Below are 72089 nucleotides of genomic sequence, written 5' to 3'. Positions count from 1 at the left end.
CTGAAAAGTGTCAAAAATTAAAAACAAGCATTTATTGGCTCAAAATGTTTATTAATGACTGAGTCCCAACACAGCTGATGTGAGTTCATCATGGGCTGTCAAACATGGAAACAGCTCGAGAGTGTTTCAGGCATTGATAGAGGGAGCTGTGCAGTAGAAAGATATTTAAGGAAGCATGGAGACTCTAGAAGCCGATTATTCTAACCCTCTGTTGGGTTAGCAGCACAGATACCGTATTTACATGTGCAACATTTCCTGGGTAGTTCACAGCTGTACATGTTTCTCTCGGTCAGATAACATAAGGTTCTTGGCAAAGGGGAAAATGCATTTAAAAGGCAAGGCCATTTTTTACAATAAAAAAACACATTAGGTTAAAAAAATTATTCTAAAGATGGTAATAGTTTTGGAAAACATGACTCATTACATCTGAGTATTTATAGTATGACTTTAAAGTACTGTAGTAATTTTTCCTCATGCCGAAGTAATAAAGCGCCTATATGGCATTTGCTACCCATAAACTATTTTTTCTTAGAATTCTGAAAAGAAAACTGGGGCATGTGAGCAAGGAGGGGAAATGTAGTCAACTGTCTGTAGATAATATAACCCATTTTTCTTAGAACTGTAAGCTAGGTCTTAATTATAGAAAATAAATGCCTTATTTACTAATCCTCCCAGTCTCCTCTAATTTGTTACTTTATCACACTAAGAATAATTAAGTTCTGTCAAAACATTCCATCAGTTAATCCTCCAACAAACTGAATTCATTAAATATATATGTGTTAGAAATGTAAGCCGTTTTGTTCCTGGGAACCTGCTGCTGCTGCTGCTGCTTAAATAAGCAGAGCTGTGTTTATATTACCGTATAGTAACATTTTCACTCCCCCCCCAAAAAAAGACGTTTGGTGTATTGATGCATTGATTAAGAAAACCATGAATCATTCCAGAGAATCAAACATTATCCTTTAACAATAATCCTCTGTCTCTCCGGACTACCGGTAGTTATCTCTGCAGCAAGTAAACCTGTGTCTGTTCTTTACCATCTCAGATTGCAGGATTGCAGATTGAATAGTCCTCCATAAGTGGTGGAAGGGAAGGGAAATCCCTGCACATAGATACTAGGAATGTCAGAAATAGGGATGTCACTAGGGAAAGCCCGGGGGGGGGGGTTCAAGACCTGGGTGTTTTGTACTAAGCTCCTGGTCTCATTGGAAACATCTATCTATCTATATCTATATCATCTATATCTATATCTATATCTATATCTATATCTATATCTATATCTATATCTATATCTATATCTATATCTATATCTATATCTATATCTATATCTATATCTATATCTATATCTTAAAAATGCCTCCATTTTAAGATGGAGCCACCCTCCATCTTAATTTGCTTTGTGGCATTCTTGACAAGGCCACAACCCTCAGAGTGTTCTTAGCTTGGGATGGCAGAGAAAATTGATTTAATGAGAAGCTTCCTCACTCTCACTTTTGGAACCAATCCTCCACAACTGAAAGACAACTACCCTTTGAAATTCACATTGCTCCAAATTCTACAATGCAGATCTCCAACAAAACAGTGAGCACAAAAGCACAGGCATTATAGAAAAATGGTGCATATAAATGCACTAGCAAATAGCACAAAAACAAAAGCATGATATTGGGATAAATCGCTTGCGAAATTGTGTACATTAGTCAAACCTGCATATAGAAAGGTGTGCAGCAGGAGAAGTGATGATATTCCAGCTGAACTGTTTAAAATTTTAAAAGATGATGCTGTTAAGGTGCTACACCCAATATGCCAGCAAGTTTGGAAAACTCAGCAATGGCCAGAGGATTGGAGAAGATCAGTCTACATCCCGATTCCAAAGAAGGGCAGTGCCAAAGAATGCTCCAACTACCGCACAATTGCGCTCATTTCACACGCTAGCAAGGTTATGCTTAAAATTCTACAAGGCAGGCTTAGGCAGTATGTGGACCGAGAACTCCCAGAAGTGCAAGCTGGATTTCGAAGGGGCAGAGGAACCAGAGACCAAATAGCAAACATGCGCTGGATTATGGAGAAAGCTAGAGAGTTCCAGAAAAACGTCAACCTCTGCTTCATTGACTATGCAAAAGCCTTTGACTGTGTCGACCACAGCAAACTATGGCAAGTTCTTAAAGAAATGGGAGTGCCTGATCACCTCATCTGTCTCCTGAGAAATCTCTATGTGGGACAAGAAGCTACAGTTAGAACTGGATATGGAACAACTGATTGGTTCAAAATTGGGAAAGGAGTACGACAAGGTTGTATATTGTCTCCCTGCTTATTTAACTTATATGCAGAATTCATCATGCGAAAGGCTGGACTAGATGAATCCCAAGCCGGAATTAAGATTGCTGGAAGAAATATCAACAACCTCAGATATGCAGATGACACAACCTTGATGGCAGAAAGCGAGGAGGAATTAAAGAACCTTTTAATGAGGGTGAAAGAGGAGAGCGCAAAATATGGTCTGAAGCTCAACATCAAAAAAACCAAGATCATGGCCACTGGTCCCATCACCTCCTGGCAAATAGAAGGGGAAGAAATGGAGGCAGTGAGAGATTTTACTTTCTTGGGCTCCTTGATCACTGCAGATGGTGACAGCAGTCACGAAATTAAAAGACGCCTGCTTCTTGGGAGAAAAGCAATGACAAACCTAGACAGCATCTTAAAAAGCAGAGACATCACCTTGCCGACAAAGGTCCGTATAGTTAAAGCTATGGTTTTCCCAGTAGTGATGTATGGAAGTGAGAGTTGGACCATAAAGAAGGCTGATCGCCGAAGAATTGATGCTTTTGAATTATGGTGCTGGAGGAGACTCTTGAGAGTCCCATGGACTGCAAGAAGATCAAACCTATCCATTCTTAAGGAAATCAGCCCTGAGTGCTCCCTGGAAGGACAGATCGTGAAGCTGAGGCTCCAATACTTTGGCCACCTCATGAGAAGAGAAGAATCCTTGGAAAAGACCCTGATGTTGGGAAAGATTGAGGGCACTAGGAGAAGGGGACGACAGAGGACAAGATGGTTGGACAGTGTTCTCGAAGCTACGAACATGAGTTTGACCAAACTGCGGGAGGCAGTGCGAGACAGGAGTGCCTGGCGTGCTATGGTCCATGGGGTCACGAAGAGTCGGACACGACTAAACGACTAAACAACAACAAGCAGCAGGAGAAACTCACAATAAAATGTTGACACATTTTCCTGAGGATTCCTCTAGGGTTGCCAGACTCAATAGAGGACAGGACTTCTGTGCCTTTAATTGCCCTGCTCTCTTTTGAGTCTGGAAACCTTAAAGAGAAACCAGCAGGCCCTTTGCTTGAAAATTAAACAAAGGAACGATGGAGGGCACTAGGAGAAGGGGACGACAGAGGACAAGATGGTTGGACAGTGTTCTCGAAGCTATGAACATGAGTTTGACCAAACTGCAGGAGGCAGTGGAAGACAGGAGTGCCTGGCGTGCTATGGTCCATGGGGTCACGAAGAGTCGGACACGACTAAACAACTAAACAACAACAGCAACAGCATTCAGGAAGAATGCTACCGGTAGTCTGAAAACATTTCTACCTGAAAATTCAGTTTTCAATGTTTAGAGAAACATTTGGATGGCAGGAGTATTTGATAATGAGTGCCTCCACCTGCAGTCCAAAGTAGGGGCTGATAAATGGAAAGATATGCTACTTATAGCCTTGCCAAAAAAGAGAAAACGTATCACCAAAACAGAGGACAGAAGAGGACACAAATGTCCGCATGTGCTAATGTGTATGTGCTATATATGCAAATCAAGAAATTACCATAATTTTACTAGAAATACAATGTATGTCACAATAGTGGGGAAGACTGCTCAATCAGCTGTCCAGTTTTTAGTGGAAGACAGGCAGCTTCGGGGCCGTCCCTGTAACTCTCTGCCTTCTTAGGGTTCTTTAGCATTCCTTCCAACTCTTCAATTCTATGATTCTATAATCTGGCTGATCAGCTAGAGATACCTTCAGATACATGACTGTATTCTATGAAGTGTAAAGGGTCTAAAAACTACAGCCTGGAATGTCCATAAAGTGGGGCACATGACCACCCTAGGCTTGGCTTTGAATCCATGGTAACATTGTCATCCTGCAGTTTAGTAGTCAAAAGTACAAGAATGCTTTGCAGGCTAGTTTCCTCCTAGATTAAGAATAATTCATGTGGTGTTTCAGTCATATATGTGATCTGCTTCCACCATACTTCTCAAGTGTCCTGTGCTGCGGTCCCTGACTTTTGCTATCATTTTGTTGTTGTTCTACTCTCTCTCTCTCTCTCTCTCTCTCTCTGTGTGTGTGTGTGTGTGTGTGTGTGTGTGTGTTGCCTTTCATTGGTCTGAAAATGCAACCAACTACTACATAGGAATTTCCTTCCTAGTGAAGTTATACTGGCCCCATATCTGATGGTTTTCAGGTGGGCAGCAACAGGATCTTTCTTCTGCCTAGCCTTTAATGATATTTAATCTGATATATGAAATTTTCAACAATACTCTTCTTCACTTGGTTTTAATCCTAGTACTGTTTAAATTTTAGTACTGTTTACATTTATTTTTGGATTTTGCTTCTCTCCCACTCCATGTAAATTCCCTTCAGGCAATATAAATTAGTTTTAACAAATAGTTTAAAAACTAAATACTTGTGTGGTATCACCCACACACAGTGGAATGGGTACCATTTAATTAGCACTAAACCAACTACTTTTGCCCTTCATTCCTTACAGGGGCATAACTATTATTTCAGAAAACTTTTTTTTATAAGAAAATATACATCTTTCACAATTCAAAACTTCTCAGAACAGACATTTCACCGCCATCTAACACAACAATCCCTAGTTCTTTTAAGGGCATTTCTTCCTTTGGTTTTTCTGTGGGAAAATGTGGTGATTTGCATTGCTGATTTTGGGAATTACTGCTCAACAGTGATGTACCGGTTCTCAAATGCCTACTACTTCATGGGTTGACTTTAAGATATGAACATCATTTTCACAGCCTCCTGTTCTCCGAATAACCCAAGAACAGTCATCTGCTTAAACATGAACTTAATATTTTTCGTCAATATGTGTAAGACAAGAGTTCCACTAGGTGGCATTGCAACAGATCGGAGAAATGAGCTGCTCACTGAAGACCTGTTCTAGTTGTGCAAGGAGGCCAGTCACATCCTCATGCTTGGGATGAACATCATCTGTTTGTGTGTGAGAGAGAAGTATTTATAGTAATGCCCCACTTCTATAATCTTGTAAATTGGCTGTGAAATGTAATTATTTTCTGGAGTAGATGGTGAGGTTTTTTTGTTTGTTTATTGTTTGTTCTTCCCTATTTATGTGTAGGGAAGCTTTTAAATGTGTGGTGTTTTATTGTGTTTTTATATATGTTGGAAGCCGCCCAGAGTGGCTGTGGCAACTCAGTCAGATGGGTGGGGTACAAATAATAAAATTGTTGTTGCTGTTAATTTTATATCAAGATAAAGGAGGATTCTGTATGACAACAGTATATAAAAGATGGTTTCGTTAAAGTTTTGTAGTGAATCTTGGAGGAGGAGAAAAGAGACAAGCTGCTACCGTAACTCTGGTCACTATGGAAACTAGAGACCACTTGAGGAAGAAAAGCAGTTCTAGGAAGTGGATCCAGATCCTGATAGGGCTCCTGTAGCTTTAAATATTTGCTTAGAATGGAAAAAAAACCCACTACCAAATTCTGATTTTAACCACTACATAACCTCATGTTACATGCTGCCAGGTAACATTGGCTAATTAAATATATAGGCATCCAATTCATTTGACCCACATATTTCTGTTCTCCTCCCCTTTATTTTTGTTTGATATCATTGCAGAGTGTGAGATGTGCCTATTTCGAATGACATTGGTGAAAGAGAGGAGTGTGATATAGATTGTGGAAAGACCTGCTAAGATTTTGCCTTTCTGTTTAATGCTGGGCTAAACGAGAGGTGAGGAACCTCCGGTCCAGGTGCCAATCGTGCTGATTGCTGGACCCAAAACCAAGCCCAATTCCCCCTTTTTGTGAAAGCATCCCAGAACGTTTGCATGCTGTGCAGATTTGAAGACCTGTGAGTTAGGGAGGTGAGTTAGGGGTCAGAGCCATGAGACTTGCTGGCTCCAGTGACAGTCCTTTTTCAAAGCTTGCTCTTGGGTTGGCTGCTTTTGTGTACATTAAAATGTGCTGTCCTAATAAACAAAGACATGGCTGACAGCTGTCATTCCAATACTGCAATCTTGTGGATGAGCTTGATGCAAAGGTGCAAGAGAGTGAGTTGTTATTGAGGCAGAAGTCCTAACTTTCCCAGCCCTTTTATTTCTAGAGGAGATGCTTAACATGAAGCTCTTTGAGGTGACAAAGGGGGGGAGAGAGGGATCTCTGGCTCAAGGTCACTAAATTGAGGCAATAGCGCTTGCATAGCACAGCCATGCATGGGTGAGTAAAATGCAGGGTTTTTGAACAGAGCTACTCATCTAGGGATTCTCTTGGCTCAAGCACTGTCTCAGTGAACAAAGCCATAGATTTAAGAAGATAAATAATTTTGAATGAGCTAGATCTTAAAGTCATAATTGGGGGGGAGGCAAGTGAACGAATGACTGGATTATTCATTGGTTTCTTTGGCAAAGGGAGAGCGTCAATATCAGGAAAGATAAATAGCTTTCAGAAATAGAAATAAGAGGGGAAATTCCCTCTGCATCCAGCCTCAATTTATTATCAGTTAAGTGTTATGACTGTGGTTTAGCGTTCACCGGCTAAGGCTGCAACAATAGCAGTTCACAGCAGGGCTTTGCGGACCCTTTCTGATAATCCTGCCATCATGAAAAGTTTATCTGCTAGAGAGCAAAGCAACAAGTGAGCACGGATCACTTCAATCTATTTATAGCAAGCACTTGAGCATTTTCATTATCAGGGGGATTCAGGTTGAACATAAAGCACATTTTAAAACATGAAAAGGGTCTGTACAGGGAGAGATTGATTTTACAGCATTGCAAGATGTGGGGGGAATGATTAAAGACTCTCTGGAAATCATTTGGGAAGTATAAGTTCGAATGCAGCGGTATATATTACTGCCCCTAGAACAGTACATAGTTTGGACCTGACACACCACAGATTATTCCCTCCACCATGCCTTATGGGACACCTCAATGGGGAAATCGCTGAAAATGCATGTTATGATGGTTCTCCATGCAAGGGCTGGAACTGACAACAATGTATAAACATGTTGAAAGTTTCCATATCGGTAATGCATTTTCCTGGCAGCTTTGTATTAATTTTTACCTCCTTTGATTAGACATCCTGGGAAGCCCCTACCATACTCTCATGAACATCTTGTTATCGAAATGTTTGAGCAATTGAAGTGCAACCTTCAGTTGATGAAGGTGATTAGTTTTGGAGTGGTGACAAGACAATGCAGAAAACATTGTCCCCACTCTGAACTGACCTCATTTTCCTTTAGTGATGTCATCACTTTAATCTGATTTGCTATGTGGCATCACCATTACTCTAAGGAGTACATGGGCCAAAACAAGTGCCTAGCTGATCCCTACTTTAACCCCCCCCCCACACACACACACCCAAAAAACAGTGCCACCAAGCAGATTGCAAATCTGCCACTGAAGCAGCTGCCTCACCAAGGCTCCTGGAAGTGCTGGTGCTGCAAAAGTGGGTGGCTAAATGTACATTATAGCTTTACAGAAGACTAGTTTCTACATCCACTTGCACAGCCCTCTCTATCCTCCATCCAGGTAATGCACTCAAGGAAGGCACTCAGAGCTGAAGCACACATTTCCAGGCAAGGAGGATGTGAAGTAAGGGTGGCTAGGGGTGTAGCCTCAGGAAAGCCCTGAGGGTGCGATAGAGAGGCTTGGAGAACTAAATTTGGCCCCTGGGCCTGAGTTTCCCCACCTCAGATTTACAGCACCTTAAAGTAGACCAATATTGGTCCCATATTGCAAATGGAGAGGGCTGAAACTGACAGAAAGTTGCCTGCCTGGGCTAGACAACCACTGACAAGCCCAGTTTGCTCCACTGGTAAAAGGAAACATGGAGTGCTCCCTAGCTTGTATCAATGTAAGCACATTTTAAAAGCCCTCTGCAAATATCCCTAGATTTTTTTCCCAGTCCCTCCTCCAGAAGCAAAGGACCTATTAATGCCCATCCGGCATTTTCACAAGCAGTAAAAGCAGCGAGAGAGAATCCTCAAGTATCCAAGAAGGAATAATACACCTTTTAATTAAGATTTATAATAATAAAAATACTATCCTAAATTACTCCCTTGTGGTTAAAAAGCATTCACTGTGTAATATTAATTGTGTTAATTACTTTACTGATTGCTTGTTCCAGGCCTGATCTTGTTGAGGTGTTGTTGTTGTTGTTGTTGTTTAGTTTGATTTAGTGAAAACTATAGCACTGAGAAGCAAGAGTGTCTTTTCTGCCTGGCTCCCTAATATGTCTTCTGGTTAAAAAAAACACCCAATCTAAATATTGAGGAGAGTTTTATCGGCAGTATGACTAAAATGTTGGACAGGTAATTGAGGGTGAAATTAAAGGGGAAAAAATCCTTTATCCAGCCCTTCATCAAAGATTGCTCCTGTCTCATTAGGCTGCTGCTTTCTTCCCTTAGTACCTTGTGTTTCAGCTCTGTCTTTTTAGGACATGACTTATATGCATGCACAGTGCAATGGCAAAGAAGAAGAAGAAGAAATAAGTACTTTTCCTCCCTGGTAATCTATATTCCAAATCAGCCTCTCCATTGTTCTGGTACCAGTTTCTATTTTCTTTCTGAATGATGGCAGATAGCTTGGAGTGAAATATGTACACCCAGTTATTCTCTCTCCACCATCGCCACCCCTGCCTCTGATAGCAATCCTTACAGCTCAGCATGCTAGTATTATGGCTACAAACTGTGGAGCATTTTGTTGCAAGGCTAAAACCTGTCGAAAATGCTTAGGAACCAATTCCAGTTTAACCACCTGTAAAATGGGAACAAACAGAAACCTATTTCAAAGAGATGTTGCAAGGATAAATGAAATAAGTATTTCTACTGCCCAAAAGGCTATATCAGTTTACAAATGCTGTTGGGGAGCTGGAGTGTTGGAGCAGCTACGATTCTGAGTTATCTAATGTGAGGTCCTCAGTTCATCTCTCACCTCAGTCAGGGATTTAGAAGGTAATTTTAGGTGAGTCTTTCAGTGAGCAGCCCAAGTATGTGTATATATATATATATATATATATATATATAATTTCTATATTGCTTAATATATTGAAAATATCTCTGAGCTGTGTACAAAAAGCTGAAGCAACAACTTAAACAAAATATTACAAAAATACACAGGTACATATAAACATGTTAGAAAGTTTGTAATATATATATAATTCAATATCAATTCATTTTCCTTCTGACACACCCTCCCTCTCAGCCTCTGGGTTTTCACCCAGGGTCCAAACAAACTCTCAGTTCTCCCACGAAACTCTGACAATGAGAAGAGTTCCTGGAAAAACAGCAGGCATCACCCCAGTTTCTCACTCAAGACTTGCTTTTTATGGCAGGTCGAAGGTGGATGCTACTACCCACTGCTGTGTCCCATTCAGCTGCAATCTCCATATCTCGTTTCAGGTACAGCAAGTTGCCTGCCAGACAAGATTATTGTAAAGATTACTGAGTTAATGAATGAGAAGAGCTTTGAGAAAGTGTGATATCACTAGAATAAGGGAAATCAAACTAAAAGATTAGGATGGGGAAAATCCCGCAGGCTGCTCCTGAGGCACTAAAGACTTATAAAATAGTGGTATTCACATAATTATCCAGCTCTTGGTCACTCTCACTCCAGCTTCAAGACACAGTCTTACATGCTACATGTAAAATGGCTCTGTAGCCCCAAACCACAAATCTCTTTACCACAGCTGCCACAGAAGCAGGGGACAGGCCAAACACTTGTATAAGGTTTCTCGTCTTGTGTGTGTTGATATGAAGATATAGAGGCCAGAATTATCTGGTAAATTGATCATACTTGTGGGAGCTGGACATAAAACCAATCTTCCAAATTCTGTCTTGAAGTTTGAAGTTAGTTTAAAACAGGTCTGTACTGCCCTTTTCTGAGAAATTTGCTGGCTGGCTTGCAACCAAGCCACTTCTTTTTTTAAAAAAATATATTGTTGATTGGTTACAATATAACATCTCTTACATCTGTTGTTTACGTTAAATCAAATAGAAAAAGAATTGTGAGGGACAGGGGATATCGCGAAGTCCCTCCCCTCCTGAGTTCAAGCCAATCACCGAGCACAGGGGAAAGCAGAGAGAGTTCCGATTCCAGTAGGGAAGCAGGAAGTCGGGTCCGAGGCTCAGGCAAGGTAGAGGAGCCAGGGTCCCAGGCGGGACAGGAAGGGGCGAATAAGGGAGGGAGACCCATCCCCCCAACGCCAGAACTACGCAGAAAGAGGAGGGGAAAGAGGATGGGTCTGCCAAAGCTTTTGTGTTGGAGAAAGACGCGCCAAAAGCCATTAGGAGGTTCTGAAACCGACTGATCACATCACTCCGTGTAAATAGCAATGACTTTAGCACTGTAAATACGCAGCACCAATAAAAGAATAAAATGCAGAGCTGCGTAGCGTCGTTACTCTGAAGTAGTCCGCTCCGGCCACTGTGACAGCAACCTCCTAATCCTTTTTGGGCTACTTTGGAGTTGCCGGGATGAGCGTGTCAGAGGCGGAGAAATGGCGGCAGATCGCGGAGCAAGCCCAGCAAGAACTGCAGCAGCTGTCGCTGCAGGCGCAGGGGGAATTGAAGGCAGCTAAAGAAGAGACTAGGAAGGTCCAGGACGACCGGCTACAACTTGCGGAACAGGTGAGAGCGCTACAGGAAAGAGAGCAGGAATTAAGGGCGGTGGCGGTAGACCTCCAAAACAAGCTGGATGCAGAGAAAAACAAGGCGGGAGGGGCACCCCAAGTCCAAGTGCTGCCAGGAAGGAGAGCCGGGACCCTAGTAAGCAAGTTCAATGGAGACCCGAGGGAATATCAGGGCTTTGAGACTGAGATTGTGTATGCTCTTGAGCTGCACCACGCTGAGTTCCCTGATGATGAGCACAGGGTAGCGTTTATTGTGGAGCACCTTACCGGGGCAGCCAGGGAGTGGCTAAGACCGTTAATCGCAACAAAGAATCCTTGCATGAAGAATGTCAAACTATTTCTAGAAGGTTTGAAAACGATGTATTCGTCCGATAGTCATATGGACCAGACTAAGGAGGAACTTCATAATTTACGCCAAGGAAATATGACAGTTCGCGCGTATTGGGCGAAATTCACCATGCTGGTGCACAGATTGGGGTGGGAACTCGAGTCACCCCCAATGCAAGCGGCGTTCTACTTGGGGTTGCATGAGGAGGTGAAGGATGAGCTCTCAAGAGGTCCAAAGCCCAGTAATATGGATCAGCTGAGCAAAGCGGCTCTGGCGGTGGGGGTGAGACAGGAATCCCGGTGGAGCGACAAGCAAGCAACGCGCGCAAAGCGGGCTTGGTTCCCACGGTCGCAGGAGAAGCCACTCCCCCAACAACCCTTTCAAGCCACGCCTGGGGCCAGTCAGGACCAGGAACCCATGCAGATTGATAGCACGCGCGCGCGGGCTTTTCAAACCCCAGCGGCGCCAAGACGCAAGGAGGGAAGGGGAGGGAATTGCTTTCTCTGCAACTCCCCCCAGCATCTCGTCAGAGACTGCCCACATCGCAGGGAGTGGCAAGGAAAGGCGGGAACGGTTGTGCCCTCCCCCACTGACGCAGCACCACAGCAGGGAAACGGGAAAGCCTGGCTGCAGGAGACAAGGGGCAGCAGCCAGGCACAGTCAGCAGACAACAGCCCCAGCCCACCCACCCGCACAGAGAGGAGCAGAGCCAGCCCACCCCTCCCAGAGCAGGAGTGGTTCTAGAAGTGACGCTCACGCTCCCAAATGGCTATCCCCTGACAGTCCTCGCCTTAATTGACAGTGGGGCGTCAGCGAACTTCTTCTCGAGAAACTTTGCAGAAGAGCACCAGATCCAGCTTCTGCAGCTGGATTTTCCTCTGCACGTGGCAACCATTGACGGCAGAGAGCTGCTGGGAGGGGCCATCACTCATCAAACCCCCCCCATGAGAATGACGGTGGGGAGGCACTCAGAGACACTGGCATTCAACGTCACCACCATCTCAGACCCCCCCATCGTCTTGGGCATGAGCTGGCTGGTGCGCCACGACCCCTCCATCAGTTGGCACCAAAGATGCATCACTTTTGGATCGGACTTTTGCCTGGAACATTGCATGCAGCACCAACCAGGGGAGGGGCCTCCGATAGCCACGGTGGCCACCATGCACGTCAAAGGGGGTGAGGCGATACCCAAGCCGTACTGGGACCTGCAGGAGGTCTTCAGCGAAGCGGAGTCCGACCACCTACCCCCACACAGGCCTTTTGACTGCCAGATCAACCTGGTGCCAGGGGCAACTATACCCCCAGCCAAGCTGTACGCCATGTCAGACCAGGAACTGGAGGATCTGCGCGCTTTCATCGACAAGAACCTCAAGCGGGGGTTCATCAGAGAAAGCAAGGCAGCAGGGGGCAGCCCGGTCTTCTGGGTGGACAAGAAAGACACGCAACAGCGCTGTCTTGTGGTGGATTTTAGACGACTGAATTCAGTGACAGAGCCAGTGGCTTTCCCCATGCCCAGAGTGGATGATCTCCTGACAGCGGCACGCAGGGGCAAGATTTTCACCAAGCTAGACCTGAGGGGGGCGTACAACTTGATCAGGATCCGGGAAGGCGATGAATGGAAAACCACGATGTTCACGCCTCTGGGCTCCTTTGAATATCTCGTGATGCCCTTCGGGTTGCAAGGGGGCTCAGCATGCTTCCAGGCCTTCATGCACCACGTCCTGGGGTCCCTCCTTTTCAGGAAATGCTTGGTCTTCCTGGATGACATCCTTATCTACTCCGATGACCCAGTGCAGCATGTGAAGGATGTCAGGGAGGTGTTGCAGCGCCTGAAGGAGAACCACCTGTATGTGAAGCTGGAGAAGTGCAAGTTTCACACCAAGGAGGTGGACTTCCTAGGCTACAAGCTGTCAGACAAGGGGCTGGCGATGGACAAGGACAAGGTGCAGGCCATCCTGGACTGGCACAGCCCCAGGACGCGCAAAGATGCCCAACGCCTACTAGGCTTCGCCAACTTCTACAGGAAGTTCATCAAGAACTTCTCTCGCGTTACGGCTCCCATCACTGACTGCCTGAGAGGCAAGCAGAAGTTCAGGTGGACACCAGAGGCGCAAGCAGCGTTTGAAAGCCTCAAGAGGGTGTTCGCCTCAGACCAGAACCTGTTCCACGTGGTTCAGGACGCGCCCCTACGCGTGGAGACAGATGCTTCTGATAAAGCTGTGGGCGCCATTTTGTTGCAACTGGACGCCAACAGAGAGTGGAGACCCTGTGCCTTCTTCTCCAGGAAGTTGACACAGCCAGAGCGAAACTACACGGTGTTTGATCGGGAACTTCTTGCGATCCACGCTGCGTTCCAGCACTGGAGACACTTCCTGGTGGGCGCCAAGCACCCCATCCAGGTGTGCACAGACCACAAGAACCTGGAGTTCTGGAGAACTGCCAGGGTGCTCAACCAGCGGCAGATACGGTGGGCAGAGTTCTTCTCGAACTTCAACTTCTCCATACACTACATCCCGGGAGAGCAGAATGTCAGGGCGGATGCCCTCTCCCGCAAGCCAGAGTACATGGAGGAGGAGGCGCCACCGGCACCCAGGCACATCTTCCCCCCGTCAGCTTGGTCCTGCGGAGCAGCAGTGGTAAGCGAGGCAGAACTCACAGCACTGACGGCAGCGGATGAATTTGCCAACCGCATCTTCAGAGAACTGAGAAGGGGGGGGGAGCAGGCAAAAGACTTTGCAGAACGCAGGGGGCTGCTTTTCTACAAGGGTGCACTGTACCTGCCCACCACCCAGCTCAGACGTACGGTCCTCAAGCAGATGCACGACAACCCAACGGCGGGTCATTTTGGGAGGGATAAAACCACTCACCTAGTCATGAGACACTTCTGGTGGCCAGGGGTGCGGGAGGATGTGAGGGATTATGTAAGGGGCTGTGACACCTGCCAGCGGGCAAAGGTGGTCAGAGCGCCACCAGCAGGTTTGCTGGAGCCCTTAGCCACACCGCACAGGCCGTGGGAAGTAGTGTCCATGGACTTCATCACAGACCTGCCCTCATCCAGGGGCAAGACCGCAGTGTTGGTGGTGGTGGACCTCATGTCCAAAATGTGCCACTTTATACCGTGTGCCAGGGCGGTCTCTGCAGAAGAGACAGCCAAACTGTTTGTGGATCACGTATTCAGACTGCATGGATTACCTTTAAGGGTTATTTCGGATCGTGGCCGCCAATTTGTTTCCAGGTTCTGGCGGCGGCTCATGAACCTCCTGCAGGTGGAGGTCAGCTTGTCGACGGCTAGACACCCGCAGACCAATGGACAGGCGGAGAGGGTCAACGCCATTCTGCAGCAGTACCTGAGATGCTACGTCAGCCAGCGGCAAACGGACTGGGTGGATCGCCTGCCACTGGCAGAATTTGCCTACAACAATGCGGTGCACGTCTCCACAGGGGTGTCGCCCTTTAAGGCCAATTACGGGCGTGACCTCAGATCTTTCCCAGAGAGGGAGGGGGAGGGGGAGGAGGAGGGCCCACAGGCTGAGGATTGGGCAGAGGAACTGGAGACGGTGCACCAGCAGCTCAGAGAACACTTGGAGAGAGCCAAGGAAGCGTACAAGAAGGGGGCAGATCGCCACAGGCGACCGGGGGAGGTCATTAGGGTGGGGGACAAAGTGTGGTTGTCCTCGGAGGGCCTTCCCATCAGAGGGCGATGCAAAAAGCTGGCGCCCAGAAGGTTGGGCCCCTTCACGGTCACGCAACAGGTAAACCCGGTGGCATACAGGCTGGCACTGCCAGAGGACATGAGGGTGCACCCTGTGTTTCATAGATCGCTGCTGTCGCCGTACAGGGAAAGCAGCAGGCTCCGAGACAGCGAACAAACCCCTGAGGGAGGGGGGGAGAGGGAAGGCAGGGAGCAACTCAATGAGGCCACGGCCATCCTGGATTCAAGGTGGGGGGTGGGGGGACTGGAGTACCTCATGGCATGGGAGGATGCTCCACCGTCCCAGAATGAATGGGTCCCAGCCACTCAGATACAGGAGGAATTCCTGGTAGAAGAATTTCACGCCCTCTTTCCCCATAGACCCAAGCCCTGGCACATGGAAAGGGAGGGGGAGGGGGAGGAAGCACGGGAGAGCAGTTCACCATGGCGCTGGGAAGCGGAGTTTGAGGAACCAGAGGATGAGGTATGGGTGTCACCGAGATCCACCCAGTCAGAGGAAGGAGCAGATTGGCAGAACATTTTTACCCCCACCAGCTCTGACGCCACGGACTTTTTGGGATTCCCATCCTCCCAGGCGGAAGGGGGGGGCTTGCAGGACTGGGGGGAGGTGTTCACACCAACGGGCTCGGAAAGCACTGAGTTCTTAGGCTTCCAGTCGTCACCGACACCTGGGGGGGACCTGGGGAGGGGTGAAGGAGAGCTTGGGAGGGGGGTGGATGTGAGGGACAGGGGATATCGCGAAGTCCCTCCCCTCCTGAGTTCAAGCCAATCACCGAGCACAGGGGAAAGCAGAGAGAGTTCCGATTCCAGTAGGGAAGCAGGAAGTCGGGTCCGAGGCTCAGGCAAGGTAGAGGAGCCAGGGTCCCAGGCGGGACAGGAAGGGGCGAATAAGGGAGGGAGACCCATCCCCCCAACGCCAGAACTACGCAGAAAGAGGAGGGGAAAGAGGATGGGTCTGCCAAAGCTTTTGTGTTGGAGAAAGACGCGCCAAAAGCCATTAGGAGGTTCTGAAACCGACTGATCACATCACTCCGTGTAAATAGCAATGACTTTAGCACTGTAAATACGCAGCACCAATAAAAGAATAAAATGCAGAGCTGCGTAGCGTCGTTACTCTGAAGTAGTCCGCTCCGGCCACTGTGACAAGAATATAAGAGAAAATAAATAAGTAAAGATGTACAAGATTCATAATTTAAACATAATCAAGCCTAGCTTATTAACCTAAAGATGTTGACTTCCAGTCATCTCCTGAAGTACATCACATTTATCATTTGAAGCACTTACTTTTCTCACTGTTTTCTTACTAACCTCTTTTGTGCTTCTCATATCATGTCATACCATCCTTTTCTTGTGGATTATATATTCACTTTATACACGAGTCACTCTAATGCTGCCATGGAGGTTACATCATTATTGTTTGCAACCAAGCCACTTATACACAAAGAGTAGGAAAAGCGTCCCATTCCACTAGCCCCTGCAATACTGCAGCCAGTAAGCGTCTTCTGCAGCTGGCCAGGAGGAGGATGGCTGCTGGGTTGGTGTACACTTGCACACCAGTGTCAAAACAACTGGGAAACACTGGCCTGCTAGCACTCCAATTGGAGAACAACCTTTACCAAAGGTGTCTTGGGCTTTGAAGACGCTTGAACTCTGGGCGAAAGGGAGAAGCGTGCTAAGAGGAAGGCACGCTTGGCAAACCCTCACCGTAATCAACTCCTGCCCGAAAACCTATGTGGAAGGAAGTGTGGATCCAGAATTGGCCTCCACAGTCACTTACAGACTCACTTTTGAAAATCGTGTTTATGGAAGGCAGTCTTACTTGACTATGAGTGATCGCCAAAGAAGAAGAAGCAGTATAAGAGACTTCCAGTGGCTTTGAGGTGCAGTAGGAATTTTCTGCTTCTCCATCTACTGTCCTTTTCAGGCATGTTTTCTTTTTTTGCCTCCTCTGTGCTGGATACCAGACGGTGTTGAGAGTTTAGTGGGTCCATGTCTCTAATGAGGTTAATTGCTCAGATTTGACAGGAAAGCATGGGAATTGAAGGGGTACTGGTGAACACCCTTGGGTACATTTGCTATATCATACCTGTTCTGCATTTGTAAAAAAAAAAATGGTTTGTAAGAACTTAAGCAACCCCAGATATGTAGGGTGTTGATATGTGTTTTAATCTGTTTTTAGTTTATGACAGGTTTTAGTATTTTGAATGTTTTAAACAGTTGGTTTTTTGTTTTTTTTACTGATAATTTTAGTCTTTGATGGGTTGGGCTTTTTTGCTTTGGTTTTTTGTTTAAAAGCAAATGGTATATAAATTTTATGAAATAAATAAAAGAGTTGGCATCTCCGGAGGCCAGCAGCCAAGAGCCATGACCTGGTTAGGGAGCACCCATGAGGTGTGGAGTTGTGGTACTCTTATGGTGTCAAGAATGCATCCCTATAGACCTTAATGGTGGGATCCTAGAAATATTTTTGCTTGTCAAAAACACATTCAAAACAGCATCTTCTCTTGTTGGCTGTGTGGTCATTGAATATTTTATCATCTGTAACAGCCAAGCATGGTTGATTCTTTCTAGACATGCCAACTTCTGATAAAGATTGTGAGGGCCCAACTTGATGTCTTGAGGATCCAGGGGGCAGAGCTGAACATGGTGGCAGCATGGCCCCAGCAATAATAATAATAATAATAATAATAATAATAATAATAATAATAATAATAATACCCCACCCATCTGGCTGGGTTTCCAGTTGCAATAATATTGCAGCTATGTCAAAAACTGGCTTGCTTAAAAAAAATACACAAACTGATATGGAAATGTGGAGAGCTAAACTTAAGATTTGTGCCGGGGGGGGGGGGGTCAGAAACTTTGAGAAACCAACATTGACTGATTCACCAATCCCTATATGCCGTTCAAACACCAACTGCTGCCTTCCTCTATCTCTCTGGCTCCTCTTGGTGCCATTTGAAGCAGGCCACTTTCCCTTTCTGCATGTCAGGGATGGTCCAGTTCCTACAAATTATTATTCAGAAGTTGGTTCCACTGAGTTCAGCAGGACTTGCTGCCAGGTAAGTCTGGGTCCAAAGGTGGGCAGCCTAGGTGGGGGTTGCAGTTGTGTAAAGCCGCCAGCGTAATGAGGGACGAGATGAGCAATGGAGGAACTTCTCCATTACCTTTTGAGTATCAACATTCCTTGAGTGGGTCCGGTGCTGCTAGACCCACTCAGCCATTGAAATCAAGGCCAAATTATGGCTTCAAGAAAATGCAGTTAGTCCCCACGCTTTCATATGCAATCTAGAATGAATGTCGGTGATGAATAAATTGCAGAAGCATGTTACGTCTTCTGAGAGAGGATTTTGTGGAGCAGCTAAAACTGTTTTGTTTTCTTGGTGATTAATAATTTGTGAAAGCAACAGCCACAGAGAGCAGGGGAAAACAGCTGGCCGAGGGTAAAGGGACAGAAGAGATTTGTCTATTCGTTTTTGTGTTTCTTTTTTGCTTCCTTTTCGTAGATCAGCTGCGGCCAAATATTTGTTGGCATTTAGGTCCACACAGTCTTTACAAGTCAAAGCTCTGGGGCACAGCTGTCCCAGGACGATGGCTTCCTAATCCTGACACAGGCGGCCTGAGGCTAGCCACTCTTTGCTCAAACCCATTGCAGTTTTCAGTTCCTGAGTCCCTTATGGCGCAAAGCAATCTGTCATTTCAGCTTTGTTCCCTGCCTGTCTCCCGACTCTGACTATAATAGGGTTTGGCAACGGTGCCAGTGAGATAGATCCAGATGCATGGCATTCAGTGATGGCTTGGGAAGAGAGGAGGTTGATTAGGGCAGTACCATTCCACTCCTCTGCGGCTGTCACTTGAGTCACAGCGAGACGGGGCTCATGCTGCTCGGCTTCACTTGGGAGCCTGGGGGTGCAGGAGGTGGGGAGAAAGACGTCATTGGACAAACAGGTTATACCAGTATGTTCCCCCCCCCCTGCCTCCTTCTGCTGTAACTGGGTTTTCCTTCCAGGACTCAGTTTCACCTCTCTCCACTTGGAATCCTAGGTCTGTAGTTGGAGAGAGAAAGACAATCCACTCTCACCACTCAAATAAACAGCACCAGTAAGCAGAAATGCAACTATCTGGCCATAATCTTCACTGTAAGAATGCCTTGGGACTACACCAGGTAGCCCCAAGCCAGGTGAGTAAAATGAGACTCCCAGTGCACTTTTCATTGCAGAGTTTACAGGTTTCGTGTTCATTTCTCCTTTATTTGGAAATGGATTGTTTTGTTCTAGAAGCAAGCGAATGCTAAACCTGCACTATCTTCCACTATGTTTCCAGAAGTAGTATTTGCATCACATGAAAGCTCAACTATACTGTGGAAATTAACAGTTAGGAAAATATCAGGAAAACAACATGAGCTGCTGTGTGAATGCAGCCCATGACTGTTTATAGTGAGTGATATGATGCAGCTGTAAAGGTGTAGTGCAGATGGGGCCTTTATCTCATAGCACCCATAACTTCCTGGCTGATTGAAATAGGAGAAATAGCAGGCTGGAGCTGTTTTTCTCAGAGTTTGCCTTTGTTTGTTTTTAGAAAGCTATGCCTATGATGCCACAACTGAAAGTTCACGCTAAACTAGAGGAGGTTGCTCTTTGAAAAATGTGAAAATGATGGTACTTTTCAAGGTTCTGCATTATGTTAAAACAGGTTCTGCTCACAAATGTTGTGCTGTATGGCATATAGAATCATAGAGTTGGAAGAGACCACAAGGGCCATCCAGTCCAACCCTCTGCCAAGCAGGAAACACCATCAAAGCATTCCTGACAGATGGCTGTCAAGCCTCCGCTTAAAGACCTCCAAAGAAGAAGACTCCACCACACTCCTTGGCAGCAAATTCTACTGCCGAACAGCTCTTACTGTCAGGAAGTTCTTCCTAATGTTTAGGTGCAATCTTCTTTTCTTGTAGCTTGAATCCATTGCTCTGTGTCCGCTTCTCTGGAGCAGCAGAAAACAACCTTTCTCCCTCCTTTGATATATTTGAACATGGCTATCATATCACCCCTTAACCTTCTCTTCTCCAGGCTAAACATGCCCAGCTCCCTAAGCCGTTCCTCATAAGGCATCGTTTCCAGGCCTTTGACCATTTTGGTTGCCCTCTTCTGGACATGTTCCAGCTTGTCGGTATCCTTCTTGAACTGTGGTGCCCAGAACTGGACACAGTACTCCAGGTGAGGTCTGACCAGAGCAGAATACAGTGGTACTATTACTTCCCTTGATCTAGATGCTATACTCCTATTGATGCAGCCCAGAATTGCATTGGCTTTTTTAGCTGCTACATCACACTGTTGACTCATGTCAAGTTTGTGGTCTACCAAGACTCCTAGATCCTTTTCACATGTATTGCTCTCAAGCCAGGTGTCACCCATCCTGTAGTTGTGCCTTTCATTTTCATTTTTTTTGGCCCAAGTATTCCCTGTTATGGGCATGGATTGAAAATATGAACAGAATTGCCTTCCTGGTGATATAGTAAAGAAATGAAAGCAAATGAAATTTTGACCTTCCTTATTGTGATTTTCATGACTATCCAGTCTCAAAATCCATAATTTTATCTGGAAACTATTATACCCATGGCTAAGAAAATAGGTTTATTTGCTTCTGTTAGTATTGTTTAAGTTTCTTTGTAGGTACCAAGAGATTCACTCACAGATATAGATGTTTTGGAAAAGTCTAGTGCCACTTGTTGATTTTAGCAATTTTCCTCTTGACCATTTTGTCTTTTGGACTTCAAATTCATTTTCCATATCTCAGTAGAGTAGAAATGATTCCATTCTACTCTTTGCTCAAACTCTGCAGAACAGAAACGGTCCCTTCCATCCATTCCTAATCTGGATCTCACATTCAGCATCCTTGAGTCAATTGCTACATTCTTTATTTGGAGGCTCTCAAGAGATGGTATTGTTGTCATGAAATGTGACTGAAGTCCTGAACTCTGCTGGTCTGTCTAACTATATATATATATATATATATATATATATATATATATATATATATATATATATATAATGGCCTGAGCTGGCTAAATCCCAAAGTAACCTCAACCTCAACTGTAACCTCAAGCATTATTTTTTCATTGACTCACATACCTACCTGCACTCAGAGGACTTACTTGTGCAGCAATGATATCTTGCTTCCATCTGACATGAGTTAACCTGTGACCTTTGCAAGCCCCTGGAAGTGCTACTCTTTTTTTAAAAAAAAAAGCTAACAAAACATTGAAAATGACAATACATAAAAAATATAATAAAAATTATCATCACAAAAACCAATAAGGAACAGAATTAAAAGAGCAACAACGATAATTGTTCAGTAATAATGGAGTGAAATGGATTCCCTTAAGGAAGGGTTTCTTCAATTTTGAAGGTTTTCCCTAAAATACATTGAAATCCATATTAATAGCACTTTATTATAAATATATTTGGGCTTCAAAGTCAGGTAACTGAGTATTTGTTCCTGTAATTTATTTCCCTTCTGTATTTACAAGATAGCGTATGCAAGTCATGGCATTACATAACTGTTGGTTTCTTAGAAAATCATCCAGTATAGTTTCTAGGATTGTTGCATAGATCATGGTGCAGTGGATTCCCAAGATAATATTTGCATTCCTATTTAATAATAAAAAACTAATAATATTAAAGTTTTGAAATGTGACTGTATTGTTTTCGAAAGAAGGAACATTGTAGGATAAATTTGCTTTGTTTTGCTTTGATTTTTTTGTTGCGTGCTCTATATTGCTCTGTACTAGAAGTTCTTGTCGTTGTCCAGCTCTAATTATTTCTCTGACCTAGAAATCCTCTTTGTTGTGCAGCTCTAATTATGTTCTAAAATTAAATGAATTATCATTTCCTATTTGTGTCGAGCCTGCATTTCAAAGATCTTAAATTCACCTTATCTGTCAAGCAAACTTTCTTGCCTAATAGAACAATGGCGATAATAAAACAAAGTAATAGTTAATAGAATCCTTTGTGGGTTTGGGATACCTAGGGATAATAGCATGTCTGACATTCTTTAGAGCCAATATTTACCTTTATCGCTGCTCACAGCCTCCTGAGACCCATTTGTTGTGCAATTCCCATTAAGAGTTTGTAGTAAAACAGCCTGTTGTCTTACTATTTTTGCCATTAAGAACACTATGTTATAAATAGGTTGTCACTGGTGAAGCAGAAGTATTACCAGAACCTCTTCTCCCTAAATATTACTCATTTCTTGATTTATAGGCAGCTTTTTTGTTTTGTTTTTTCAATTGTCCATTTCTAATTGGCATTTTCGCAGTTTATTCCTAGCTCATTTCTATTTTTCCTACTATATAAGGTTTCAACTACAACCATGCACTAACTGCAAGGTTGGTTCAATCCCAGTTTGGTGCTTTGGGAAACAGTCTATCTGAAGTGTTTCAGAGGCTTCTCAGTTCAGCTCAAGGTTCAAGGCTAATCCCCATTCAGGAAAAAAACAAAGCTTTGTTTCTTTCTGCCTCCCACGCCCTTCACTATTGGATTATAAATAAATAAATGCTGTATTTCTTTTCTCTTTTGACAGAAGTGAATGAAATTTGCAGGCATAGCAGCCCAGCAGGATGGATAAAGAATGACAAATCACATCTCATTTTATCCCCCCCCCCCATTGATTCAAGGAACCTTGGGCAGATTCCACTTTACCCCAGGCAAGGCCAGAATCCTTCCAAACTACCCCACTCTCGGGTTTGAGTTTTGTCCAAATCTGCTGCATACTTCTTTGTGTCAACAAGATCATAGCTGATTTTGTGAGGGAAAAGAAGAGGAAGAAGAAGAATACACATGTGGGCTAATAAACATAATGGAGGAGAAAAGAATGGAACCCCATGTAGCATGTCATTTTGAGAGACAAATAGTGTTATCTCACAAGCTTAGCTCACAGAGAAGCCTTGTTCAGTCGGGACTTTGAACTGAAAAGCTCAAAAAAGAAAAACAAATAATCCACAATGCTTCCATTCTTTGCCTGCCCTTTGGGTGAAACAATTTTAATTATCTAAAACCAGGGCTGTGTTCTTTCTGAACCTGCTTGCCTGAAGACAAATCAGATGGACCAACTCTGCCCATTCATTCTTTATTTTGCTTATTTTGTTCAGTCTACTGTGCAAGGCTCTCCAGCCACAAAGTGCATGTCCTGCTTTCTGCAGGTCATCATCTGGGTTCAATAACCCAGAGACATTGTTACTTGGATGAGATTTGGTCAGCCCAATTCACTCTGGCTCATTTTGCTTCACTCTTTTCGACTGAGTGCAGGATTGCAGTTTGGGTTGTTTTCCTTGAAACAATTGCAAATCTATCTAGTCAGAACCAGACACATCATAACCCCAACCCACAAATTCTCACATGCTGCAGAAGAGCTGTCTACAGCCCAGTTGTCAGTGAAGGACAGGAGAGAAGCAGCTGATGAAACACAGAATCTTAAGGGCATTCCCCATGTCTAGCCATTTCTCCCCCAATCTAAAGTGTTTCAAAGTGCTGTGTTGTTACTGTTGCTGTCTGTCAGGAGTATGGGCAGGAGTCAGGCTCTGGGGCCTGTAGTGCTTTGCAGGACTGGGGCCTGCCTCATCTTGTGCTGGAGAGGCAAGGAGTGGTCACTCAGGTGAGGCCACTTGATACCTCACTGCACCTGGTGGCAGGAGCTGGGAGGGATAAAAGCTCAGCATTTCCCTTCAGCTCTTTGCCACAGCAACACTATCCCTGCCTGGTTGCCTCTGGCCTCTTGCTTCTTGGACCCTCGCCTTGCCGACGCCTTGATCCCCGACCCTTGGACCCTTGCCTTGCTCCTTGGACCCTTGCCTTGCCGACGTCTTGATCCTCGACCCTTGGACCTTTGCCTTGTTGACGCCTTGTTCCTCGACCCTGGGACCTTTGCCTTGCTGACGCCTTGCTTCTCGACTCCCAGACCTTTGCCTCTGCCTTGCTCCTTGACCCTGCAACTGCCTGCTGCTGGACCATCAGCCCTGCACCTGTTCCTGCTTCTACATCACCATCTTGCCTCTGGTCCTGACGTCCTCAGTCAAGGCTTCAACCGCTCGCCGACCGGACCGTGACACTGTCATCATCATCACCTTCTAAATAAGATTTCTTTCTTTCTTTGGTAGCCAACATGTAGCCAGATGTTGTTGGACTACAACTCCCATCATCCCTAACCATTGGCCATGCTAGCTAGGGTTGATGGGAGCCAGAGTCCAACAACCTCGGAGATGGGGTGTGTGTGCTTTCTTTATTATTTCAGAGGCATGTCCCAAATAGCTACTACCCTATGACACTGATTCAGAGAGTAAAGAAGACTGGGGATCATCAGCTTGCCAAACTGTCGCTAACTATGGAACAGAGTCTTTAATATCCCCATATCCCATTGTCTCGCTCTTCTCTTATAATGGCAGTAACACAAAGTAAAAGGCATGGGAGAGGCACACGGTACATATCCACCATATGAATGGGAATGGGAAAGGCAATTGTTCTTCATTTCTCTTTCAAAGATTTTTGTTAGAAAATGTAAAAATGAAATTGACAGAAATAATGTGAGATAGATTGTGCCCTACATCCTACTGAAATCAAAGAGACTTGCAGGGAATTGTAATTGTGTCCCCTTCCAATGCTTTCATGTCACACCCAGCTTTGGCTGCCTTGTGCTGCTAATACTCAATTTCTGTCACATTAGATGACAAATCAACATTTGCATCAAAGCCATGTCAATGATTAAGCTTTAAAACCAATTTTTGTGCCAAGTACATATCAGATAAAGCAGCCTCTGTTGTGCCGTTCTTGGTCCTTGGCACATCAGATCCTTGAACAGCAGGCAAAAAAAAAAAAACCCCATCAAACCCATTCTTTTCTGTTTACAGAGTGCATATCAAAATCCCCTTTACCTCTGAAAAGCAGAGCTCATTTTTGGTTTTATAGCACATTCAATAGGCAGTGCCCTTTGCCTATCTTACAGAAGACTTCATTAAAAAATGAATAGCTGTTTCTTGCAATGTGCACAACAGACAGTGATGCTGTGAGTACAAAATACCTTCAAAACAGTTTAGAAAACTTCACAGCAGCTGAATGTAATGGGTTCCTAAGCATCAAGGAAGTCACTAGGTCTACTGAGATGAGCCTGCAGTGAGACAAAAAAGGCAACGAAAGAACCCAGGCCTCTGGAATTTTTGTCATTTAGAAGGTTTTGCCTTTCCTGTTTTATCTGACATTAATTGCAATCAGATGTAGTGTCACAGCAGCAGCTTGACAGACTGATAATACACTTTTGTACCTCAGTGGTAAAGCACCTGTTTTGCATGCAGAGGGTTGCTGTTGAAGTCCTCACATCTCCTGGTATGGCAGGCAGAGACCCCTGCCTGAAATCCTGCTGAGATATGCCAGCCGGTGGAAAGAGTACTGAGCTAGATGGACCAGTGGTCTGACTTATATGTGCATTTGCATAATTCCTGCGCACCAGCTTGGTTGCTCGAGACACTTTTTTTTCTAATCCATGCAATGTATGCGTACAACAGGAGTGGGTGGGTGCATCTTTTCCAAGCAAACCCGCAAAAAATAAATTAAAAATCTACCGAAATCTTAAGCTACTCCCTTTTGTAGTTTGATGTTTTCCAATGAGGAAGGGAAATGGAACTTTCCCCAGTAACTCTCATGCAGTTATTTTAGAATGCATAATAAGCCAAGCTGAAGCTAGGTCTAGTTCATTGGGACTCTAGGTCCCTAAAACAGATGAAGGCCCCTTTCTAGTCACAATGGTATGCTTTAACTCAACTCTTTTGGTCATGCTATCAATGGAAGTTGGTGGGAAGCACAAGAGTATGTCAGCATGAAAGTGGTTTTAAGGCAGGGATGGGGACACTCTGGCCCTCCCATTCTTGCTGGCCTCCGGCTCCTACCATTCCTGTCCCTGTTGGCTGGAACTTATGGGGATTGGAATCAAACAACATCTGGAGTGCCCCAAGTTTCTCCATCTTTGCTTAGAGAGAGCAGCGGTAACTGCTGCAGACCTGGCACTAAAGAAAGACTAAGAAGAGGTGCCTGCTACCATATGGTTTTGCAGCTGTTGCTTTTTTGTTTCTTTGTTTTATTTGTCTCACCAGCTTCTCTAAGGGACTCCTTTCTATGATGGACTATGATGGAACCTTGGGTTAAGAACTTAATTCATTCTGGAGGTCCCTTCTTAACCTGAAACTGTTCTTAACCTGAGGTACCACTTTAGCTAATGGGGCCTCCTGCTGCCGCCATGCGATTTCTGTTCTCATCCTGAAGCAAAGTTCTTAACCCGAGGTACTATTTCTGGGTTAGCGGAGTCTGTAACCTGAAGTGTCTGTAACCTGAAGCATCTGTAACCCGAGGTACCACTGTACCATTCTTTTAAAATGCAGATTGAGGATCATATTCATTCATATAACAGATAATCTTATTTGAACAAGGCCTTCCCATTTTCTTACGTGCTGACTTCATTTGCTTTGTTTTGTTCTTTTATGTCTAGGCCTTTAGCCTAGATAAGTTAAGTATCACTTCTTCCCTTAATTCATTTACAAGTTTTCAACCATGACCGAACAGTATATTCAAGAAATATACAGTTGTATTCTCAGCAGCTGTGGGTCTCCCTGTTGCAGAGGGGCAGAAGGTGTCAACAACTAATAAACTCAATCCATTGCCAGAACTTCCATAATCCCTCCTCATTTGTTGTGGGCATTTATTTAGATCTTTTTTCTTTCTTTTTTTGGACCTTATGAGAATGTCCTCTAATAAGCAAAACACGTGCACACCAAAACATACTGTCTTCTACAATGTATTGTCTTCTTCTGTACATTTATTTCATGCTATGTTTTTGGATTGTTTTTGAATGGCTGGGATTAAACAACTATGGAAAAACTTTTATCAGCTCATGTGATGCTTCATATTTTCACTGAGGATTTTTATCTTGTCAGTTTTACTATGCAGTTAATGGCCACAAATGGGTTAGTAAGGATTAGGGAGAAAGAGGAAATAAATACAACAGTATCCCTTTCCACAGTGCTTTTTTCTTCTTCTTCTTTAAAAAAAAAACACTTTTAGGGGTACTCTCATTTTGACTCAAGAAAATCACGATTTTATCGGGGGGGGGGAATACAGTAAATGGACAAAAGTGCAAAGATTCACAAAATGTTTAGGGGTATGCGTTCCCCCAGAAAAAAAGCACTGCCTTTCCAAACGTGCTGTTTTCTGCCGTTCCTTCCAAGTCCCTCATTTTCTATAACATGGCAAAAGAAATTTCTGCCTGCCTTATCATTTATCAAATCAGTCTTAAAATGAAGCCATGTTTAAACATGAAATAAACCAAGTAAAAAACATTCACTTGTGTTATTCATAGTATTTTTTTAACTTTATTAATATAATTAGAATTACAGTATGACATAAAATAACGAGCTTTTGCTAAACTCTGTAAAGCATTACATGCGTCTGCCATAAACAACCTCTATTATAGATTTAGGTTTTATTGCCACATCACTGCACTGAGGTGCAATAAACATTCAATGTCATCTTTTGTTTGTTTGTTTTTAAATTATCCCAGGAGTAAACAGAAACTGTCCTCTATAAGAGTGTATCATTATTTTCAAGGAAGACTTACTATTATTACATGGTTTAGCAAAGCACTGTAAAAAAGCTACATAGAGAGAATACCTTGTCCTCGATAAACTGTGCAATCAGGTTTATACAATATACTATTCGCATAGACTAATAAACTAAGAGATGGTATTATGCAGTCATTGCATAGCAAAAAAGCAGACTACTTAAGTAATATTCACATCTAATGTGCAAAATGCAGACCAAAAAGTAGCAAAATGGATAATTAGGAAGGTAAAAGGCCCTGAATGAACACCCTAGTTTAAACGCCAAAAATAACAAGATAAACAAATACCGAAGTTAAAGAGTCGTATTTTATTTTATTTTATTTTTCTATACATATATCTACACATAATACCAGAAGATTACACATCCTCCTTTAGCAAGCTCCAATCAAATTCGCTCATCAAGTTTAGACAGGACTAAATGGTAGACAATGAAGCGTTAATTTTTGTTTAAAAAAGTCTCCTTTTCTAAAGAAAAAGTTAACTATTTCATTTTGTAGATACTAAGTGAGCAGCAACCTCTTGATTTATTGAGAAAGAGTATATAAAACATTGCCTGTAACATGTATAGATATCAAACTGACTATCTTATTAGCTATTTTGATTGAAGGACCATGTAGCATTGTTTTTTTAAAAATGCATTCACTACCATGTGTTATGGATTCTGAACCACTGCGTTAATGCTTCCAAATACCCATCAGTGTCTCCAACATTTTGAAAATATCCGTCTCTGAAATTTGACTACCCCCTCTTAAAATAAATTCTCATCAGAAATGAAACTGGGCTAGAATTATTTTTTGAAGGGAATACTAATAACTTGCAAAATGGACATCTTGTATTTAAAGCCCTTACATATTGTTCCTACAAATATATTGCTACAGTAAAAATGAAATGTAATAAGTTTACTCAATAAAATGTATTTTCCTGTACATTCTTTTGTGTATGTTTTTTTCTGTATTTAATGCTACATATATTACATCACTTATAATTAACAGTTATGTATCAGCAAATATAGCAATAATATACAGATGATTTTTGTCTTAAATATTTTACCATTTTCCTACCAAATATAACTCCATATTTTCTGTATTCACGCGTTACCTGAGCATACCAGTCTTAGCCTAATAATATACACTGGATGACAGCTTCAACCTGAAAGTACTGTACAGATAGCCACTTTACGAATGGAATTAATTCCAAGCTCTCCTCTTTGTCTTTCTTACGTTTAGTCTTTTCATTTTCTTTCAAATGCCACTGACTCCTTTTTTTAAAACTGCAGGCTCTAAATATGTTTCTTTTTTTAAAATATAACATATTAAGAGCTTAGAGAGGTGAACCGTACACAATATATTAAGAACATAAAAAAGTAAAAAAATGTACAATCTCATGCTGTATATTTACAAATATTATCGAAATAATAGATTTTGTCATTCTCCTACCCTTATATTTCATTCTAAAGCTTTTAATGTACGGTTTTATAAAATAATACATTCAACTTTTCTGGAGCTTGCAAAACTGTGTTCTTGGTTTTTTCCCTTCCTGTAACAAACAAAAACCTAACCAAAACAAAAAATTCACCCTGTAAATAACCCAAGAGTCGGTTTCTCTAACGCGTTAGAAGTAATGAGAGCTCTGCACTTAATGTGCAATAGATTCAATATTATCAAGTCAAGTGACAATCTGATGCTTAAAATAAGACTGCAGCGAGAGAGCGTATTAAAGCATTCATCATCGTTAATCAAATGTGCTATTCTGTGTTAACCTGTACCATTAGTAAGTAGGCTTCCTTTTTATGTAAATAACATTATATACTTTTAAAACTGGTGGTTGGGAATTTAGGCAAAGAAAGAAAGAAAAATAAATCTAGGAAAAATATTGTATTTTCTGGAATCCACCACTTTGGAAAGATGTATATATTCTATAAAAGAACTGAAAATAAGTAGCACTCCAAAAATGGAAAATACCATACCATATGTGCAACGTGAACATATATAAAGACTGCTTTACCTTCTATCATTTTGCATAAAAATATTTCTCTTCTGACATGTACAGCATCTGTTATGGGAACATTCAGCAATAGGCTATCTACAAGTGATTTGGATTTCTTACATTTCTCTCTCTCTTGTTCAGATTCACGGTTCAGAATCAGGTGTCTACATCACATTGTTACAGCCCTAGAGTACAGAATTAATATCTTTCCTATTATATATTTATATTTATATATATAATATACTTTTACTTCGTAAAATAAGGAAATCTCAATTTCTTTTAAGACAGAGGCAATGAAGCAAATGGGAATTGCTGTGTGTTTGGAACCAAAAATAAGAATATTAATAAGACAATCCCCAGTGCAAAAGAGACTGAACAAACTATATATATATGGTTAATAGGGTTAGTGAGGAGGAGGGTTTTGGTCTTTAAGCTGGGGCTCCCTATTTAAATAGGTAGCCCAATACACTAAATTAAAAATCCCAAAAAGCAATGGGAATGCTATTCTTGATAGTCGGTCAATTTTGCTGACGCTGTTAAAAGTTTTCTTGGGTTCTGGAGGTTTTGCGTCAGCTTTGACGTCTTTTGGCTCTATTGTTGCGCTTTTAGCAATGGTAGCTAGTCCAGGGTCCCTTGCGATATTAGCGGTGAAGCTAGTTGCTGTCGCTGGTGCTGTGAACGAGTTGTTTTTCATAATCAGGGGATCCTTTACTTTCTTTGGCTAGAAATGAGAAAGCATAGACTTTAATCCAAGACATCCATCCATTCATTCAACCATCCATTCAAATACTTGGACGGCTCCGAGACATATGTATGTTTTAGGAATATGCAAAACATTCCTTTTGTTTTCCACATGGATATTTCCATATTGTAAAAGAGAGAAAGAGAGAGGCGGCATTTCCCGGCCAGTTATACACAAAAGCAAACGTGCACATTTAGGGAGGGCAAAAATTATTGATATTTGTTTTAAGGCCACGGGGAACTTTAAATACACATGTGTCGATGGGAATGTATATATGTAGGTTGTTTTATATGAATAAGTTTGTTTTAACAGAAGGGTGTCTTGTAAGCATGGGTTCATCCTTCGCTGTAAAAATTAAAAGGCTGTCCTTGATAGAGTAGGATGTAGAAGAAGGGGCTGCAACTGTTTACACACTTACCTAAGAGAAAATCAATTGAATTTAGTGGAATTTTATTATGAATAGACATTCTTATGATTGCACAATTTCAATTATGCATGTCCCCCCATCTGAAATTCTACCTAGATTATAAAGGTAAAGGGACCCCTGACCATTAGGTCCAGTCGTGACCGACTCTGGGGTTGCGGCGCTCATCCCGCATTATTGGCCGAGGGAGCCGGCGTACAGCTTCCAGGTCATGTGGCCAGCATGACAAAGCCGCTTCTGGCAAACCACACAGCACACGGAAACGCCATTTACCTTCCTGCTGTAACGGTACCTATTTATCTACTTGCACTTTGACGTGCTTTCGAACTGCTGGGTTGTTCATCTAATCTCACATTCTATACATGTTGTTTTGCACAGCAGCTTCTGAGCTGCAGCAGAATATTTTGTAGTAAAAGCATTGAATTTCACTATCAGTGCCTGTAAAAGCTCGTAACAGTTCTTTACTAGCCCAGTGCATTACATTATAGCACTGCATATGAGAGGGCTAGTAACTGGTTGGCAGCCATGCATGGAGATGGAGAAAGTGTCACTTCTATGTTTGCCAAGTACGCCTGAGCACAGAGATGTGTGGCATAACTACACACATTCATTTTAGAAAAGAACGGAACTCTAGATGAGAGAGCTCCATTTTCTTCATTCATTTCAATTAAATGAACGGAAATCCAAATGAACGAGCTCCAAATGAAAAATCCATTAATGTGTCATTAGTTCTATTCATTTAATTGAACTGGAACCCTGGAAAGGCCTGGACAAACCATAGAAATGTCACATGTAGGAGAAAAGAGGCAGAGACAAGTGAAACTGCAGAGGTGAACACCGTCCAGTCTCTATCCAAGCCCTTGCCCACTTATTATTATTATTATTATTATTATTATTATTATTATTATTATTATTAATAATAAAAAAACCTTTTGACATCATCTCCAAAAAAAGTCTCCAGCAATGTGCAGTTTTCTGCCAACATCACAATTTTCCCCAATGCTATTATTTTCAGACTCAAGGGTCTGAATGGCACATACATATACTGTACATCACTTGCTGTCTTGTGATTTGATGAATCATCCATTGGTGGCTCACTGCTGAATGTCCAAATCTTCTCAACTGAAAAGTCTTATTTTGACATGGCAACAAGGGTGATATGCAAGCTGCCTTTGAGGTGCTGAATTGATGTTTGCTGTTTCACACATATATGCAATTGCTCAGCAATTCACATGTGTATGTGTGATTCGCTCTTAGCTGCCATCTGAAAAGGAGCTGCTGTAAATTCCATATTTCAATGCAAATATGGACTTCTTTTTTTAAAAAAAAAACATCATTCTTAATGGGCTGCTGAATTCATAAATAAGTTGCTTATTAATGTTGAAAGGGAACTGCTAGCATCTGAGTTGTAACGCCTTTGGGGGGAATTAATGATACTGGATTCCTTGTAACAGTCCTAATACAAGGTGTGGTAGAAAGCAAATTGAACTCCGAGGGGCTTACGTTTGAATGAGAATGTTTAGGACAGGTTGTCAAGCTCAAGCACTTTGGTTCTGTAGGATCATGTTTCCCATGCAATGCTTACAGTGTGTCATATGACAATGTATATTATTACCTTTTCAGGAACCACACTCTTGCCATCCCATGCATAGCCTCTCTTTGTAAAGTAGTTCACCGTTGCAAATTCAATCAGTGCCGAGAAAACAAACGCATAACACACGGCTATGAACCAATCCATAGCAGTGGCGTAAGCCACCTTGGGGAGAGAATTCCGTGCGCTGATGCTCAGGGTGGTCATTGTCAGCACAGTTGTCACTCCTGTAAAGCAAAGCAAGAACATTTCAGAACTCATCCAATTGCCACCCTCTTGCTAACTCCCATCCACCGCACAACTGTGATATCGCTTTGAGGCCATTGTAATTAGTTACAGGCGTCTTCAGGTTTGTTTAGCAATACCATGGTCCTTCTTGTAATGCAAACATTGGATCCACCAGCAGGAGCACCCCCTGGCCAGAGGTCCACTTGGGGTGTGCTCCAGCAAGCAGAGCAGGGGAGTGTGGCTTTTATCCTCTCACCCTGTCCCAGATGTTTGGAGAACCCTTTGACTCCATGTGAGAAGTGGCACTGGGAGCCACCGAGGGAGGAGGGATGGGCAAAAGTTGTTTCTCCCACTCTGCCTGGGGGATCCCTTCCCCTGGATCAAAAAACCTGAGTCTGCCAAAGGAAACCTCTGGACCAGATATAGATGTAGGAGCAGATCAGTCAGGATCCAAAGAGCTACATTAGAGTGCCCAAGGGCTTGTGTAGGAGGCATTGCTGTTGGCAAATCCTAAATCCAAGCTCTCCTTGACCTGTGGAAGTAGTTTCAGATACCTCACATCTAAGCTATACTGTAGATAGAACATACCGAGTGACAGGCATTATTTTCATTCAAGTATTCTATATTTTTATTGGATTTGAAGTTGTTTTATGCCTGTTTTTATTGTCCATTGCTTTGTGATGTTTCATGGGGAAAGATTCATAAATGAAACAGATAGTACTGAACAAGTGCAGGGTAGCTACTTTTATATACACCGCACCATCTTGTGCATGTTTCCATCAAAGGAATTTCCACTGTGGGCAATGGTGCTTACTTCCAGGCAAATGAACCCAGGATTGCAGCATTAGATATTGCAGTAACATAGAATCGTAGAGTTGGAAGTGACCCGAAGGGTCATCTAGTCCAATCACCTGCAATGCAATGCGGCCGCCTGATTTATGGCAGTTCCCATGCTGTCCACCTTCCATAAAAACTGACGATAGGAGATCATCAGGTTTCAGCTGGAGAAATCTAGAGCTGAGAATCAAGTCATATGAGGATTGTCCCTGACCACTGGACAGGGTGAGGAAGTCCACATGAGGGGACAGAAGGTAACCCTATTTAGGTGTTAAAACAATTTGAAAACAGAACACAGGACCAGTGAGAGTGGGGATGAGCATACCAGCTCAGCTGCTCTCTCACCCCCTGCCCCCCCAATCTTCCACAAATTTTGTGCCTCGCAGCAGGGAGCCTCCTATACTCATGAAGGCTCACTGCGCAATGCTGACATCTGGAAAATCAGGGTTTTACATCATGTGGAGAAGCGTACTTGTCCCCACTCTTCTTTCCCTGTGGCCTGGATTACTATAATTCCTGAATAGAACTCTTGCTCTACCGATGAACTGGCAAAATGTCAGTTATTTGGATTGTGATGGTTTGCCACTAGGGGATGCCATTTGGATTTTCTGCCTGAGGCACCAAAACATCTTGAGGCAATCCTGATTGGAATCACATCCCTCTTGGCATCTGAGGCAAATTACAGTGATGGCTACGCCTCAACTGGACAAGCCAGCTTAATGGTTTTCCGATGAAATGAATAGCCCTTTCCATTTGTCTTCTTGTTTCTGAGCCCTATCTTGCATGCTGCAGCAACGTTTTCAAGCTGTTCTCCACAAGCTTAAAGACTAATGCTGATGAAATAAGAAAAATATTGCTAATGTTGATTAAATAACAGGGGGAATGCCACTGTGATCATATACTTTGCATTTTGAGTAGTGATGTTGCTCACCCGCCGCTGAGCAATTTTATTTTAACTAGCTGCTGAGCTTTTACTGAAAGTGAGAGGCCTGTATCTCTGTTGCATTGCTTACCGTTGCGTTAAATCACATATTCACCAGTTACCTTGACAACTGCAGACATTTCATATATTAAATCTCTGCTGCAGTATATTTCCACTGTGTCAAGTGTTAGCCAAAACACAGAGCAGTCAGAAATATCTTGCACTATCCATATTCAGATGCATTATTTATTGTCAGAAGGGGAAAATAAGATGACCTTTCAATTATCAGTCATCCCTGTTCTGAAATGTCTTCAACTGCATAAAGATTTGTGTAGAAAAACTGACTTTAAGGTTGTAGTCCTGCCCAGCACAACCCTATGAATGTCTGCTCAGGCCCGTTAAGTTGTATTTACTCTCACGTAAATGTCCATAGGATTGGAGCCTAAATCACAAAGAAGTAAATGGAATTTAAGCATCCTGGCCACATACAGAATAATGGATCAAACTCTGCTGCCTATTTCTCTGTGTTTACATTCATATGAAATATCTGGAGGTTTCCCTTTTCCACAATAGCTAAACGTAAAGCTTTAGAAGGGAAAACCTAGTCAAATGCAATATATAACCTCCCAGAATGAATTGAATTGCTTTGTGCACCCTTCCTTAACTTGGTGTTCTGCACTGCAGTTCCCACATACAGCATACAATTCTCATCTGGAGAGCATCAAGTTGGGAAAGGCTGGCTTTGTGTCTGAAGCTACTGACAGTGGCTCCTAGAATCCTGCACAATACAGCCATAGGCTTCACAGACCTGCGTTTTATTGGTTCCTGTGGTCCTTATCTTGCTATTGGCTAACACCATGATGTTGCCACAGAAGCCTGGAGATAAGAGGTGGCAAAACACTGGTTGGGGAAAACTGTTCTCAATTATTCTGCTTAATTCAAGACCAGAGCAGCCTAGTCCATTAGGGCAATTGAAGAGCTGCCCCACCAACCTCAGCCAGCCTCCAACCAGCATGCCTTTTACTAACAACGAATCAGGAGGTAGCTCTGTCCGTCACTGTCTCCGACTTCAATTACGTTTGGTCTCCCTGACTTTCGCCCTTACCAGTCAAACTGAGCACCAGTCACCAGTGATACAAGACACTTACCAAACACAGTTCTTGCTGGAACGGATTCTCTGTTGAGCCAAAAGGATACCTGGGATAGAATCACTGTCATGATGCACGGCAGGTATGTTTGAATGACAAAGTAACCAATCTTTCTCTTCAGATGGAAATGGGTCATCATCACAACATACTCTCCTGGATGGGAAGGGGGAAACCCAAGAATGAAACGTCAACGAAATTCCTATGGGACAACATGCTTCAAATTCACAGAACAGAAATCATGCAGAAACTAGTATACTTTTTGTGCATGGGGTATGTTGTTTATTGTTTTTTGCAACAGCTAGTCAAGAAATTCAGGAAAGGTTAAGAATTCCAGGCTCGGACTTTTGGAACTGGAAGTGTCCCCCCCCCCAAAAAAAGAAAAAAACACCTAAGAGGCTTTATCAGTAAGATACATCATGCCAAGTGATTCAAAGCTGCACGTTCCATCATCTTAAAATTCCATTTGGATAGATTTTGCCAGTGACCCCTTATTTCCTGTTTCCCCCCCTTCCCCTAATAGGGATAAGCTCAGCAGAAGCATCTTGGCATCTGGACATCTTCTGCAGAGTATCTGCTCTTTGCTTATGGGATATCATGGCTTGGATTGCATAGATCAGGTTTCTGCTACTTTTGGGTCACCAAACTGAATGCAGCTCATCTGCCCTGGTTGGCAGTGTTGTCCCAACAGCAGCAGAAATGCAGCTTCTTGTTTTTGTTGCATTCCTAGGACTGCAAAAATAAGGGGAGGTCATCATGTATCTGGGATGGTCAGTATTCATAGCTGGTAGATTGGGTTCACCTTGGTCATCTCAAGTTGTGCCAGCCTGGCATAGATTGACTTTTGAGGGGTTTGACTGGGCTGACTTTTTAGGAGTGGTGATTTGCCCAATTGTCCTTCAGACTCTTCCTATATCTGGGTTTTATAAATTAGTTTCCTGACTTAGCCTTCCTCTTTTAAAATTATATGATATAATATTAAATAATATTATTTGATATAATATATTATATCAAAACGAATATTTTGATATTTTTAAACTATAGTGGTACCTCAGTTTATGAATGCAATTGGTTCCGGAAGTCTGTTCATAAACTGAAGCGTTCATAAACTGAAGCGAACATTCCCATTGAAAGTAATGGAAAGTGGATTAATCTGTTCCAGATGGGTCCGCGGCGTTCGTAAACCAAAAATTTGTAAACTGAGGTGCTCATAAACTGAGGTTCCACTGTACTGAGAATATTTGGAATGTTGCGAAATATGGTGGATGGCTAGAATTCTGTGTTACAGATTAACCAGAGAGGTGTGGGTCAGGTCATTTTATATTAAAAAATCATCAAGAATCCCTGAGGTATTTCAGTGAAATTGATTGACAACAAGGTCAGGAAGATAATGGGATTTATTCAATGCTGAAGACACTGCAATGGCTTCTAGGTGAGGTGGCACAAAAGGGAAATGTGTTCTCTCTCCTACACAGAATTTTGAAAAGGCAAAATATCTGCCTTTGACCTTTCTTTTGTTATGTAAGTGCCAGGGTAAATCACATGATTTAAAAGGTGGGCCTTCATTAATCCCTTTGTTTCCCTCCCCAACACGTATTTTAATGGTCTCAGATCACCCTTCAATTTCTCTGAATCTGGTTTGGAATTGGGTTTTTGTTTTTTTAAAAAACAAATGACTCCCCTACTGTGTCTGCATATGTAGATAGAGGGATACAGTGCTTTTTTTTCCTGGGGGGATGCAGGGGTATGCATACCCCTAAATATTTTGTGAATCTAAGTTTGGCCTCATTGAGGGGCAGTATTTCAATAAGAGTAGGAAAATGAGAGTACCCCTAAACATTTTTTTAGAAAAAAAGCACTGGGTAGATGATAGATAGATAGATGATAGATGATAGATAGATAGATGATAGACTCTCTAGTTCACTATTTCCAACCCACTCAGTTTTATCAAGCAGAGGTCTCCTAGACCCCCGTCCTTCATACATTTAAAGTATCACAATGCAGTAACTGAACCTGAGATCTGCACTCTTTCACTGCATGATCCCCCTCGCCCCCGGGATATCCCTCCAGGGTTATGCATATGTTTATGTATCTAATTATATGTATGTATCTATTTAGCAGTGATGTGGCAACATTTCAGGTGAGGTCTGAAAGGCCTCTCCAACCTTTCAAAAGGGTCCAGTCTCCACTGTGCAGTGTTGTAGACTTAGCTTTCTTTCTTCTTGACTTGGTAAGTTCCTTTGATATTGTTTATTCCTTGATGCAAGTTCCTATCCTGCTTTGTTTTGTTTTTACTTCTCTGTGCAAACATCTTGTGCAGAACTTGGCACACTAATCATAAATAATAGTGATTAATGTCTTTAAAGCCATTATGCTAATTTTGTTTTTGATATCTTGGCAAATTGGAATCCCTTATTTTTTTTCTGCCTGAACTGCCTCGTTCCTGGCAGCATTGAGAAGATGGTGTGAACAGTGACTCGAATTTTAACTATGCTCGTTCCATTAAGACTACATTTCTGTAGGGAATGCAAATAGCAGGATGGGTAAATGGTCTTTCATATCCTGGCTTCTTTGGATGGAAATAAAGGTTTGTTTGCACATTCCTGAAGATGCAACCAGTCAGGCTGTATTTCTGATACAGCTCAGCACTCTCCGAGATGCTTATTTGGTTCATGATTGACATGGAAAAGTATGCTTGTGTGGGAGGCAATATATTACAGTGGCTGGAACCTCAGATTCAACTCTGTAAAATAGAAATACAGTAGCTGCTTTCTTAATGGGATGATTTGGTAGGTTTCATTGACTATTCAGTCTGAGACCAGTGAGGACCTTTCTTGAAGTCCACTCCCATTGGGTTTTGCTAATATGGCTTATTATTATTATTATTATTATTATTATTATTATTATTATTATTATTAACAGGCAAGATGAAACTAATTTTGGTCACTTTGATAACCCAGTTGTATGCATGCCAGGCAGGTTATAGGATGTCATGCAACGTTGACACTGAGCTCTGTTTGTTTATATGCTTGAACTTCACAGGCAGTGTGATTTATTTCCCCAGAAAATGGTAACGCTCAAGCTTATGAACAAATGGTGCTCAATTTTAACAGCAAAAGGAGTAGGTGGGTGACAGGAACTGAATCTTCTCCCAACTGTCACTTATTATCCCGCAAGCCATTTCCCACAACTTTTGCACAGCTAAAACATCAAAGGGAACCGACAGCAAAAATTAAAAACGATAAACATTTCAAAAATAACAATTTAAGAAAACCCAGACAAGAGAAGCAAGTAAAATCAAGATGGGTGGTTGGTCAAAATGCCTCCCGGAAAACAGAAGAAAATTTTCTGCTTCCTTCTGGGATGGGATATTCTACCATTTCAGCGCCACAACAGAAAATCCTTCCAAGTGTCCCAACTGACCAGACCTCAGATGCATGTGAAACATGCAAGTGGAACTCAGGGAATAAAAGACATAGGTCTTTTAAAGAGCATATGGCAGAGAACAAATTTAAAATAAATTATAAAAATACATCTCATGAGATATGCCATTATTTTATGCAGCATTCCTGACATTAAAAACACTCTTGCTGATCTGGCTTAGTAGAGAGAGAAATCATATTTATCACCCACCTGTACTGGACTGCACAATTCCAGAATCTACGGTTTGTCCCATGAGATCATATTGATTCAACCGAGAGCCATCCTCAGCTACTACAACAGATCTTGCTGGTTCCCGTGTCCATTCATACATCACCTCTGATTTCGTATAAGCATCTAATTAGAGGGGGGAAAGTCATTTCCAAAGTAATAATTGGCTACTCTGTTTCTCAACAAGGCTGCCTTTTCTCCCAACAACAATCCAATGAAGACCATGGCAAAAGTGAGTTTGCCGAACTTCTTTTTCTTTCTGTTATCCAAATGCACACCATGAAATGGCAGTAATATTGAGAGGTGTATTTTAAGAATATTTGATATGCAGGCATATACCACATTTCTGAACCTAAAAAGCACAAGTACAGGCTGGGGGGGGGCTTTCTCTCTCATTTGCCTGATTGATGGTGTGAAAGCACCTACCACAATATCCTGACTTTGGTCCAAATGTCTGACTCCATCACTCTTGAACCCAACTTATACTTTGCCTTTGTCTACCATGTACAACCCCCAGGGTGACTTGTGCCATTTCAATTAAGACCCAAACCAGTCTGCTTCCAGCCATTTCAGATTTTAGATTTAAATCCCCGAAACTGCTTGAGCAGTAGAATTATCTGAGTTTAAAGCATCTGGAAAGAACCCCAATGCCTTTCTTTTTCCCTTATCAGGTTTCTGTTGTCGTTTAAATAAGTTTCACCTTTTTAATTCCCAAGGAAATCTTCCTAATGAGTCCCTGCTTTAAACTGCGGTCGCACAAAGTTTGGAGACTATCCATCACTCCTTTCTGCCCACTTGGTAAATGCAAGACTCTTTAGTCCATAGTAAGTCATTCTGTTTTAGTACCCAATAGGGAGAAATTATAGAGCTAGTATGCTGACCTCCATAATAGATCAAGGCACTAAATATCAGGAAAATATGCCAGCTATAGTGGAAAAAGAATTTATAATTGATGGAGCAAGTTGTATTATCTTGGCACCCCAATGCACTAATGCTGTTGACGCAATGAGAGGGTTCATCAGCGCTGAAGAAGGTCAGTTTGTAAACAGAACTTCTTCTAATACTAGAAGCAGAAGATATTCAGAGCTGTGACCACTCCCAAACTCATCTTTTGGATGAGAAGCTGACACCGGGTGTGGAATCTAGTACAAAAGGTGGCTTTTCCCCAAGAGAGCAGCCGGAGGAGTGATTACTATATCTCAGATCTGTGGTAGCCCCCCAGTATTCCCCAGATGGGAATCCATTATGTTGGAGGGCTATTTGATGCAAAATATTCCTCCTGATGGTCCTGCACAATTATTTTTAAAATAGTTTGGGCAGAGACATGAGATAGTAATACTGGGAATCATTGCTTGGCAGGCATTGACAAGGGTCTGTGTTGATGTCTAGATCTTTAGGTCAGCATGTGAACTTCAAATTGCCATCACTCCAGTAAACTGAGCAGGCCCTTTGCTATATATATACCCTTTGTGAGCTTCCAAACACTCATCTACAATTCCCCTGATCCTTTTGGGAATGACTAACTGGGACATCTATGAGTTAAAATCCAACTGAAATGCATATGATGTTTGTAAGTACATCTTGCTCTTTCAATGGAACTTGTATACTGGCAGGGGCGTAGGAAGATAGGGGCAGTGGGGGCGGATCGCCCCAAGCGACGCGATCCCAGGGGCACCATTGCCGCTGCCCACCCCACCCCCCTGCGCGCGCCACACCATGCTCCAAAACGTGGCGCGCCCCACCCCAAAACGTGCCCCACATCTCTGTGCACGGCGTGCCATGCCCCAAAATGTGTGCCGCCCCCAGAACGTGCACCACATCACCGGGGGCAGTGCGCCTGCTCTCCACCCCCGGTGGCGGAGCATGAAGTTCCATCGCTGTATACCGAGGATGTCCAATAGGTAGATCATAATCTACTGGTAGATCATGGGGTGTTTCTGGTAGATCCTGGTAGATCCTTGGCACCTCAGTGATCTCCTCCCCCTGAAAAAAGCTTAACAACTCTGGCTCCCCTCTCACCCATAAAAGCTCCACAACTTTGCTTTCCCAAAAAAGCTCAACAACTGTGTTCCATCCAACAACAAGGGGTAGATCACTGCCAGTTTTTTATATTGTGAGTAGATCTCAGTCTATTGGGAGTCGGACATCCCTATTGTAAACCAATGGATTACACACTTATTTGCATTTATTTTCAATTTAAATTGCTCCCCTTTGGAGGATCCACATTTTTTCTGTATAAATTACTGAAGTTCTCTTTCCCTCATAAAATGTAGCTGTGGTCAAGCAGAAATAGGAACTATCTATATGCTGTGCTATCACAGTGCTTTGTATAAGTCTGGAGCAGAGCCATTTCCTTCTTTGGCTAAGGCCTAAGCCAGACAGGATTACATTTATTCATGTAGAAAATCTTCATTTAAAAAATAAAAATGCAGTGATTGGAAAATGTGTGTACACACATACAGTTCCAGGCTTTTAGGTCTCCTGTTCTGACTGTTAAGCGGCCTGTGGAAAGGAAGGATGGGGAGGAGGGGGGATGATTGTTAAAGTCAACTTACAGCTTCCAAATTTCAAAGGGCAAGCATGTGCATCCATAGGAAAGTCTTCTAAATGCATTGGACATTCTGCTCTCACTGTGAGTCTATAAGGGGTCACAGGTAATAATACATATTTAGGAGCAAAAAGTGCCTTTAATACAAATTATAATAAAAGAGATCTATTCCAGCACAGTAATGTGGTATATCAAATATCATTTGCATGAACTTCCTTAAGAACACTTTTGCTCCCTTGGCTTACAAAAAAGCATTTATCCACTTCTCCTCACCCTTTATCAATAGCAGTAATGTTTTGTGCTCTGTTATTACAAGGATCTTTGTAGTTTTCAGTTTGCTCTGTCGGTCACATTGAGGGGTTCAATGTTTGAACTAGAATAGTGGATAGAAATACTCAATTTATCAATAAATAAAACTCAGTAGTCACTGGTTATTTTTGCTTTCGGGGACAGTTCCAACACCCTTACTCCAGTGCTCATTTCAGTAGGACTAGGCTGGAAAAAAATGGAGTTGCAATGTGCAAGTCTAGTAAGCAATAGCAAAGCTAGATTTCTGCTAGGTCTCTTGGTCTCCTTCTCCATTTAACCTGCTTTCATTACTTTCAATTTGTTCCATTTTTGTTTCTCAGGGTTGCTCGTCATCATTGCATTCAGAACAGAGCAGTGCTGAAAGTACACATTTCTGAAATTCAGAAATATACCATTTATTAATTATTTTCATACCCCTCCATTCATTGAAGGAGCGTAAGATGATGTACCTGGTTGTAGCCACCTATGTAACAACTCCATGAAGGAGTGTGGATTCGAACCTGGCTCTTCTCCATCCTAGTTGGACACTCTAACCACTACACTAGGCTGATTTCTCAGGAGAATTTCCAGCGCTTTTGTAAAAGAGTTCCTTTTACTTTTATACTCTTCCTCTTTTTCTGTTCCAGAACAAAAGCTTTTACTGGGGTCTGCCAAGCAGACCATAAATGCCTACACTCCTTCTGATGAGCAAAATCAGCTCTGGATCTTGTAAAAGGAGCAGAACAATATCCCATTCTTCCCGTCGCATTAGTGTGCTTGGCTTGTCAAGTGAGACAAACCCCCTACTTGCCATGTACAGGATGCTACTTTAACGCCATGGAGGAAACGACTGTTTTTGCTGCAGCAGCTACAGCTCATCCATAAGACTGGACTGTAAGAGACGAATCTCCAAACTTGTGAAAGTGAAATATGAAGCCTTTTCAGTATCCCAAAGAATTAAGTGGAACTTAAGTAAGCTTAAAGGTCATAAAGTGAAAAGAGAAGCTCAGAAGAGAAGAAAAATTGACACCGAAAACAGCTACATTCAATGTATCCTTAATGTATCCTTTTCAGAATGTATACATCATTTCACTATCTAGAATTCTAAAATAAGTGGTTTGTTTTTTTAAAAAAAGAGGAACATAGAAATAACTTGTTCATTAAGAATGATAAATTATTCAACACGTTTTTCATAAAAGGAGAAGATGCCATGTTGCAATTCTTACCTCATTGTATAGAGCAGTGTCCCATCTTCTGTAATCCGCAGGAGTTTGTTAGGCATAGTCATGTTGTGAGCTACTGATTTCTTTCCATTGTGGAAAAAAGTATCAGGTGTCCATATTTTGCTGGCCATTAAATTATTAAGTCGGAGGACTTGCATGGGTCCTTTGAACTTCAGTCTTTCATCCCTCCAGCTTTGCCGGAAAAATACATCTATTGTGTATTCCTAAAAATTGGACAATGGGGAGTTTTGAAAATAGTACAGTTTGGCAATAGGACTACTGAATAGGAAGAAGCTCCCGGAACAAGGCAGAGCTTATATTATATCATGCTCTCTGCTATACTGGCAAAGAATATATGAAACCCAAAATTGACATTGGAAGGGTGTTAGTCATCCAGTCTTCGACATCTGGGTCTCTACATATGCAATATGGACAGACCTTACAGACTACCACAAAACATTTCCTCAGATAAGTTTCATATCAAAATTCAAGTATGCAAAAGCAGCCACAACAGGAGATTCCCATGGGGAAAATGGAAGACCAGGACCTTGCTCTCTCATTCTTTGGAAACTCCTTCTCTTCACCTGAAGCTAGAATAGGTTTTGGATCTTGAAACAAACAGTACAGTCCTATACATGTCTACTAGAAGAAAGCCTTATTGGATTAAGGGGTGGGTGACCTAAGGCTCTCCAGATGCTGTTAGACTCCAACTCCCATCAGCCCCAGCCAGCATAACCAATAGTTAGGGATGATGGGAGTTATGGTCCAGCAGCATCTAGAGGCCCAAACACCCCAAAGGTAATTTCCTATACCACACACATTCTGCTTCCACAAATAGCCATTCACTCACACCCACAACCAAATATAATGACAGTGCTGCGGCCTGGACACAAACACAGAGCTCACTTTCAACCTGCTTCTTTCACAGAAAGTATTCTCTGCACCATGGGAAAATATAAACAATTTATCAAATGATAAACTCCAGATATGTATTATTTCACTCATACCACACTCTCCCTCCAGGCTGATCAGAGCAGATTGCACATGGTTCCTAAGTAGCTTCTTACTCAGACATCTTAGAGGGCCAGACCTTCTCTGATTCAGCTGTAAAATGATCACGTGTCTGTATAACATTTCTTCAGAGGCTTCCTTAGGTTCAAATGGCCTTCACAAGTAGATGAAGTACATGAAACTAGCAGTCTCTGGGCAGCAGACACCAGGATGACTATTATCTGTATCTGAAGAAGTGTGCATGTACATGAAAGCTCATACCAATGACAAATTTAGTTGGTCTCTAAGGTGCTACTGGAAGGAATTTTTTTGTTTTTTTCCGACTACGGCAGACCAAGACCGCTACCTACCCGTAACTATTATTTTCTCAATTCTCTACCATCCTTCCAAATGCACCAGTTACTTTGAGAACTTTAAAGTACCCTCAGTGGGGTTTCAATTCTCTAGCTAGAAATGCAACTGTTTTTCATAAACTGTTTTAAAGGGGTAACATCCTAAGTCAAGAAGAAAAATGGAACCTATGCTCATCTTCCCGACCCTAAAAAAAGGTTACAATGACTTGATTGTAAAGAGAGAGTATCATAGAATAAGCATTAACTGTGATGCATGTTACAGGAGACACTGATCCTCAATGGAGGACAGTCTCACTAGCATAGAAAACCATTAATGAAAGTGAACATTAGCTGTGTGCAAAGCACTTGTGAGCTGAAGCAGGAACAAGGCCACTTTCCTAGTCCTACCCTCACTGTTGGGCTAGCTCTGCCCCAAAATCTGCACTGATCACAGGTATCTGTGATAAGAAACAGCTATGTGTAAGATACCTCAATACTCAATATAGAGTCATCAGGGACAGGACTAGCCCAGGGATGTAGTGTCGGAGTGGCTCCAGGTGTGTGGCTCTGTTCTTGATTCAGCTCATAGTTTCATGCAAGTAATGCGTGATCAGGCTATACTCATCATCATTCCTCAGTGCATCTGAGGTCAATGCACTAGACATTTGTATAGGGGACTATATGTACCACCCAATATGCATAGGATGGAACTGTGTAGTCCACCTGAACTGAGATCTATGCACATAGGCCCTGATGGGGCATCCAGTGTGTGCTTTGGATGTGCATGGTTTGGAGGAAAGCTCTTCCCATGACATTGCGAAACCAAGTAATCATGATAGTCATAACATTGTGGTTGTCACTCCACAAATAACTTTCCCAGTAATATTAATGGCCCATATATTTCAAGATTCCTGAACGGAGTATTCTGGAATTGGTTCTGCAAAAATATTTGCAGCTCCCCAAAGAAATTGACTTTGCAATTCATATGTCTATTTCAAAAGATATCCATTTTACGATTTACAGATAACAAACCACATCTACCTGAGAAATCGGCAGACCGCTACAATCAAGGGTATGAAAAAGTCTTGCTATCTTTGGCCTCTTAAATCCTTTTAGTTTTCTTAAATTATGTCATAGTTTGGCATGTTTGCTAATCAATACTCAGCGTTAGGGAATATCTCTTTGAAAAGGCTACATCTTTGTGGCTTACCACAAGTTGCTTCGGTACAAAATGGATAATGAAATCCCTCAGATGCATTTATTATAGGTTTTTATTTTGACTTTACCTCTTTATGTAGTAAAGTGGGTGGTCAGGCTTTTAATGACTTGAGTAGTCATGCTTGACATCATCCTTACAACAATGACAACAACAAAAACCTGCATTTCAATTACCCATTCTTTAGGTGAGGTATATGTGTTATATGTGTCCTCAGTAACTGTGCTGAGGATGGCCTGAACAATCAGACAAGATATAATTTACTATCATAATTTACTGTCATTGGCATTGCCCTAAACTGGTTCGCTGGATGTTTCTTAATCATGTATTCTGCACCACATAACTTCAAGTAATCAATTTGCATAGTAACATGCTTTATCACAGGGAATGCTTCCTTCCCAGGAAGGAATGCTTTCCCATATTGGAAAAAACTGCTACAAACATTTCAAACAAATTGAACTATCAAACTGGGGGTGGCACTTGAGGTGAATATTTAAGTGCACTGAAATCAGTCAATGTGAAAGACTCGAAAAATTGGTCTAGAAGCAGAGAGCAGACAGGGAGAAACTGAGAGAAGATAGGATGGCACTTACCATATCATGGTCTGAAACAGGCCCAAAGCTGGTGACAAAGATGTCGGTCTTCACTGCAGTTACACGCTCTGATGAAGCAGGAAATTAGGATAGTGAGTGCTTATCAATAGCTTTCATTAGTTCCAAAACCAGAAGCTGTTATCCAAACAAAGAACGCATTGACTTTTAGAAGCTCTGAAATCAGAGGAGGGGTTTAGCTCAACGGTAGAAAGCATGCTTTGCTTGCAGAAGGTCTCAATTCTTGACACCTCCTGGGAAATTCTTCCACCTGAAACACTGGGTCGCTCGTACTAATCAGTGGAGACAATACTGAGCTGGATGGAGCAAAGGTCTGACTCATTATAAGGCAGTTTCCTATATTAAAAATTGGCCCATAACATGAACTTAGTCATTTTGGCCCATATCCACAAAACCATCAGTGTGATGCTGCTTATAAATTATTTTCATCCGCAGCAGACTGATCAGGCACCTGATTGGCCTTCCCCGCCACAGTGAGATGGTAGATTGTATTTCTATGTTGAGATGTTCTATGCAAAGACACCTAGGTTGTGGAACTCTTTCCCTACTAATATTAAGCAAGCACCATCAATGTTTTTGCTTTGATTGCCTGATTAAGAACTTTCTGTTTATATGGGCCTTTTCTGATGCATACAGATCCTTTTGTCATTGTGTGCCACTATCCAGACAAGTACTACCGGGTATTCTATTTTGTTTTATGGATGTGTTCTATTCACTGCCTAGGCACTTCATTTATTTTTGCAGTAGATGATCCTTTAAACTAAAGAAATAAATTTAAATTACTGTAATTACTCTGAAATGTGCATCTATTCATATAAATCAGCATATGCGCATTTTATTCAAAGATGTGTCCTTTTTGTGACACCTAAGTGGCCACCGCAGACACATTCCTCTATTTTAAATCCATGGGTGAACACATGTGCAATGTGGCTTAGGTGGGTCTGTGCCTCCACCTGGAGTGAGACTCGATGTGAGGTTCAACACTGCCATTTACTCTGCATTCACTGCACTCCCACCACTGTATTTGTGGTGTTAGCCACAGTCCATAGCTATCCTGTTGTTTCTTTAAAAAATACCGTGTTTGATGCATCCCTCTCCCCCTTCCTGCAAAAACAACAACAACTAGTTTTGATCTGAATTGAGAAAAAGAATGGGGAGCAATGAGCACATGTCAGGGACCGGCTGGACACCAAGGAGTGGTGGTTGGATACTGATAAGTAGCCACTAGGAGAAGCGGGGTTGGAGGTTGACTTGGAATAAGGGATCGGTGAACAGGGGGAACCTGTAACAGCCAGGAGATAAGAGTCACAGGCAGGAGAAGCTGCAGGACTGGAGAGTGAAGAACAGGTGCAGGATGGAGGAGAGAGAGGTCAGGCTGGTGTAAAGTCAAGGGCTTTCACACCTCCTCCTCCTGCCCCAACCTCTCCTGCCCCACTTTTGCCCAGGACCAGAAGAGAATTGAAGATGGAGGAGCAGAAGGTATTGCACACAGCTCGAATAGGGAAGATACCTAAACTGCAGTCGGGGGTGTGGCCTCTCTGTTGCCTCATAGGGTGCACACCTAGAAGTACTGATGGACATGACTTCCCCTAACTTGCAAGTGTACTTTTTACAATCAAGAGATAATTTCTTACTCCGGACATTCTGCTCAACTTATCAACTTATGTTTTCCTGGGAAGTAAAGAAGAATATTGTAGTGTTCCAGCTATGGTTGCTTTGTCACACAGTGACTTTTGAGGGCTATTTTTTCACTGCTCTTAGGACTGACAACCATACAAATGATATTGAAGAGGCAGTTAGACAGCGAGTGTTCCTAATTAGTCCTCCAGCAAAATGGATGTGGCCTAGTCAAACCTGCTTCCAAGAGAATATTAATTGCCTTAGAGAAAGGTGCAGATTTTCTTGATGCCTAATTGGGTTGGAGCTTAATCCTAAAGAGGGTCATAGTGAGAATTAACCTCAAAGCACTGAAAGTGTAAGGTTACTCTTGCTCCCCAAAGAAATATTCATCTTGACAAATGAGTCTTCATTTCTTGGTGGAACAAACTGCTTGGGAACTGAAGGCTGTGCTCTCATCTAAAAGAGCAAATTAGATTTAATGTTTTTCCTTAGGTCAGCTAAGGGACCTAGCTATATGTTACACACAAGTAGGTTCAATGCAAACCCTGAAAACCTATTTTCCAGGAAAATCTGTGTTAGGTTGGGATGAACTGAAATGGAGAAGGGTGAAGGGTGAAGGGAGCAGATGGGAGAAGAGAGGATTCCTCTTAATGCTTAACTTAATACTTAATGCCTTGGTTCCAGAAGGCTGCAGCCCTATATACATATCCTGGGAGTAAATCCCACTGAGCTCAATGGGACTTCTGAGTAGGCATTCCTAGGATTGTGATAGATGTAGTTTTTCCTGTGAAACAGGCTCCCTGGGTTTATTTTTTATCAATTTGTTTAGTTCTCAAACTATATATACCTCTTAGCATTGCATTTCATAGGCTTAACTGGCAGGTCCTATTGAATTCGATGTAATTAAATTAGCTGAAATTCCTATATTTTAATATGTGTGCTCAGAGTGCCTGACTTCCCCAAGTGATTTTGAATGATGATCAGTGTCAGGATAAACCAACATGGTGCCCCCCAGGTGTTGGGTAACAACTTACACCATTCCTCACCATTGGCCATATATTGGTTAGGGTTGATGGTAGCTGATATCCACAATATTTAGAGGCCACCACTTTGGCTAACCTGGCCTAGGTAAAAGACGAATGAGTGCTGGTGCGCAGTGCTTTTCAACAGCTTTGAAAACACTTTTCAACAGCTATGGCCCTACCCAGAGTCCTCTCATCCCAAATTGCATCATTTATGTCATCAGTCATGTTAGGTGACTTTATTTTTGTTAAACTCTACATGAATAACTAGCTTTCTCTGAGTAGATTCTGGTTGTTGTTTTTAATAATAATAATAATAATAATAATAATAATAATAATAATAATAATTTCTGCATGCTGAGAAGGGCACTGCCCTTTCGTAGATTTGTGGGTTGTTGTTGTTTTTTTTAAAAAGACATGCATGTGCTTGTTTACCACTTTTGCAATTAGATGATTCAGCTGTGCTTTGTTACATGCTCCAAAAATAATGACTCATTCTTACATAGGACACTGCTTTAGAGCAAGTGACTCACAGACCTGGGGTATAACTTCACAATGAAAGATAACCATCTCTTCTTTTACCATTATTAGTTTGAGTGTTTACACCCACCATCTAGATGGAGTGTGTTCCTTTGGACTACAAAACCTGGTGCCAACCTGGACTCGAAACAGCCTCAGGCATCTTTATGGATGACCTTTATGAGGAGGACAGAGGGAGTGCAATTCTGCTCTGTTTTCATTTCATCCTCAAAAATGCACTGGGGGGCAAGGGAACTAAGAAGAGGTTGTGGGCTAAGGTCTTCAGCACTCAGTGTAAGCCATAAAGAAGGAGCTAACAGAAATTCTAACATAAAAGGCCTACTTTTTTCAAAATACTCAGAAGCGTGTGTGTGTGTGTGTGTGTCTGTGCCTGTGTCTGTGTCTGTGTCTGTGTTAGCAGAAGTATAACTGGAGCATTTGCCCATTTTCGGCTCACAAGTTTGTAAACAGAGTAGGATTGTGCCTCAGCTCTATGTGTACCCTGAATAATGAGGTAAAGCAGGGTGATTTAGGATAGCCGTTCACATTACCTCTCCCCCCTCCCCAGTTGAATAACTCTATTAAAAAGCATGTGTTAAAGGCTAATAGGGGATTGTCCAACCTTGCAAGCAGCTCAGTTGTATTCAGGCATCCCCAAACTTCAACCCTCCAGATGTTTTGGACTACAATTCCCATCCTCCCCGACCACTGGTCCTGTTAGCTAGGGATCATGGGAGTTGTAGGCCAAAACATCTGGAGGGCCGCAGTTTGGGGATGCCTACATTAATTTCTCCATAAAGTTAAATGCATGGCTGCTGCCACCCTTTTCTGAGAAGCAAAACCAAGCTCACTGGGGAAATGCCCAAAGCTTGAAAGGGAAGGGGGGTGCAAAGGAGAAAGGAGGAGTGCAAAGGTGGGGGCTTTATTTATTTATTTTTAGGGTGGACAGGTCTAGGTTTTAATCACAGCAAGTCCCCCCCCCCCCAGTGCGCTCCAATCACAGTGATTTGAGGGCAGGATGTTGGAGTCAACAAATGGGCCATCACTCTCAATTCATAAGGGAAACACTCAGGGCAGGGGAAGATATCACAGTCTCCTATGCGATGTAGAAAACAACTAGAACATATTATTTTAAAATAATGACCAACTACATAGAATCAACAACCAGTTCATCTAATATATGAAGCCAATATATGTCCCGTATGAACCGTAAAAAGGAAGAATAGAACATGATCAGGTGGGAACAGGCTAGTCTGACTGCTTCGACATTATTATACTAATGTCACTGGGTACACTGGAAGATTCATAGTTCTTGTGTGACTAAAGATTAATAGCCACACATCCAAATACAGGAGCTTAACCATTCTTAATGCCTGTTGGATTTATTTGCGTGAGGGTTTGTAGACCTGGTTGGAATGCTTTCCAGTGATCAAGGCTCCAACCAGATATTAAGCCTTATAGCACTGGCTTACTTTGAGTAAGGTGAATTAACTATTAGTAGTACTGCGGCATAAAATATGATGCTTTATTTACTGCAAGGATTTTGCAAACATCATAGCTGAAAGATGCACTCGTACAAATATATAGCTTCAGGACATTATAGTTGGATGTCTCTCTGGCACATTGATGGCATCTGGATGTTGGATGGTGAAATGCAATAATGATATCACTCTTACCCCTTAGCTTACTAGTTGACATAGGTCTGTGTTCTGCTAAACATCTCAGGATAACTTCCTTACCATCTTTAATTGATGGACAATCAATCGATACAAGTGATATATTATCACCGTACTTATGCCACTAATCTATATGTCATTAAGTGGTATTATCTCTGTTTAAAAATACAGCTGTTGGCACAGTGGTGAGGTGGTCTTGCCAAAGAATCTAATCTTCATCCTATCTCCTCAATCTTTACTTGAGCTGTTTAAGTTTTCTATTTTGGAACACTTGCTTAAGGATAAATAATAACTCAGAGGTGGAAGGTGTTCATACAAATACACGCTGTTTACTTAAAAGATTGGGGGGGGGGACACTTGGTTGCCTAAGAGATAATTATTGGACCTAGCTACCAGAACTGCTGGATTCTACTTGAACAAGAGCATACTAATTCAGTTCCCTATGAAAACAGAATTTGAATTGGATCAAGGGTCAAAACTCCACTGAATGTATCATTGCACATGTAATAGGAGTTGTCTTCAAAAAACAAAACAAAACAAAAAAAACCCCACAAATATACAGAGCTATACATTTGAAACTCTACAGAGCCTTGACTAATCCATCTCCATCTCATGCTGGCCAAGGAAAATGGGAATACAATATATTTATACTGCAATCTTCAGAAGCCATGCTGACAAGAGACTGGATAAGAATGTTTGTTCATCGTGTGTGTCTTCCTGCCAAAGCTACCAGATTTTGAGAAACCTAAGTGATAGGGGTGTCAGAGAACTCTGCAAACTTCAGATCTGGGGGAACCAGCTCCCCTCCCACCCTCACCCCAACACATCAGTTTGGGGGCAGACCCAAACTGTCTTGGGTCTTGTCTGAAATGAGCTTGGATTGTGGCCTTAGATGTCTCCAGGCTCTATATCATGTTGAAAATATGATTAAAGGCATGATTTTATGTTATTTTATCTTTATCCACATAAATAATGCTGTTTTAAAGATTGCACGTTTGTCAGATATCCCACAATGCATATTTGACTCTCAACAGTTGCACTGCACTAGGTTTTTTTTTAGCTGCTAATGGCCACCAACCCAATGGCTATAGTACACCCAATGATGTGGTCGCAATGCACACACAGGCCCTGAAAATGTCTTCCATACCACAGAATTCCTGGGTTTTATAGATAATACTTTTTTGGAAGCTGCTCCTTTGAATAGTAACAGTTTTATTAGACAGGCACCAGTAAAATGTGCTGTTTCTCAAAGTTACATGCTTGATTCAAATGTTTTATTGACAAATCCTAGAACTTTATCAGAAAAGAAATGAGTTCACAGTGGGGAGATATTTAAGAGCCATGTTAACACACTACTGCAAACTACCAGTGTTGTTAGCTATGCCAATGCAGATGTTGAAAATGGGGCCGCTGATCTGTGCTATGGCATGTCGTGATTATACGTGATCATGAATGAAATCAATTTTCAAAATCTAATCAGTTTTTTTCTCTTGGTCTCTTGGCTATATGCAGAAGTTAAACCTTATGTCTTGGTGGGGGTGGGGGAGGTGGTCAGAAGGAAAAAGGCACCTTAATGCAGAAAGTATTTCAGAATAAAGGAACTAGCCCTGGACTAAGTATGCTGCAACTAGCGACTGGCACTGCATTATCTACCTGGATTCATCCTGCTTCAGTCCAATTCACAGGTTATGGGTGGCATTCTCAAGCCTCCCTTTAATCCCCACTCACAGCAGTTTGAATACCCCTGAATCATTTTTAATAATTGATTTAAATTGCATCCAATTATCCCTTCGCCTAATCAGAAAAGGCATTACCACTAATTCATATTCTTAAATGAGATCCATCCAGCTTTACTTGTATAGTATGTTCGGCGAGAACCATTACGGTTGACTAAAACCTACTATTGTATTAATCAAGGATCAAGAAATATTTATTTCTGGGCTAATCCTTGAGTTTACATGAAAGTAGAGGAAATAGCAGCACAGGAAGCAAGCAGAATGATTCCTGGTTTGATTTTATAAATATAGCTTCCAAAATTAAATTCAACATCCCCAGTGCAGAACAATCCATTATTTTCTTCAGTTCTTCATAATCTACGAACAATATATACTCAACAAGGCCAAAGTTTAAAAACAATCATCGCTAAATTCAATGCCATTATAATAAAGACTTTATTCAGCATCTACAGGGGAATCTGATAAAAGTAACAGACAACAGATAACGGGGGTGAGGAGTGGGGGAGGCACTGAATAACTGGTTAGATGATAGATTGTGCATATTGTGTTTTGTGTGTGGCGAATGAATACTTATTTTAGGGTTGTTGAAATTAAATATGACAAGTGGAAAAACATTTCATTTTCTATGAAACGTACATACCTGATAGCTGAACATTTTTTTTTCATCACTTTATGCTTAGTAGACGGTTTGGGATCAAAAGAAATGATATGTGCACAGATGAGAGAACTATACATACAGCTGATTTTTCTTTTTTTTCTTTTAACTTTCTGTTTTTGCTGCAGCAATTCCAGCTGCTGAAGAGACAAGGTACCGTTTGATTCAAGCAAACATGCCGGGTTGAATCCAGAGCATCCTTTGCATGAATACAAGGGTTCCTTCCTTCCATTTCCGTACAAAGGGGGGCTGAGACTCAGCAGAGGCTCCCGCTGGATGAAACAAGGGTGAGCGAAGTTTTGCTGATTCCCTCTGCAAACCCGCCCTGCCCCCTGCTTCCCATACTGTTATAGAGAGGATCTAATCCTCCAGAGCAGCTTCTCAGATGGATTCTTCAGGGGAAAGGAGGAGTCAGCAAAAATTGCCTCCCATCCTTCCTCCAGAGGTAGAGTCCTGTGAGTGGGTTTTCATTTTTGGTTATGGATCCAAGCCATTGTCTCTATCACAGCGAGAACTCCTGAAGGAGAAATAGAAGTCAAAGCTCTGGTTGAATGCTCAGTTCTCTGACACACCCACACACATGTGTTCTTTGGATCCCAGTAATTATCTTAATGGTCATGTCCTTGGAAGTTCATAAGATTTTGAAAGTTATTTGACAAATATTAGATACAAGTTGATGCATCAAATAAAAAATCATTAAGAACAACCTTGAGCGTACTATATCTTGAGTGCTTAGACATGTCACCAGCACATCTTATGCTGCCCCTTCCTTTTGTTGCCCCCTTTTACACCCACCAACACCCAAAAAGAGTGCTCCTGGATGTTGAGAAACTCTCTGGAGCAGTCATTGCTGTAATGTGAGGAACTACAATCAGAAGTAGAAATTGGGACAGTCCCCCACATAAATTGTGGTAGGCTGCGGCATCGGAGAACTCTTAAGAAGAAAATGTTTTTGAATACATTTTAAAAAATCCTAGAAAAGCATTATATGTTAATAAAACAAGAAATACAGTCGACTCACACTTCCTCTGTTTGCAGAGATCAGTAAGTTTAAAGATGCCATTTTAAAATAAATAAATAAATAGTGATGTGATTATTTTCCTAATTATGTCACAGTTCGTATTTCACATTTTCAGGACTGTGTAAAAAGGCTGATTTTGGCTCTGAAGTCAACTGTTAGAACTGATTAGGCAGTCCTTAAATCAATATGACCCACTTCTGGCAACAGGGTTAGAGACTCAATCACAAAACACATTTATATGATAGTATCTGATCAAGTATCTGATTTATATGATAGTATCTGAAGAAGTGTGTATGCACACGAAAGCTCATACCAATGACAAACTTAGTTGGTCTCTAATGTGCTACTGGAAGGAATTTTTTTTATTTTGTTTTGAGTATGCCCTATTGTCATTAGTGGGAATTACTTACAAACAAATATGATCACCACTGCTACCTTTAATCTAACTGAGTTCAATCTGGGAGCAAAGTATAAATCTGATTTAATGGGAATGATTTGGTCTTTAAAGATTTAATACAGCATCAGTCATGGAAGATGAGACTTTCATTAACTTTGATTTAGATATTTACTGCCCAACCCAATGGATGCTTACCCAGAAGTGAATCCCATTATATTCAATGGGATTTGCTCTTAAGCAAATGTGCCTAGATTTGTGACCTTAATCAATGTTATGAGAGGATCTGGGGGGATCTTTGTTCATCTTTTGGATCATGGAATTTGGCCACATATTAAGAAGTGTTTATATGACGACAAGAGAGGATTTAGCAAGGGATGGATCAGTTTTCAATACCTCTTTGTTGATTTTTTCATTTGACAAACATATAAGGTAATATGATCACATTTTCAAAGAGGAAAAGTAACAATCATTTTAGGCAATTTTGTTCGTAAAGTCAATTTAGAAAGTACAATAACACACACCTCCCAATCCGGGTCTCAGGCGGTTATCGTAACCATCAAGCAAGCGGTCCAGAATTCGAGTGAATATTGTTGTGTTGTCCTTAATTTCATCTTGTAAGGAAGTTGACTGTCCATAGCTAGGAGGGAAAACACTGCTGTTAACATTATAAACCATTAATCCACCAACAAACCTACAAAATCATAATTCTGAAATCTGCTTAATCTTGCTTATACTGATTTATAGATGCAAAATCTCTTCCATCATGCCAGATTGTAGTAGCATTATTGGATACTATCTCCTGCATGCTTTCTTTTTAAAGGATGCATAGTCATTGGGCAGCTTAGAGCAATGCACAAGGATGCCTAGAAATGGATAATAAATTAGACAACAGAGGCCCTGCAACAAAATGATGTGATGTGGGGTGCTTCTGTTCAAGGTTTCAGACCCTTTATTCCATTCATTGACACACATCTCCCCACTGCGACTGTTTTCCTCTTCCCTCTGCCCTGTAATAGTAAATCACCAACCCACCACCACTGAGCATGGCGGGGGAGGGGGGAGGGCTCACACATTTGTGCTTGATCCCTGTTATATTAAATTCTTTAATTTCTCTTTAATGTCTATGACATTAAAGCTCTCTCTTCCATCCCTGGAGACATTTTAAAATAACTTCTCAGTTTGAACCAGGACGATACAGATATAGACATATCCATTGCTCGCTCAACTGTCTATTCCTCTCTCTCATGCAGTAACTCAACTTTTAGTTCCGGGGGGGGGGGGGTATCAGTATACAGTTATGATCCTTTATTTTTTATGCTGTTTTATGCATTATTTCTACTTTCCAGGCTACGGATTTATGAGTGTAAAAAGTGTAAAACAGTGTGTTTTCCTTCATTTCTCAAAAAAAAACAAGCAAAAAATAACCAGTTTATGAAAGCTTAGCATAAAAGAAGTACATAAAGCATCTAAATATGCTAACAGAAGTAAACTGCAACCCTAACCCCAATAATCTGGGGTTCAGCACCATTGTATTCAATGGTGCTTCCTTCTGAGTAGACTTGGTATGGATTGCACCGGGAGCTAATAATCAACAACCCGTTACTAAACATTCCCCCTTAGAAATATGTAGCAGTGGTTTCAACAAAGTATGTTTAGAATTCCAGCCAATGATATCTCCATGTAGCACAGCCTTGTTTGCATCCCCATAAGCTGGTGGGCACCATCATAAAAGGTGTAGTCCAGGCATCCCCAAACTTCAGCCCTCCAGATGTTTTGGACTACAATTCCCATCATCCCTGACCACTGGTCCTGTTAGCTAGGGATCATGGGAATTGTACGCCAAAACATCTGGAGGGCCGCAGTTTGGGGGTGCCTGGTGTAGTCATTTCTGATTTTTCTTTACTAAAATGCAAACCCATTTACACCTTCTGAATTTTATTGACGTCTTTGCTTTTGTTTTAGGAAAATCAACCTGGTGGCATACCTAAATCGTTGCTTAGCAAACAGGAAATTACATTTTGAGATAGCAGGGACATTCCCCCATCTCTCTCCTAGATTTTATACTTCCTGCCCAAATCTGCACCCAATATACCTGACGGCAGTGCTGCTCTGGCATCCTGGGAATTGCAGGGATATGGTTTTATGGTTCATGCAGCAGGTCTTGAGATCCAGCTGCTGAAATTAGCTACAATTATCAACTGGAAAGCTAATGGGTTAGCATGGTAGTATAGCTCTATTTTCACCAGAATGCAGTTCTGATATATGAATACTAGTCGCAGCTGGTTTCCATGGCTTTGCCACAAGCTAAGTTCTGTCCTGAAGTTCTTGTCATTAAGAAAGTGCTCCCCTTTCTGCACTTTCAAGTACAAGCCATACTGTTTTCTCCTAATCATCTATCATGGTTGTCTAAGAGCCAAATCTTGGAGTCCTTCTTCTGCCCTTTAACTGGGAAAGATCCTATTTGCAAAGTGGGCCATTTGCCAGTGTAAACTCAGCAGGACTTAGCCCTTGAACCCCAAGCTACTTTCCTCTTGATCACTTTGTCACATACATTATTACTGAATCAGCCTTCTTTTGGGTATCTGATGTGAGGTAATGAACAAAAATCTTTGCTCCAAAAAGTCCTCTGAACCATACCTCTTCATGAATGTTAACAAAGGGGATAAATGTTTTATAAGGTACAATTATACTGATCATCTTTTCCCTTAAACTGTCATTGAGGTGGGCAATATACAATATTAAGCTAGTGTTACTCTTCCTAAATGTGAATATGAGATTTTTGTACAGTTAACAAGCAGAAATATGGAAAAGGGCTAGTTTGTAGTACCTTTTTATGAGTAGAAAAATTCAGCTATACTCTTTCAAATGTTTCCCCCCCCCATAAAAAATTTCAAATTGAAACAGTGTTCCTTCAAACTACCAGTTAAAAAATGCACATAAGCAAACACAGAGTGTGTTTAATTACAATTAATTTGATTCTGAATAAGAAATGCTGCTGCTGCTGTTGTTAGATTATACTGCCCTATATCTGCAGGTCTCAGGGCAGTTCATAGGATAAAATCAGAATATAAAACCACAAAGTACATAATTACCAGTAGCTCACTAAAGGTGTAATGTAATTCCTATCCTAAGTACACCTTTGCAAAATGGCGGGTGTTTATTAAATTCCCTGTTATTATTTTTACACATCAGAGGGGGGAATTTTTCTTTGCTTTTCTTTTTTTGCTACTCGTAAGGAACAAGAGTGTACTACCCTATATAGTTTGTTAAGGGCCACCTGCCACATTCCAGATAAGATGCGTCTCTGCATTTCCTTCATGTGCTAACTGCATCTATTCTGTAGCATCTGAAGGTAATTTGCACTTTTGGAGACACAATATCAACATGTCCCCAAGAGCACAATCTGATAAAGGCTTCCTGACACGTGTTTGCCATGTGCTTTTCAGACGTACCAAAGCCTTTCAAGTACAATGTGGTCAAACTCCTGCAGAAATGCAGTGGCCCATTTTTTCCTTGGAAGTGGAACCAAGAAGTGTCCTGATGCCTAATTATTCTACTACATTTTCCATAATCAGCATGATCTTCAGTGTGTTTCTCCTGGTCACATGCCATTAATCTAAATGCCAACACAATTCTCTGAAGAAAGACCAGATGGAAATGACTCTTAGGAACCAAGCTGCTCTTCAATGCCTATCTCAGGATGAAGGTGGGTAAGAACAATGGGCAAAATGCAGAAACATATATAGGCCTTGTTATGTCCCATTGAAACCAATGGGGTTTATGTGAACAGTAATCGGCTTAAGCAATATTAATTTCAATGGGCAATCCTATTGGTGTGCTTTACTACACAGCCCTATATATGTCCATTCAGGAGCGGGTCCTGTTGAGTTCAGTGGACCACCCTCCCAGGAAACTGGGTATAGACCTGCAGCCTTACTATACTTAATTATATTCTAGAATTTGCTCATGTACTGATAAATGCATGCATATGTAAATGAGAGATAAAGATCAAAGTGACATACTATTGGCAACATTGGGAAGATACAATTGACGATACCTATTTCCTGAACGTGATGCTTTTAAAGACATCAACTTATAAGTCTTGCTATTTTTTTCCTCAGGTAAACACTCCGTTGAGCAGGTGTCTCCTTCTAAATAGGCCTCTATATAATGCGAACACAAGTCCCTTTCTCCACCATCATGAAACCAAACATTAGAAATGTAAAACTTCCCGTGTTTCCTATCATTTCTCTTTGACACAATCCACCAGTCCTTCTTTTTTTTTTTAAGAAAAGAAAAAAGCCCCACCTCTCACAAGCATTGGTATGCCATTTATAAACACAACTGTCGGATTACAAATTTGTGACCCTGCCTTCCATTTGACTGGTCCCCTTTGTGTTATTGGTCTCCAAACAGCCATAAGACAAACCTGTGCAAGGATTTTACCTATGAAATTATTGGGGGGGGGGTGTTTCAGTGTATTTTGAACATCTTGAAGCAAAATGTCAGTGACTGTGTTTGGGGTTTCATACTAAACAACTGTATAATAAAACACTGTGCACTGACTCCATCTACAGGTCATTATAATAGTGACACCTCATATAATTTTTCAAAAGCAGGCAAATGCATCTTGATTACCAGTTCCAAATCCACAATTCCAGTGAAACATACACACCAGCACATGACAAAGAGAAAATGACAAAACAGAGGAAGATATCCACGGGTCAAAGTTCTCCCTCTCCCCTTTTCTTTAGGAAACCGGCATTTTTGTTCCTTCGTCACTCATCAGCTGTGCGAAATAGAGCTGTACACATCTTTTGCTTCTATATTTATTTTATTGTCCTGTTCTTTTAGAATAAATGCTGAAGCTAAATCCGAAAATCCTCTGCCCCCAACTCATTACAAAAACACACATTTACACTGTTACCTGAGGATGATTTATATAATGCTGCTGGATAAAGGGAAGGGAGTTATGGGGAACAATTTTCTACCTATAATTCGTCATCCAGAATGAAAACATGTTTCCAATGATATATTCAATATATGCATTATTCATAGAGGTGATTCTTATATGCACATTTCAAAGTCTACGAATTCTCCCCATCCCCCCATTCAGTATGTTTGAAGTGTATTTTCCATTCTTTTGGTGTTAGTGACCAATTTCCCGTGTCTAATAATACAATTAGATTGCATCCTTCTCTAACATGGTGTTAAACCATACTTAAAATTTCAAATCCACAACTACAATATTTAGGCACAATTGTTCACATTTTTTTAAACCCAATGTATTTTAGCAGCACAAACCTATGAACCTCTACTCAGAAGTTAATCCTATTGAGTTCAATGGAACTCACTTCCAGAAAGTGGAGATGGGCCTCAAACTCAGTATTATAGAGCAACTACTTAACAAGTAAGGTTCAGTCCTATAGTCTGCAGTCCTGCTAATTTCAGTGAAAACTGACAATAAAGAAATCTCTGTATAAATTGCTAAAACAAAGCTGTGGTTTCCCCTCTGCGGAGAATAAATGGTTGCAAAAATTATCTGTGCAAAGGCCTATCTAATTTTAGCTGCATTTAAATCACCAGTCTAACCTTAGGGTGGGTAAAGTAGTCTTGCTGAACTCTTTTTTGAAGAGCAATTGCATTAAAAGATGTTATGCAAACAAACTGTAGTTTTCTTTCAATCTTCTCGTATTTCGACTTAGCTGGGATTTGAGCAGGATTAACTTCCCCCACATACAATTAGTAGTAGCCCAGTACATGTGCGGCTTCTTTCTTATTCTTTTGATGCAACCAATAGCAAAAGAGTTCCAAACTTATATTAATGAATGTGTTTTTGTTTTTTGTTTTTTTTAAAAATAAACTCTTTCCCCACCTTTGTCCAGTTAGTGTGCTCATAAGGAGAACCCAGGCCCAAAGGCGGTCACAGAGAAGATGCATCCTCTTCATGGTAGATTACAGATGTTCAGCTGAAAACAAAATAAAAACACAAGTCAACATTTCTTACTTGGGAAAACTGCTTGAAGACACAACAGGTCTAGAAGAACTTTGGATGCTTTGCCTTGAATGTCAAGCAGTGATCTCCCAATGGTGCACCATTCAGAGAAAAAGAAAATGGCCCCATCCTTAGCACATCTAATAATTTCTAGACACTCTAGAGGTTGGGTTCTTCCTTTAGTTCCATCTGATCTACCTGGTGCTTAAAGTGCTCTGGCACTAAAAAAAAAAAGGATTCTCATTAAGTTCTACTACTTTTGAGTGCTGTATCTGTGATTATTTTTGCTGGCAACATAAAATAACCAGAAATAATTTAAATATTCTTTTACTTTTCATGAGTGAGAAAGTGTCCCTTGACTGCCTCATTCAGTGCTGAGGGAAAGGGTGTCCCCTGAGGTCATGGAGATTCACAGGAGGTCCTGTGGTGAGAACTTTCTTCTGGAGGGATCTCCATGCCTGCCTTCTTGGCCACCAAGCAATTTTAGCAGCAGGGTAATGTATTTCCCCCCCAGGATTGCATTGCTGGCCATGCACATTGATGCTTCCATCAATCTAAAGGACATGCATCATAATCAAATCATGTGCTGATGACTGCATGCACATTGTCTTCTCCAAAATCTTTCTCTCTCTCCATTGTTGTTGTTGTTGTTAGGACACCCATGTTACAAAAGTATCCTTTCACCCCCCCCCCCCACTTCACAACTAAGTCCAATCCAATTTCAATTAATGTGCAAAGAGAGAGTCTACCCCACCACTTCTGTTCCCCCATCCACCCCAGTCTCAAACTATAGATGATATTTCTGGAAGCAGCCTGGTCTGTTTAGGCAAATACTGTTGCTGCCTTCCTCTTAGTATGTGTCTAGTGCTGGAATCCACTTCAGATGCATTGTTCTTACCCAAAATTTTTCTCCTCTCCTCTCCTGCACTTGGACTGACTAGACTATTGGAAAGCAATGGAACAGAGGAGCCGAATTCCAGGCAACACGACCCTATCAACACAAGACGGCATGGAGAGGAGAGGCAGCGTAACAGAAGAGCTGTGTTTGGCGCGTGAGGAAAGCTGAAAGCTAAACGGCGAGGAAGGGTGCAATAGAGGGGGGAGGGCTCTCCAAATGGACAGTCGTGGCAAGGCAGTGACAGAGAGAGACCCTCACGGCAGGAGGATGCTCAGAAAATCGCGCTGCTCCCCCTGCAAAAACGAGGGTGGCATCTCCAGTCTCCAGGTGAAACAAAACGAATGAAATCCACCCAGAGCACCGTCTCCCTTTCAGCAATAACTTTTGCACTCTTCCTCAGCCCGAGCAATCTTGCAAATGCCAGCCGGTGTCAATTCGCTTCCCTCGCCCTCCGATTCCCCCACGCAATCAATCAATCAATCAATAAAAGCACCGATAAAGAGAGTCACCAAATCATTAGAAATAATTGCCTGTGGATGCAGCCTGTGGAAAGGGGACACACACACCGCAAGTGTCAAAAGAGAAAAACGCCTTCTCTTCCTCCCATCCACTCCCCATTCCTCTCCTCTTTCTCCCCCTCCCCTTCCCACCACCATTATTTTTTTTCTCTTTGAATAGTTCAAAATGAAAGAGCAAAAGCATTGGGGGGGGAGAGATACCCCCACACCCGTTCTTCCATGTTAGGCACATCCGTTAAAATCCACATCCAATAATACCGAGAGGCATTTTCCGGAAGACCTCGGCTCCGCGGTTTTGCCTGCTTCTCTTATGCCTGTGATGGAGACTTGTGGTGTGTGGGGGGGGGATTGTTGTGGGGGCTTTCCACCCCCTTGCCCGTATAGCAACTTTATATCCTCCCTCCCTCTCTCCTGGAGAAGGGCGCCCTCCCCACCACCTGCAAAATACAAGCCATTCTTGTTGCTGTTTTGCTAGCAGATCGCTTCCCTATGATCTCTCTCCCCCCCCCCACCAACACCACCATCTCTGTCTCCTCTCCTTCTCCCCCCTCCACAAACCCGCTTATCAATTGCCCATCGATCGCTGCGGAATTTCAACCTGGGTAGGGGGTGGGGGTGGGGTGGGTGGGGGGAGACGAGGGGGAGAGAGAGAGAGAGATCCGCGAATCGTGCCCACCAGGTACCTGCTAGGGGAGCAGTCAGCGCAGCCAGTCCCCTCCATCCACGGAATGCTCTTCCCGGGAAAAGCAGGCGGGTGGGGAGGGTGGGGGCAGCGAGCAGAGCTGCCCAGCAGATGCTCTGGCAAAAGGGAAGAAAGGCACCGTTACCTGGAGACCCCGCCGAGGTGCTGGCAAAGTCCGGCAGAATCGCCTGGGAGAATCGCCCAAGATGCCGCGGCTGCTGCTGCTGCTGCTGGCGGCGGAGAGGGCGCCTGGGAGCCGCGAAGAACCGGCTGCTCAGCTCACTCATTTAGGCGCTCTCAGCCATCATGGACTCTGCCGCCGCCGCCGCCGCTGTTGCTGCCACCGCCGCCGCCGCCGCCGCCGCCGCTTTGCTCTCCGATTTCCAACACCCAAATTCCCTTTCCTGGGGATCCAGATCGCGCAGCTCTACAACAAAAAGCGTTGCTCTTTACCAAGACAGTAGTAGTACGTCCCGGGGTAAACCGGATGTGAAATAGGCTGTGACTTCATGCCAGGCAGATTTTATTTTAGAAAGGAAGGTGGTACCAAGCTCTCAGCTAGAGACCAATCCGCCCATTTTTTTTTTTTTAATATGCAGCACAGTTTAACTTCCAGCTCTCTCGCTCTCTCGCTCTCTAATCCCTTTCTCTCTGGCTGCACACTCAAATCCTTTCTACAATCTGCAGCGCGATTATTATTATTATTGGGGGTGGGGGGAGGAGGGAGGGGGGATATTTTTAGGACCGGAGGGAGGGGGTGGGAGAGCGACGCTTTGCAAGCTCCGGACAAGATGCAATTGACCAAGCAGGCTATTTTGAAAGCTGGTGCGGTTTATTAAATAAATAATTTTTTCAAAGTTTTTTTTTAAAATTAAAAAAAAAAATCACCCACCCTCTCCGATCTGCCTTTCTTGTTATTCAGTCTTTTGATCAAATATTCTGTCGGTTCATACATATGAATGAAGGGGAAGTGGGGATCGTTAAAAGATGCCTCTCCCTCTCGTTCTTGTGCATACCCATCGCCTGTATATTATTAGGAAGGCTGGACAGAGCGATCTTATATATATAGCGAGAGATGGGATGTGTTGCTAACTGAAGGAAGGAAGCACGTAGAAAAAGAAGCCGCCCAAGCCGGGTTTCTCGGCACACCTTGAGGCAGCTGATAATTGGGAGGCGACATATTTGTCTAAAGTGATCTTTCTTAGGATGACAAGGCGAAGCGGAGCTTTAGAGGGGAGAGGTTGTTATTATTATTATCATCCCGCTACGTTTGGAGAGTCCAGCGTGTGCGTGCATAAGAGTGAGTGTGAGTGTGAGCGTGAGTGTGTGTGCCTACGCGCATGCCAGTCCTGTTTCTGAATGAACAATTTACTTGCCTTTGCCAAATGATGCAGGAAAGCGATTCTTTAATATCACTTTGAATAAAAGTCCCCTCTCCTGCCAAACAGGCTTTCAATGTCATTGCTTGTTCAAGGATGCATCTGTCACTGCCCAGCAGAATAATAACATCAGGTGGCCAATAAGACACAGTAATACCCTATTAAATACTGGTCTTTTCGCTGGGCTCACGCACACTTTCCCATAGATATATCGCCCCTTCCCCCCCCCTCCTTTCCCCTACTACCCAGCTGTGGTATTCAGCGTCAGGTTTTATGAATGGATTTATGTTTCTAGAATCAAGGTACAACAGATGTAACGCCGTCGAAGAATATTGCTCAATAGCCCTCACTTTCAAGACCGGTGGGAGCTCTCCATGGTACTGGAAATCCTAAATGGCAACGCTAATACGGTAGTAGTAAACTGCAAGCAGGAAGTCCTAACGTTTAGGAACCTGGTCCACAGAGTAGCGTTTTTGTATGCTATACTGCAAAACCATTCTGCCATGCTGGTCTTTGCTTTTCTCGTGGTGGCTTATCATGTGAGCATGACATCCCTTAACAGTTTATTATGGGTGGAGATGACGGGGTGCCCCTGAAATGAATTTGATACGGATGTGTGACAATATTGAAATGCATCTGTGTGAGAGAGCAAGACAGTCATATAGATCGCCCCTTCAGAAAGTTTGTGTGCCATTTGATAGAGACTGCAATGTAGGAATCAGATTCATCTGGTACACCATCTAAAGCTGTGAGTTTCAGATTGAGCTGATTGGGCACAGATAGCCATGAAAAGCAAACATGAGGACCTCATAAATTATGAAGGTTTTTTGTTTTTGTTTTTTTCAAAAAAAATGACACTTCCCTTTTAAGACACAAGAAAGTGGGAACCCAAACCTTTCTACCGAAAATTCCAGTTCCCCATCCAGAGAGTTAGTCACTGGCAATCTCCCCATTGATTTCCATGGAACTGAAGGAAGATACGCAGGCACTAAGTCCAGTAGGATCTACACCTAAGAATGCATCGTAGAAATGCAGCTTTGCTTTCTCTCTGAATTGGACCGCACATATTTACACTAAACACCCACATTTGACACTTTAGTGTGTCTTGACGAATTACCAAGTATGTACAGATTTTCAAGCTATCTCATAACATGGAGCCCATTTCACATTGTATTTAGCCCATATTTATGAACATGGACACACAGCATGAAAATTTAGGAAGTGAGATGAAAACACATATTTCCATGTTGTGAAGAAAATATAATCTTAAAAAAAACCACCTGCCTGTGCATGGTCAAGAAGTGTATATGGTGTCCCATTGCTAGGGATCAAAAAGGGAAATCAGCCATCATATGGGCCTTTTTCTTTTCTGTACTTCATCTATGAAGCCTGATATATATTGGCCTGTGGTACAGGCCACTTGATTGTTTGTATTTGTGCCCCCCCCATGTTGTCTTTCCAGCAGCTACTTTCCAAAGACCTTCTATGTGCATCCAATTGAGGATGTCTCCAATTTTATCGCACTCTAAGAGCACCCACATTAAATGTCCACACTGCTTTTTGTTTCAAATGTGGGAGGTGGGTTCAGTATGGTAAGGGTATTCTGTGAGGCCAGCTACTGGAAACATAATTCTGAAAAACAATCCAGGAATGCATGCATCACCCATTTGAATGTGAGCTTTACATGCCTATAAAATTAATGCCCAGTTGCATATATCTCCTCAGTGTCTCAGTGATGGTCTCTTGGTGGTGACCTTTTCAAAATACCAAACATGTGCAGCCTAAATACACAAGGTGGATTTTTCATTAATGGCTTGCCCAATGTGGAGATCTCTTCCTCCAGAGGTCTAAGATAAACATCTCTATTTGGGCTTATAGTGACAATGGATAAGAATGACATTCTTGTAGCTCTATCTTCAAGCTACTATAGTCTTAAAATTAAAAATGTTAGTTGGATATTTCATGTAACCTGAAAAGGTGAGAGTAGGTTTACAAAGTACTTTCTTTGCATCACATTTTTATGACTGAATTAGGGCTTCAGTTGTGCAGTCTTTGTTGTTTCTTGGTTTGCTTATGTAAAAATAGTATGTACAATTACTTGAAAGTAAATCCTACTGAATTAAGTGGACCTAGCCACAGAGCCTAGGGCTTGCTGATCAGAAGATTGGTGGTTTGAATCCCCATGACGGGGTGAGCTCCCGTTGCTTGGTCCCTGCTCCTGCCAACCTAGCAGTTCGAAAGCATGTCAAGTGCAAGTAGATAAATAGGTACCGCTCTGACAGGAAGGTAAATTGCATTTGCATGTGCTGCTCTGGTTTGCCAGAAGCGGCTTAGTCATGCTGGCCACATGACCCAGAAGCTGTATGCCGGCTTCCTCGGCCAATAAAGCGAGATGAGCACCACAACTCCAGAGTCGTCTGCGATTGGACTTAATGTTCAGGGGTCCCTTTACCTTTAACATATGAGCAAACAAGCATGTGATTGCCTGATACCCCCCCCCAAAAAAACCCCTGCTCTTTACTAGTAGTCTCCAGTTCATTCTAGGTGCCGCTGTCTAGATTATGTTGTTTTGCTTTGTTTATTTTGATATTGGAGCAGGGGAACACCACATGAAATCATTTCTAAAGAGGTCAATAATAGCATAGTTTCATGAAATTAAACATTCTCTGCACTACTGAATTAATGTCTAATTCATATTCACACACACACACACACACACACACACACACACACACACACACACTTTTGTAATTGTGCCATAGACTTCAAAAGCACATGGTCACCACTCACAGTGAGTGGCAAATGTTATATAGTCTATATGTAGCCAGTATGTAACACCCCATTACCTTGTTCCAACATAAATGAGATTTTCTGGAAAGCATTGCAACTCTTAGTTAGACATACTGTACAAACACTGCAGAAATAGAAGCTTGGGGATGAGGCTGGAGAACTCTTTTTTGTCTGTTGACTGAAACCCATCACAATCTTGGTCAGTCTTCAAGGGGCTGCATGTCAGTGGTGGGTGAGTGGAGGTAAAAGGTAAAGGACCCCTGGACAGTTAAGTCCAACCAAAGGCGACTATGGGCTGCGGCGCTCATCACACTTTTCAGGCTGAGGGAGCCAGCGTTTGTTCACAGACAGTACGTTCCTGCCCCAGCAGTACCTATTTATCTACTTGCACTGGTATGCTTTCAAACTGCTAGGTTGGCAGAAGCTGGGACAGAGCAACAGGAGCTCACCCCATCACACGGATTTGAACAACATATGTGAATCTTACTTTTGTGTAGTAGGCTACCTTCCACTCCTGCAAAAGAGCTTTTTACACTCACTACTCCACCCAAGCAAGCAACAAGCATAAACACATTTCAAATACACCCTCTAGGCTGACAAAGGCGAATGGATGTGGCCTCGGGAGGGGCAGATCTTGGGGAGTCCCGAGGTCAAGCTAGAGAGTTCACAGTCCTGAGGTTCCTCACCACCTTTGCTCTAAGGGATGCCTTTGTGGCCATGGCCTCCTTTAGGAATTTGTTCATATGTGAACAGGGCACAAACCATCAGCTCAATTAAATTCCCATACCTTCCATGAAAAGCAAGTGGAAAGGCGAAAGACATAGGAAAAGCCATATTTCAGTGGCAGACATGCTTTCATGACACAAGCTGAGACCATTGGCTTGGGCAGCAGGCACAAGGAAGCAATGGATTAGCAACTCCTCTCCTACCCCCCCGCCATTTGCTTGCCTTATTATCTGCCCAGCCTGACCCTGACCCTATTGCTGGTTCTGACCATCCGCTCAACTAGCAAGGCTCTCCATTTCTCCCTCCACCTCCTTCCTGCCTCACTCCTGAGGTCCTTCCTCAGATGAGGCTTTCTGGGCAATGTGGTTGGGACGGTGCCTTTGCCTGTATGGCCATTTGACTAAAAATGCTTTTAAAACTTTGTAATTTTTTTAAAAAAGTTTGAAGTTGCTTGGTGCTTCCTAGATTGAAAGGCAGATAGGTGGAAAGTCTATTGCAATGAACAAAGCACCTAAAGGGGGAAAAAGTAAGCATGTACGTAGCAGGGGAAGAGCAACAGAAAGAGGAGTGTGGTGGCACTGGGAACTGCTCGGGTGGCACAATCTGTTGAACTGGCTCTGGTGTCAGATCATACGTTTGCCTGCAGAGAGTCCCTGGCTCATTTCATGGCACCTAAAGTTAGGGCTTGGAAAGGCTACTGCGCTGTCTGAAACCCTGGTGTGTAGACAATATTCAGATGGCCCAGTGCTCTGACTCAGAATAAAGCAGCTTTCTATATTTCATAGGATAATTAAACTTGGAGCAATAAATGAACGAACATCTTTTTTCCTTCAGCTTTAACCATGAAATATTTGCAAAGAAATAAAAGAATGAAGTGCAGCACTTTATTGCTTTATTCTTCCCTTCAGTCAAATAATCATCCTAATAAATTTAAATCAAATGGGTCACACGTAATATTAAAATTAAGCACAGAGTGGAAGTGCAGTTGCCAGAAATTAAAACAAAGTGAATAGGTGACATGTACACTATTAGAAGGGCCTGGATGGTGAATATGACTGGCTGGGAATAGGGAACCTTCTTGCAGGCATTGAATAAAGGGAAGTGAGTGGCCTGGAGGGGGGGGGGGGATATGAAGTACTACATAATCCCAGCACAGAAAATGAGTTGGTTGCCAGCGGAGGAAACTCCCTCTTCCATGCCAAGCAGAGGAATACAGTGGGCTGCTAGAGGAGGGGCAGAGCCAGCCCTGAATGCTGGTACAATTCTTTTTCTTTTTGCAAGCTACCGGTAGTAACTTTTATGCGCTTATTTACAAGGCAGACATTTTATTAAAACTGTCAGTGGTGCACCAGACATGTGGTGAGCTAAGATCTGGTTATACTATAAAGCATCAGGAGATCACCACACAACAAGGGCAGCTGCTCTAAAATACTAAGGCAAACCACATTTCCCCAGGGTAGGATTCTGGGACTGCTCATTCCCACACAAACTCAAGCACACCACTTACCTCCAAAGGGAGGTGAGATCTTGGCACTGACATTGTGTTCTTTCTGGCACCAGGTTGTTGAACTAAACTAAACATGCTGATATACAGAAAAACTATCCAGAATGAGGATTCAAATGGTACATACCAAATACAGAAGCAAAACGTAGAGTTTATTAAACAGTGCCCCTCAGAGATTACTTAGGAGTAATGTGTGCCTGCCACATTGGAATCTGAGACACAGGAAAAATGCATTAGTGTTGTCCCTTGTTAACACAGGCCCATGCTTATTTATTTATTTTTACAATATTGTTATAGCTGATTTATTGTGGTTTTGGTTTATTGCTCCTCAGAGCGTGTTGCTTTTGTTTTCATTCCAAAATACACCATTGGGACCAACCAAAATGGCACAAAAGTGTGACAAGCTTTTGAGTTCTCCAGAGCTCTTCATTAGGGAAGCTGCTACATGAAGCAGGTGGTTAGGGGGCAAGGAAAAAGGGGGGAGGAAAGCATAAACATTAGGCTGATATTCTAGCCATGAGTTCAGCTTGTAGATTCCATTCCAATATAGAGATTGGAAGCTAAATGATTCCCTCCCTGGTGCTACAGACATCTTGCTACACATCTAGGAGTCTGGGATGAAGAACCAATTCAGGCATCCCCAAACTGCGGCCCTCCAGATGTTTTGGCCTACAACTCCCATGATCCCTAGCTAACAGGACCAGTGGTTGGGGAAGGTGGGAATTGTAGTCCAAAACATCTGGAGGGCCGAAGTTTGGGGATGCCTGAACCAATGGCTCCTCCCACCCCAATCGCTGAGAATTTAATAATGTGTTGCTATTTGGAATTTTTATGTCAAGGCCCTTGGACCCATCACTAAACGAATTGCAGCTAAATGTATGAATTACACCAACATAGGGCTGTATTTAACACTGCACACACAGAGTTCGCCTTCTTTTCCTCTCAAAATCTGCTGCACTAGCAAGACAGCTGTGCTGAATATGACCCATGGTCCTGGAAATGTTTGTTATTTATATCTGTCTGTCTGTCTGTCTCCCTCCTGCCCTTCCTCTCAAATGAGCCCATAGTAGCAATCACACAAGTGATAAAAAACAATGTCTTAAAAATATCTTTAAACTGTTCCAGAACAGATGCAGACTGGGAAACATCTCTTCTTAAACGGCTTGTTGGAAGAGGAAGGTCTTCAATAGGTGCCTAGAAGGCAACAGGGACAGTGCCTGCCTAATAGCAAACAGGAGGGAATTCCAAAGACTAGGTGCCACCACACTTCAGGTTGCACTCTCCCATTCCTATCCCTGATAAAGGTGCCCAAGGCTGATCCAGTCCCATTACCAGCCCTGAATCCCATTTGAAACGTGTCACAAACGAATGGATCCAGACCGGGCTTTTTCAGGAGTCCTTGGACAGTGGTCTCAATTGCTCCAAAATCCGCCAGGATTCAAGTCTTTTGTGTGAAATGGGTTACAGATTTGGCTGATTAGCATCAGGCATACCTCTTCATGGTTTGGACTGCAGAGGAAGACAGCTGGAGAGTGGCACATGCAATCAGTGGGATGCTCAGTATTTAGTGTTCACTTTGAGCATCATGCCAATAGCACTGTGCTTCATCATCTGCACCAGTTTTGTATTCTGGTACAGGGGAGGATTTGGACAAAGCAGACAGCCACACTTCACATGCAATTACTATGCTGCAATAGGTCTGTCAGAAAAGTATGAACCCGATAGGCTCCATTTAGTAGCCCCCCTTGCTCTCTTTTTTCTCCAGGGAATTTGTTCTTTTAATCTTTCTCCTTCTTCCCTGAGGAATGTGTAAGTATGAAGAGAAGTGTGGCTACAGCTGTTTTCAAGGGTCTTATTTACACACTTGTCAAATGAGCCCAATAACTATTTCAAGCACAAAACAATTCAGCATCAAGGAAAATCGGATGTGACCAGCGTTTTCATACCTTCTTTATTTAGCTATTATGTAAACATACCACAAAAATATTCTGCAATCCTTTGCTAAAATATTACCCCTGTTCCATTTTAATGTGAGGTATATGGGCTTTCTCTTTGGATAGATATGCCCACCAGTCTAACGCAATCTGTGTTTTATGAATGCTGAAGCAGCTCGTTGTAGATCAAGCACCCAAATGATGATATAAATCCCAGAGTAATTCTGCACACTCTGTACATGGCTGTCATAGTTGTTGATGTGACTGGAGTTTTAACCGCTCCTAATCATGACACAGAGACAATGTTTACATTATATCATGGGAGTCCTCACATTCCATCTTTCTTTTCAAAGTCACCTTTCTCGTGAAATAATCCCTGTGGAATTCAGTAGGGCAAATGCAAAGGTGCCTAGTTTTTTTCGTCTTCTTTTATGTTTAAATTTTGAATCAAGTACATAAAAGAGCTCACTAAATCAAAACAATTAATTGGCATTTGTAGGATGATGATATGTTACATTTATATTGATGTTATTGTTCTCCCACTGCAGATGTGGGAGCCAATGCTGAGAGATGGTGACCCCCATCATGAGTTCATAGTAGATGCCAGATCTGAAATAGGGACTCTCCAGATGACCACTCAGTCTAAGAGCCCGTGAATGGGAAATCTGTATTTTTGCAGAAGGAGACC

At 42.3% G+C, this 72089-nt stretch overlaps 1 protein-coding gene across 1 annotated transcript; it reads right to left on the bottom strand.

Annotated features, from left to right (window-relative positions):
• Positions 1-29819: 29819 nt before the first annotated feature.
• Positions 29820-63744, bottom strand: GABRA1 (gamma-aminobutyric acid type A receptor subunit alpha1). The gene is made up of 10 exons (XM_035099293.3): positions 63214-63744; positions 60851-60944; positions 55497-55612; positions 46312-46379; positions 43163-43383; positions 41656-41738; positions 39083-39226; positions 35453-35605; positions 32342-32544; positions 29820-30281 (listed from the first exon to the last, which is right to left on the bottom strand). The coding sequence occupies exons 2-10, from the start codon at positions 60922-60924 to the stop codon at positions 29964-29966; spliced, it is 1380 nt and encodes a 459-aa protein (XP_034955184.1). The 5' UTR covers positions 60925-60944; positions 63214-63744; the 3' UTR covers positions 29820-29963.
• Positions 63745-72089: the final 8345 nt, after the last annotated feature.

Source organism: Zootoca vivipara, chromosome 2 (assembly GCF_965207765.1).
Source record: "Zootoca vivipara chromosome 2, rZooViv2.hap1.1, whole genome shotgun sequence".
In the NCBI taxonomy this organism is placed as follows: Eukaryota; Metazoa; Chordata; class Lepidosauria; order Squamata; family Lacertidae; genus Zootoca; species Zootoca vivipara.
This window is presented reverse-complemented; position numbering and strand designations above follow the sequence as displayed.

What these genes read in the sequence shown, in the direction of transcription:
- GABRA1 (XM_035099293.3), bottom strand. Translation starts at nt 60,924, where the DNA reads ATGAAGAGGATGCATCTTCTCTGTGACCGCCTTTGGGCCTGGGTTCTC. An exon ending in CCCTTTGAAATTTGGAAGCT is followed by an intron (nt 39,227 to 41,655) that starts GTAAGTTGACTT and finishes CCCTCTAATTAG; the next exon opens with ATGCTTATACGAAATCAGAG. An exon ending in AATTGTGCAGTCCAGTACAG is followed by an intron (nt 35,606 to 39,082) that starts GTGGGTGATAAA and finishes CTTCCCATCCAG; the next exon opens with GAGAGTATGTTGTGATGATG.